This window comes from Neolamprologus multifasciatus, chromosome 20, assembly GCF_963576455.1.
Source record: "Neolamprologus multifasciatus chromosome 20, fNeoMul1.2, whole genome shotgun sequence".
Classification (NCBI taxonomy): Eukaryota; Metazoa; Chordata; class Actinopteri; order Cichliformes; family Cichlidae; genus Neolamprologus; species Neolamprologus multifasciatus.
In genome coordinates this window covers 19,176,510-19,248,598 of record NC_140458.1, presented here as the reverse complement: position 1 = coordinate 19,248,598, position 72,089 = coordinate 19,176,510, and the positions used below count along the sequence as shown (strand labels likewise).

The 72,089-nt window shown below is 41.1% G+C and overlaps 2 protein-coding genes and 1 pseudogene across 2 annotated transcripts; 2 read left to right on the top strand and 1 right to left on the bottom strand.

The window, feature by feature from the left end:
- Nucleotides 1-41,255: 41,255 nt before the first annotated feature.
- LOC146494819 (uncharacterized) lies at nucleotides 41,256-44,498 on the top strand (annotated as a pseudogene).
- Nucleotides 44,499-44,664: 166 nt separating this feature from the next.
- LOC146494818 (uncharacterized) lies at nucleotides 44,665-50,337 on the top strand. Its single transcript, XM_085146075.1, is given in 3 exon segments — nucleotides 44,665-47,185; nucleotides 47,188-49,081; nucleotides 49,083-50,337. Coding segments are annotated over 3 exon segments (5,670 nt in total).
- Nucleotides 50,338-54,622: 4,285 nt separating this feature from the next.
- On the bottom strand, nucleotides 54,623-58,273 carry LOC146494817 (uncharacterized). Its single transcript, XM_085146439.1, has one exon. It carries the CDS (start codon nucleotides 58,101-58,103, stop codon nucleotides 56,898-56,900), a length of 1,206 nt encoding a protein of 401 aa, XP_085002565.1. The 5' UTR covers nucleotides 58,104-58,273; the 3' UTR covers nucleotides 54,623-56,897.
- Between the last annotated feature and the right edge of the window lie 13,816 nt (nucleotides 58,274-72,089).

The window sequence follows — 72,089 nt, the reverse complement described above, 5'->3', positions numbered from 1 at the left end:
CATTAATTTTAAAATGGCTGACTTCCTGTTGGATTTGGGATATTGCTCCAAGAGACTTTTTTGTACATCTTGATATCTTCCATAAGGTTACCAGGTTTCAGACTCATAGATGAAACACAGAGAAGGGGCTGTTGTTTTGAAATTTTGTAGGGGGCGCTGTGGAGACATTTCGCCCTATTCAATGAAAATGATCACATAACAACAAAGCCTTGAGCACATTGGAGGTGTGCGCCAAATTTCAAGACTTTTTAAACTTTCCAAGCCCCTCAAAAGCCACTTCATCTTTCATGGTGAACCGCGTTGCCACCAGGGTGCGCCGTTAAGTTTAAAGTCACAATTTTCGCAGTGAAGCATCATGAGGGACTGATGGTGATATTCACCGCTTTTGAGGTGTCCACGATGAACCTGTGAAAATCAGTACAACAAAATTAAAGCCATGACATTTCCTGTTGCCACTAGGTGGCGCTCCACGAATTGCTGACAATGGGGACATCAATCTGTTCAGGGCGGGTCTGACATCATGCCTGTAAAGTCTGGTACTGATCAGACTGAATTTCATTGAGTTATACTAATTTGTTTCTTCATGGCGAGACATCAAAGTTCGCCATGCTTTCGGGGTCACACCCTTTTGCGAAAACTCACAGTTTTCACTGTAACCCAAGATTAACTCCTTAAGGCTTTACTGGAGAAATTTGAGGCTGCAGATGTCACCCATCACAATACTGTACACCAAAGTGTAAAACATGACATTTCCTGTTCCCACTAGGTGGCGCTGTCCTTGATGTCAAATATGGCAGTTGAAAAATGTTCAGGGGTGGAGCCTTATCATATGTGTGCTCTTTGGTCCAGATCGGACAATGTATGACAGAATGAGAGGGAATAAGATTTTCATGGCGAGTAATCAAAATTCGCCGTGGCGTCACGGCCTCACTGTATCACAAAAACTCAAAAGCTCCGCAATTTAACATGGCCCAGGTGTGTAGTTGACACTGACCAAAGATGAAACTTATACAACCAAATCCCAAGGAGGAGTTCGAAAAAGTTCGAGGCATGGAAATGGCAAAATTAGAGCTAAAATGTCACCTTCACCTCCAAATGGCGGACTTCCTGTTGGGTTTGCGTCAATGGGCCCACAGACTTTTTTGTTCGTCTTGGCATGGTACACATGTGTGCCAAATTTCATACATGTAGCTCAAACGATGTGGTCGTAGGGCTGCATTTAACAAGGCATAGGTGGCGCTCTAGAGCCATTTCCCAGTGCTCATATGTAAAACCATTAAAATACAAAATTTTTCACCAGACCTGGCATGTGTGCAAAATTTCATGAGTTTTTGAGCATGTTTAGGCCCTCAAAAAGGCCCTTGTTTTGCCTGAATAATAATAATAATAATAATAATTAAAGCTGCAAGCAGCGTTATGAGGGCCCTCGCACCCCCAGCGCGTCGAGGCACGCCCAACACCTAAAACCAGCACGTCCGATCTGATGTCACATTGATGGAATTCATGCATTTACAGTTTTTTCTGATTGCTTAAGCACATTTTTTGTAACTATTGGCTATTTTTGCAAAACTCTACACACAAATAAGAAAACCTGTCACCCAATTATCAAAACATTGTAGTTCTCTTGCAAAAGCGAACACAGCTAGATTAACTCTTCACACCTTCGTAAAAATGGTGTTTTCGTATCAAACAGTACACACAAGCCATCATCTACTAAGCACACAATGCGCCAACTGCACACTGATGGTATGAATACAAAACACATCTGGCTTTTGCTTTCTCTGTGCACAACGTAGGCTATGTCAGTTTGAGCTCATACTTTTGTCATAGATCCATAAGCATAGACGGATCCAAACTTCAAGTACTGGTGTTTATTCACACACATCAAAACAAACACAAGTGTTTATTACCAAGTATAGGATTATTTGCAATCGCCATATTGACTATATGGGTTTCTTGGTCTGCAGTGAACATGCTTCCTCTGCCCCAGCATCTGGTCGTCTAGCAATTCTGTAAAGTAACAATTTAAGTATTTTTACATCTATGGTATTGTTGTGTTTCTCATCAGCATATGGCAGTGCTACAAATCTTAGTGCAAAGTGACTGTACTAACCGATTCTCATTTCAAAATATCCTTATGATACTTGCTACAGTGTAGCGGCTTGAGTTAGGCTGGACCCGTTGGCCAGCTCCCCTCAGGGTCATTCCACAGTTGATTACATGGTCCACTATTGTAGCTCTGATGTCATCAGCAATTCTATTTCTTACTCTTCTTACCCTTCCTCTCCCCCCTCCTCGTCCTCCTCTCCCCCCTCCTCGTCCTCATCTTGCTCCTCCTTGTCCTTGTCGTCCTCTTCTTCCTACTTCTTCACCTCCACGTCCTCTTCCTCGGCCTCCTCTACTTCTCACTCTTCCTGCTCCCTCCATTGTACTCCACACACAGAACTTACCTGTATTATAGAGCTTGGGCTGATTGCAAAGTGAACTAATTATCTAAAAAAGTTTTCACATGTGACAGTGTGCCAGACAGTTGGCAAAATAGTGTAAATAATGGCCTTAAATGTGTATAGTTTTGCTAGGAGTGCATTGATCATTTGGAAATTGAGTGTAAAGCAGTGAGTTGTGTTTACAGTTCTGCAAAAAGAGTGCTGTGCAGTGGATTGTAGCTACAGGTTTGCAAAGTGTGTGTTACAAAATGGCAAACTAAGTGCAAAGCAGTGTTTGTGCTTTTAGTTTTGCAAACTCAGTGAGTGGTTTTGCTATAAGTATTAATAGTTTTAGAAATTGTGCTATAAGAATCACAGTTAGGGTTTAAGCATTCAGAAAAAACTGTAACAACCAGCTAACATTTCATCTCATTCAATTATGATTATAGTTGTTCCACTAGGTGGCGCCATAACCATTATTGACAAAGTGCATAACAAACATTTCCGAGGTCGAGTCTCATCATGCCTGCGACCTTTGGGAGAGATTGGACTTTGTGTTTTTGAGTGACAGCAGATTACTGCTTTTTGGCGAGTGATTGACATTCACGTGCCGCCATGACCACCCCGTTTCCCTGAACGTAAAAAGCTTCGCAATTTAACATCACAAAGGTCTTTAGATTCCACACACTGGAGAATGGTTCAATATGATGAAATCCCTTGGAGGAGTTCGTCAAAGTATGAGGCCTGGAAGGAGGGGGAAATGTTGCCAAAATTACACATTGATTTTAAAATGGCTGACTTCCTGTTGGATTTGGGATATTGCTCCAAGAGACTTTTTTGTACATCTTGATATCTTCCATAAGCTTACCAGGTTTCAGACTCATAGATGAAACACAGAGCAGGGGCTGTTGTTTTGAAATATTGTAGGGGGCGCTGTGGAGCCATTTCGCGCTATTCAATGAAAATGATCACATAACCTCAAAGCCTTCATCACATTGGAGGTGTGTGCCAAATTTCAAGCCTCTATAAACTTTCCAAGCCCCTCAAAAGCCACTTCATCTTTCAATGTGAACTGCGCTGCCACCAGGGTGCGCCGTTCAGTTTAAAGTCACAATTTTCTCATTGAAGCATCATGAAGGACTGATGGTGATATTCACCGCTTTTGAGGTTGCCACGATGAACCTGTGAAAATCAGTACAACAAAGTGTAAGACATGACATTCCATGTTGCCACTAGGTGGCGCTCTTCGTATTCCTGACAATGGGCACATCAATCTGTTCAGGGCGGGTCTGACATCATGCCTGTAAAGTCTGGTACTGATGAGACTGGATTTCATTGAGTTATACTAATTTGTTTCTTCATGGCGAGACATCAAAGTTCGCCATGCTTTCGGGGTCACACCCTTTCGCGAAAAGTCACAGTTTTCACTGTAACCCAAGACCAACTCCTTAAGGCTTTCCTGGAGAAATTTGAGGCTGCAGATGTCACCCATCACAATACTGTACCCCAAAGTGTAAAACATGACATTTCCTGTTCCCACTAGGTGGCGCTCACCCTTATGTCAAATATGGCAGTTGAAATATGTTCAGAAGTGGAGCCTTATCATATGTGTGCTCTTTGGTCCAGATCGGACAATGTATGACAGAATGAGAGGCAATAAGATTTTCATGGCGAGTAATCGAAATTCGCCGTGACATCACCCCCTCACTGTATCACGAAAACTCAAAAGCTCCGCAATTTAACATGGCCCAGGTGTGTAGTTGACACTGACCAAAGATGAAGCTTATACGACCAAATCCCAAGGAGGAGTTCGAAAAAGTTCGAGGCATGGAAATGGCAAAATTAGAGTCAAAATGTCACCTTCACGTCCAAATGGCGGACTTCCTGTTGGGTTTGCGTCAATGGGCCCACAGACTTTTTGTTCGTCTTGGCATGGTACACATGTGTGCCAGATTTCATACATGTAGCTCAAACTATGTGGTCGTAGGGCTGCATTTAACAAGGCATAGGTGGCGCTCTAGAGCCATTTCCCAGTGCTCATATGTAAAACCATTAAAATACAAAATTTTTCACAAGACCTGGAATGTGTGCAAAATTTCATGAGTTTTTGAGCATGTTAAAACACTCAAAAAGGCAATTCATTTCGGTGAATAATAATAATAATAATAATAATAATAATAATAAACGGAGCAGATACAATAGGGCCTTCGCACTCTCAGTGCTCGGGCCCTAATACAGTTTTTTCTGATTGCTTAAGCACATTTTTTGTAACTATTGGCTATTTTTGCAAAACTCTACACACAAATAAGAAAACCTGTCACCCAATTATCAAAACATTGTAGTTCTCTTGCAAAAGCGAACACAGCTAGATTAACTCTTCACACCTTCGTAAAAATGGTGTTTTCGTATCAAACAGTACACACAAGCCATCATCTACTAAGCACACAATGCGCCAACTGCACACTGATGGTATGAATACAAAACACATCTGGCTTTTGCTTTCTCTGTGTACAGATGTCAATTGAACATTCTGCCTCTGCCCCCAACATCTGGACGTCTAGCAATTCTGTAAAGTAACAATTTCAGTATTTTTGCATGTATGGTACTGTTGTGTTTCTCATTAGAGTATGGCAGTGCTACAAAGTACTTACCGATTCTCATTTCGAAATGTCCTAATGATGCTTGCCACAGTGTAGCGGCTCAGTTTAGGCTGAACCCGTTGGCCAGCTTCCCTCAGGGTCATCCCATGGTTGATGACATGGTCCACTATTGTAGCCCTGATGTCATCAGTTATTCTGTTTCTTACTCTTCTTACCCTTCCTCTTTCCCCTCCTCGTCCTCTTCTTGCTCCTCTTTGTCCTCTTCCTCTAACTTCCTCTAACCCTCTTGCTTCTTCACCTCCACGTCCTCTTCCTCCAACTTCTTCACCTCCACGTCCTCTCCCTCGGCCTCCTCTGATTCTCACTCTTCTCACTCTTACTGCTCCTTCCATTGTACTCCACATAGACAGCTTACCTGTGGCCTGTTTATAGTGCTTAGGCTGATTGCAAAGTGGACTAATTATCTAAAACAGTTTTCACATCTGAAAGTGTGCCAGACAGTTGGCAAAATAGTGTTAATGATAGCCATACATGTGTATAATTTTGCTAGGAGTGTGTTGGAAATTTGGTAATTGAGTGTAAGCAGTGAGTTGTGCCTACAGTTTTGCAAAGTGTGTGTTACAAAATTGCAAACTGAGTGCAAAGCAGTGTTTGTGCTTTTAGTTTTGCAAACTCAGTGAGTGGTTTTGCTATAAGTGTTAATAGTTTTAGGAATTGTGCTATAAGAATCACAGTTAGGGTTTAAGCATTCAGAAAAAACTGTAATAATAATAAACGGAGCAGATACAATAGGGCCTTCGCATTGTCAGTGCTCGGGCCCTAATTAAAGCTGCAAGCAGCGTTATGAGGGCCCTCGCACCCCCAGCGCGTCGAGGCACGCCCAACACCTAAAACCAGCACGTCCGATCTGATGTCACATTGATGGAATTCATGCATTTAACCACCAGCTAACATCTCATCTCATTCAATTATGATTATAGTCGTCCCACTAGGTGGCGCCATAACCATTATTGACAAAGGGCATAACAAACATTTCCGAGGTCCTGTCTCATCATGCCTGCGACCTTTGGGAGAGATTCGACTTTGTGTTTTTGAGTGACAGCAGATTACTGCTTTTTGGCGAGTGATTGAAATTCATGTGCCGCCATGACCACCCCGTTTCCCTGAACGTAAAAAGCTTCGCAATTTAACATCACAAAGGTCTTTAGATTCCACACACTGGAGAATGGTTCAATATGATGAAATCCCTTGGAGGAGTTCGTCAAAGTATGAGGCCTGAATGGAGGGGAAAATGTCACCAAAATTACACATTAATTTTAAAATGGCTGACTTCCTGTTGGATATGGGATATTGCTCCAAGAGACTTTTTTGTACATCTCAATATCTTCCATAAGCTTACCAGATTTCAGACTCATACATAAAAAACAGAGCAGGGGCTTTTGTTTTGAAATTTTGTAGGGGGCGCTGTAGAGCCATTTTATGCTATTCAATGAAAATGATCACATAACAAAAAAGCCTTCATCACATTGGAGGTGTGGGCCATATTTCAAGACTTTTTAAACTTTCCAAGCCCCTCAAAAGCCCCTTCATCTTTCATGGTGAACCGCGTTGCCACTAGGGTGCGCCATTCAGTTTAAAGTCACAATTTTCTCACTGAAGCATCATGAGGGACTGATGGTGATATTCCAGGCTTTTGATGTGGCCACAATGAACCTATGAAAATCAGTACAACAAAGTGAAAGACATGACATTTCCTGTTCCCACTAGGTGGCGCTCTGCGTATTCCTGACAATGGGCACATCAATTTGTTCAGGGCAGGTGTGACATCATGCCTGTAAAGTCTGGTACTGATCAGACTGGATTTCATTGACTTACACTAATTTGTTTCTTCATGGCGAGACATCAAAGTTCGCCATGCTTATGGGGTCACACCCTTTTGCGAAAACTCACAGTTTTCACTGTAACCCAAGATTAACTCCTTAAGGCTTTACTGGAGAAATTTGAGGCTGCAGATGTCACCCATCACAATACTGTACACCAAAGTGTAAAACATGACATTTCCTGTTCCCACTAGGTGGCGCTGTCCTTGATGTCAAATATGGCAGTTGAAAAATGTTCAGGGGTGGAGCCTTATCATATGTGTGCTCTTTGGTCCAGATCGGACAATGTATGACAGAATGAGAGGGAATAAGATTTTCATGGCGAGTAATCAAAATTCGCCGTGGCGTCACGGCCTCACCGTATCACGAAAACTCAAAAGCTCCGCAATTTAACATGGCCCAGGTGTGTAGTTGACACTGACCAAAGATGAAACTTATACAACCAAATCCCAAGGAGGAGTTCGCAAAAGTTCGAGGCATGGAAATGGCAAAATTAGAGCTAAAATGTCACATTCACCTCCAAATGGCGGACTTCCTGTTGGGTTTGCGTCAATGGGCCCACAGACTTTTTTGTTCGTCTTGGCATGGTACACATGTGTGCCAAATTTCATACATGTAGCTCAAACGATGTGGTCGTAGGGCTGCATTTAACAAGGCATAGGTGGCGCTCTAGAGCCATTTCCCAGTGCTCATATGTAAAACCATTAAAATACAAAATTTTTCACCAGACCTGGCATGTGTGCAAAATTTCATGAGTTTTTGAACATGTTTAGGCCCTCAAAAAGGCCCTTGTTTTGCCTGAATAATAATAATAATAATAATAATAATAATAAGAAACGGAGCAGATACAATAGGGCCTTCGCACTGTCAGTGCTCGGGCCCTAATAATAATAAGAAACAGAGCAGATACAATAGGGCCTTCGCACTGTCAGTGCTCGGGCCCTAATAATAATAATTAAAGCTGCAAGCAGCGTTATGAGGGCCCTCGCACCCCATCACGTCGAGCCACGCCCAACACCTAAAACCAGCACGTCCGATCTGATGTCACATTGATGGAATTCATGCATTTAACCACCAGCTAACATTTCATCTCATTCAATCATGATTATAATCCTCCCACTAGGTGGCGCTGAAACCATGACTGACAAATGGCATAACAAACATTTCCGAGCTTGAGTTCTCATCATGCCTGCGACCTTTGGGAGAGATTGGACATTGTGGTTTTGAGTGACAGCAGATCACTGCTTTTTGGCGAGTGATTGACATTCACGTGCCGCCATGACCACCCCGTTTTCCTGAACGTAAAAAGCTTCGCAATTTAACATCACAAAGGTCTTTAGAATCCACACACTGGAGAATGGTTCAATATAATGAAATCCCTTGGAGGAGTTCGTCAAAGTACGAGGCCTGAAAGGAGGGGAAAATGTTGCCAAAATTACACATTAATTTTAAAATGGCTGACTTCCTGTTGGATTTGGGATGTTGCTCCAAGAGACTTTTTTGTACATCTTGATATCTTCCATAAGTTTACCAGGTTTCAGACTCATAGATGAAACACAGAGAAGGGGCTGTTGTTTTGAAATTTTGTAGGGGGCGCTGTGGAGACATTTCGCCCTATTCAATGAAAATGATCACATAACAACAAAGCCTTGAGCACATTGGAGGTGTGCGCCAAATTTCAAGACTTTTTAAACTTTCCAAGCCCCTCAAAAGCCACTTCATCTTTCATGGTGAACCGCGTTGCCACCAGGGTGCGCCGTTAAGTTTAAAGTCACAATTTTCACAGTGAAGCATCATGAGGGACTGATGGTGATATTCACCGCTTTTGAGGTGTCCACGATGAACCTGTGAAAATCAGTACAACAAAATTAAAGCCATGACATTTCCTGTTGCCACTAGGTGGCGCTCCACGAATTGCTGACAATGGGGACATCAATCTGTTCAGGGCGGGTCTGACATCATGCCTGTAAAGTCTGGTACTGATCAGACTGAATTTCATTGAGTTATACTAATTTGTTTCTTCATGGCGAGACATCAAAGTTCGCCATGCTTATGGGGTCACACCCTTTTGCGAAAACTCACAGTTTTCACTGTAACCCAAGATTAACTCCTTAAGGCTTTACTGGAGAAATTTGAGGCTGCAGATGTCACCCATCACAATACTGTACACCAAAGTGTAAAACATGACATTTCCTGTTCCCACTAGGTGGCGCTGTCCTTGATGTCAAATATGGCAGTTGAAAAATGTTCAGGGGTGGAGCCTTATCATATGTGTGCTCTTTGGTCCAGATCGGACAATGTATGACAGAATGAGAGGGAATAAGATTTTCATGGCGAGTAATCAAAATTCGCCGTGGCGTCACGGCCTCACCGTATCACGAAAACTCAAAAGCTCCGCAATTTAACATGGCCCAGGTGTGTAGTTGACACTGACCAAAGATGAAACTTATACAACCAAATCCCAAGGAGGAGTTCGCAAAAGTTCGAGGCATGGAAATGGCAAAATTAGAGCTAAAATGTCACATTCACCTCCAAATGGCGGACTTCCTGTTGGGTTTGCGTCAATGGGCCCACAGACTTTTTTGTTCGTCTTGGAATGGTACACATGTGTGCCAAATTTCATACATGTAGCTCAAACGATGTGGTCGTAGGGCTGCATTTAACAAGGCATAGGTGGCGCTCTAGAGCCATTTCCCAGTGCTCATATGTAAAACCATTAAAATACAAAATTTTTCACCAGACCTGGCATGTGTGCAAAATTTCACGAGTTTTTGAGCATGTTTAGGCCCTCAAAAAGGCCCTTGTTTTGCCTGAATAATAATAATAATAATAATAATAATAATAATAATAATAATAATAATAATAATAATAATAATTAGAAACGGACCAGATACAATAGGGCCTTCGCACTGTCAGTGCTCGGGCCCTAATAATAATAAGAAACGGAGCAGATACAATAGGGCCTTCGCACTGTCAGTGCTCGGGCCCTAATAAACAGAGCAGATACAATAGGGCCTTCGCACTCTCAGTGCTCGGGCCCTAATAATTAAAGCTGCAAGCAGCGTTATGAGGGCCCTCGCACCCCGGCACGTCGAGCCACGCCCAACACCTACAACCAGCACGTCCGATCTGATGTCACATTGATGGAATTCATGCATTTAACACCCAGCTAACATTTCATCTCATTCAATTATGATTATAGTCATCCCACTAGGTGGCGCCATAAGCATTATTGACAAAGGGCATAACAAACATTTCCGAGGTCGAGTCTCATCACGCCTGCGACCTTTGGGAGAGACTGGACATTGTGTTTTTGAGTGACAGCAGATTACTGCTTTTTGGCGAGTGATTGATATTCACGTGCCGCTATGACCACCCCGTTTTCCTGAACGTCAAAAGCTTCGCAATTTAACATCACAAAGGTCTTTAGATTCCACACACTGGAGAATGGTTCAATATGATGAAATCCCTTGGAGGAGTTCGTCAAAGTATGAGGCCTGAAAGGAGGGGAAAATGTTGCCTAAATTACACATTAATTTTAAAATGGCTGACTTCCTGTTGGATTTGGGATGTTGCTCCAAGAGACTTTTTTGTACATCTTGATATCTTCCATAAGCTTACCAGGTTTCAGACTCATAGATGAAACACAGAACAGGGGCTGTTGTTTTGAAATTTTGTAGGGGGCGCTGTGGAGCCATTTCGCGCTATTCAATGACAATGATCACATAACAACAAAGCCTTCATCACATTGGAGGTGTGCGCCAAATTTCAAGACTTTCTAAACTTTCCAAGCCCCTCAAAAGCCACTTAATTTTTCATGGTGAACCGCGTTGCCACTAGGGTGCGCCGTTCAGTTTAAAGTCACAATTTTCTCACTGAAGCATCATGAGGGACTGATGGTGATATTCACCGCTTTTGAGGTGTCCACGATGAAGCTGTGAAAATCAGTACAACAAAGTGTAAGACATGACATTCCCTGTTGCCACTAGGTGGCGCTCTGGGTATTCCTGACAATGGGCACATCAATCTGTTCAGGGCGGGTCTGACATCATGCCTGTAAAGTCTGGTACTGACCAGATTGGATTTCATTGAGTTACACTAATTTGTTTCTTCATGGCGAGATATCAATGTTAGCCATAGTGCTGGGGTTACACCCTTTTGCGAAAACTCACAGTTTTCACTGTAACCCAAGACCAACTCGTTAAGACTTTCCTGGAGAAATTTGAGGCTGCAGATGTCACCCATCACTATACTGTACCCCAAAGTGTAAAACATGACATTTCCTGTTCCCACTAGGTGGCGCTGTCCTTGATGTCAAATATGGCCATTGAAATTTTTTCATGGGTGGAGTCTTATCATATGTGTGCTCTTTGGTCCAGATCAGACAATGTATGACAGAATGAGAGGCAATAAGATTTTCATGGCGAGTCATCGAAATTCGCCATGGCGCCACGGCCTCACTGTATTGTGAAAACTCAAAAGCTCCGAAATTTAAAATGGCCCACGTGTGTAGTTGAAACTGACCAAAGATGAAGGTTATACAACCAAATCCCAAGGAGGAGTTCGAAAAAGTTCGAGGCATGGAAATGGCAAAATTAGAGCCAAAATGTCACCTTCACGTCTAAATTGCGGACTTCCTGTTGGGTTTGCGTCAATGGGCCCACAGACTTTTTTGTTTGTCTTGGCAAGATACATATGTGTGCCAGATTTCATACATGTAGCTCAAACGATGTGGTCGTAGGGCTGCATTTCACAAGGCATAGGTGGCGCTCTAGAGCCATTTCCCAGTGCTCATATGTAAAACCATTAAAATACTAAATTTTTCCCCAGACCTGGCATGTGTGCAAAATTTCATGAGTTTTTCAGCATGTTAAAGCCCTCAAAAAGGGCAATTTATTTCGGTGAAAAATAATAATAATAAACGGAGCAGATACAATAGGGCCTTCGAACTGTCAGTGCTCGGGCCCTAATAATAATAATAATAATAATAATAAACGGAGCAGATACAATAGGGCCTTCGCACTGTCAGTGCTCGGGCCCTAATAATAATAATTAAAGCTGCAAGCAGCGTTATGAGGGCCCTCGCACCCCCAGCGCGTCAAGGTACGCCCAACACCTAAAACCAGCACGTCCGATCTGATGTCACATTGATGGAATTCATGCATTTAACAACCAGCTAACATTTCATCTCATTCAATTAGGATTATAGTCGTCCCACTAGGTGGCGCCATAACCATTATTGACAAAGTGCATAACAAACATTTCCGAGGTCGAGTCTCATCATGCCTGCGACGTTTGGGAGAGATTGGACTTTGTGTTTTTGAGTGACAGCAGATTACTGCTTTTTGGCGAGTGATTGACATTCACGTGCCGCCATGACCACCCCGTTTCCCTGAACGTAAAAAGCTTCGCAATTTAACATCACAAAGGTCTTTAGATTCCACACACTGGAGAATGGTTCAATATGATGAAATCCCTTGGAGGAGTTCGTCAAAGTATGAGGCCTGAAAGGAGGGGGAAATGTTGCCAAAATTACACATTGATTTTAAAATGGCTGACTTCCTGTTGGATTTGGGATATTGCTCCAAGAGACTTTTTTGTACATCTTGATATCTTCCATAAGCTTACCAGGTTTCAGACTCATAGATGAAACACAGAGCAGGGGCTGTTGTTTTGAAACTCTGTAGGTGGCGCTGTGGAGCCATTTCGCACTATTCAATGAAAATGATCACAGAACCTCAAAGCCTTCATCACATTGGAGGTGTGTGCCAAATTTCAAGCCTCTATAAACTTTCCAAGCCCCTCAAAAGCCACTTCATCTTTCAATGTGAACTGCGCTGCCACCAGGGTGCGCCGTTCAGTTTAAAGTCACAATTTTCTCATTGAAGCATCATGAAGGACTGATGGTGATATTCACCGCTTTTGAGGTTGCCACGATGAACCTGTGAAAATCAGTACAACAAAGTGTAAGACATGACATTCCATGTTGCCACTAGGTGGCGCTCTGCGTATTCCTCACAATGGGCACATCAATCTGTTCAGGGCGGGTCTGACATCATGCCTGTAAAGTCTGGTACTGATGAGACTGGATTTCATTGAGTTATACTAATTTGTTTCTTCATGGCGAGACATCAAAGTTCGCCATGCTTTCGGGGTCACACCCTTTCGCGAAAAGTCACAGTTTTCACTGTAACCCAAGACCAACTCCTTAAGGCTTTCCTGGAGAAATTTGAGGCTGCAGATGTCACCCATCACAATACTGTACCCCAAAGTGTAAAACATGACATTTCCTGTTCCCACTAGGTGGCGCTCACCCTTATGTCAAATATGGCAGTTGAAATATGTTCAGAAGTGGAGCCTTATCATATGTGTGCTCTTTGGTCCAGATCGGACAATGTATGACAGAATGAGAGGCAATAAGATTTTCATGGCGAGTAATCGAAATTCGCCGTGACATCACCCCCTCACCGTATCACGAAAACTCAAAAGCTCCGCAATTTAACATGGCCCAGGTGTGTAGTTGACACTGACCAAAGATGAAGCTTATACAACCAAATCCCAAGGAGGAGTTCGAAAAAGTTCGAGGCATGGAAATGGCAAAATTAGAGCCAAAATGTCACCTTCACGTCCAAATGACGGACTTCCTGTTGGGTTTGCGTCAATGGGCCCACAGACTTTTTTGTTCGTCTTGGAATGGTACACATGTGTGCCAAATTTCATACATGTAGCTAAAACGATGTGGTCGTAGGGCTGCATTCAATAAGGCATAGGTGGCGCTCTAGAGCCATTTCCATGTGCTCATATGTAAAACCATTAAAATACAAAATTTTTCACCAGACCTGGCATGTGTGCAAAATTTCATGAGTTTTTGAGCATGTTTAAGCCCTCAAAAAGGCAATTCATTTCGGTGAAAAATAATAATAATTAAAGCTGCAAGCAGCGTTATGAGGGCCCTCGCACCCCATCGCGTCGAGGCAAGCCCAAAGAGTAAAACATGACATTTCCTGTTCCCACTAGGTGGCGCTGTACCTGATGTCAAATGTGGTAGTTGAAATATATTCAGGGCTGGAGCCTTATCATATGTGTGCTCTTTGGTCCAGATCGGACAATGTGTCACAGAATGAGAGGCAATACGATTTTCATGGCAAATCATCAAAATTTGCAGTGGCGCCACCGCCTCACCGTATCACGAAAACTCAAGAGCTCCACAATTTAACATGGCCCAGGTGTGTAGTTGACACTGACCAAATATGAAGCTGAAATCGATCTAACCTTGTTCATTCTTTAATAGAATATCACAAGACATTACAGAAAGGTCACAAAATAATTATTTGGTAGATGACTATTTTTGTGTGTGTGCATGTGTTTGTGTCCATTTTTTGGTTTTGTTTTTGTGTCTCCCACAGCCTGTCATTGCTGGATTTTAGTTGAGCAGATTTAGCCTGATAAACTGGCAGATAAACACAGAGACCACAATGTAAAATGTACTGCCAAATTTTGCACCATTCGCTAATATGCACTTCTGAAGGAACTTTGGTGGAGACATTCAACCCATGTCTTTTGTTTTCATGTGTGAGGATTGTTAAGGGAGGGGGGGGGGGGACCTTGAGTTGACACTGTTGAAAGAATAGGGTGTAAGGCAGAGAAAGGTGAGACTGAGACAAAAGATAAAATTGTGTCTTTTGAGAAAGCCAAGGGTGTGGACAACCGTTATGGAAAGTAGTGCCCTGCTGAATAAAGGACTATCTACTAAAGGGAGAAAGAAAGTGTTGAGTACTGTTCACTGTGTTTCCATACTTTTTTTAAATTAAATTTGACATGACAAATGGCAAACAGTGAAGGCCGGCGTAAAGTTCAGTGTCCCATTTTAAGATATGGGACATACAGAATTGGGACAATTCTGGCTACATACAAACAAACACAAACACAAACACAAAGTGTTTATTTGGAAGAGTTTGTGATGAATCATTTGGAGAAAAGCGTGAACCTATGATTATTATCATGTGTTATTGTCTCCATTTGTTTATTTGTTTTCTTAATAAGGTTTAGATGTTTGACTGTTTATTCATCCTTATGGTATATGTGTCATTAGTTTAAATTCTCAAAAAAGAGATGTAGGAAGACTAAGAGGAGGATGAAACTTTTTCACATGAAATGTATGATAATTACAAGTATTGTGAATAAGAAATAAGTTTCTAACATAGTTGTTTATGAATCAAGGTTTATAAAACACTAGTGGTGTCACTGGTGTCATTTTGGCTTTAAAATAAAAAAAATTGAACTTATGTTTTATGAACAATTTGATGTTTTGATAATAACTAATAACTGCATTCAATGTCACGGATAGTTTTAAAGACATTAATGTTAAAATGTAAAAATTACACTTGAAAGCTTTACATTACTTCATTTTCAGCGTTTGTGAGTTTTTCAAGCTTTTCCTTTCTCAAAAGGTACTTCCCTTTTCTATGGTGAATGGCCTTGTTGCAACACAACAGAGAGGAGTAGCTGAAATATATATTTTTTCATATTTATGTATTCTTCTCATTCTCCAATGTTAAGCTGTAGAATTGTTCTATTAAGATTCCTGTATTTTGTTGATATAAATCTAAACACTATACTATTGCACCGCCAATGTATTAAACAGAACCTCAATATAAACGGTATGGAACAAGACTTGCCGGTAAGCCACAGAGTTATGGAGGATTTGTGTAGATAACTCGCGCTGGTTCTTCACAAGAATGAACTATTCTACTTTGTTTCTCAAATGAAGATGCTGAATAACAGTCTTTTGTTACCAAATTGATTTAACCTTTATTCATTTTTAAAACCTCACAACACATTGCAGAAAGGTCACACAAGCTGTGTTTGGTGGATGACTGGTTCTCTCTCTCTCTCTGTCCGTTTGTGGTGGGGTTTGGTTTTCTTCGACAGCCTTTCAATGCTCCAGCAGTTTGGCAGATTCAGCCTGATTAACTGACAGACAATCACAGGGACCACACGATAAAATCCACTGCCAATTATTCCAGCAGCCTTTCGATATTTCTACAAATTTCTTATATTTGTGCAAATTTATTATGATTTGACAGCATCAGGTACTTGCCAAGTTTTCTTACTTTTATGTGCTTTGTCACATTTGACCCAAAGTGGCATGTTTTAGGTCACTTTGGGTAATTTTTGATTCAGAATTAGGTGTGGTGAGACAGTTAGTGGCAGAGACTATCAACGGATGTCTTTTGTTTTCATGTGTGAAGGGGAAGTGGGGGGGGGGGGGGGCAATCTTGAGGTGACACTGTTGAAAAGAATAAGTTGTAAGGCTGTGAAAGGAAGTCAAAACTGAGACAAAAGATTGAATTGTGTCTTTTGGGAAGGCCAAGGGTATGGACAACAGCTATGGAAATTAGTATACTGCTACTACTCAAGGGAAAAAAAGGTGTACTGTTTATTGTGTTTCCAGCCTTTTTTAAATTACATTTTGATATGACAAATGGCATATATCAATAACCAGTGAATATTGGCTTAAAGTTCAGTGTCTCATTTCAAGATATGGGACTTAGAAAAAATACTCTATGAACTACTATTGAGTGACTCGCTACATACAAATAAACACAAAAACAAAGAGTTCATTTGTAAGAGTTTCTGATGATATTTGGAGAAAAGATAGAATACATGATTATTAGCATGTTTTGTTGTCTTCATTTGTTCATTTGTGATTTTATAAGGATTAGATATATGCAAATATCTGTTTTACCCATGCATATTTTTTAAAATTGCTTTATAAATACCAACTGTGAAAAATATTGTTTTTGTTTGTTTTGTTCAGATGTGACAGAGGACTCCAGTCAGACAGACAAAGAGTTGTGACAGATGTGTGAATATTTTATAATAAATGCTCTTGTTTAAAATCTTGGTTTTCTTTGACTGTTTATTCATCCTTATGGTATATGTGTCATTAGTTTAAATTCTCAAAAAAGAGATGTAGGAAGCCTAAGAGCAGGATGTAACTTTTTCACATGAATTGTTTAATAATAACAAGTATTGTGAATAAGAAATACGTTTCTAACATAGATGTTTATGAATGAAGATTTATAAAACACTAGTGGTGTCACTGGTGTCATTTGGGCTTTAAAATAAAAACAATCAAGCTTATGTTTTATGAACAATTTGATGTTTTGATAATAACTAATAACTCCATTCAATGTCACTGATAGTTTTAAAGACATTACTATTAAAATGTAAAAATTACTTCATTGTCAGTGTTTGTGAGTTTTTCAAGCTTCCCTTTTCTCAAAAGCTATTTCCTTTTTCATGGCGAATGGCCTTGCCAGAAAACAATACAAATAGTAGCTGAGATATATTTTTGTATATTTATATATTTTTCTCATCCTCTAATTTTAAGCTGTAGAATTGTTCTTTTAAGATTTGTTTATTTTGTTGATATAAACTTAACTCTATATAATTATAGTGTCATTGTATTAAAAAAGAATCTCAATAAGAATTGTAAGGAACAAGAATTGCTGGTAATCCTCAGATTTGTGGAGGAGTTGTGTAGATAGCTCATGCTGGTTCTTCACCAAAATGAACTATTCTACTTTGTTGCTTACATAACTGCAGATGCTGAATAAAACAGGCTGTTGCTACCAAATTGATTTAACCTTATTTATTCATTTTTAGAACCTCACAACAGATTGCAGAAAGGTCACACAAGCTGTGTTTGGTGGATGACCACTTCTCTCTCTCTCTCTCTCTCTCTCTCTCTCTCTCTCTCTCTCTCTCTCTGTGTGTGTTTCCAGTTTTTTGTTGTTTTGGGGGTTTTTTTGCATTGTAACTTCACTGGTTGCTTTGTAACAGTCCCTCCCCTATCAGGTTCTGTGATTGGATCATTTGAATTTTTTGAATGTCCCTCATGATTTCAATAAATACCTGTGCCCCTGGTTTTTAAACCACTCTGCTTTTAGCAAACGGGGAGAGGAGATATTTGGATTTTAACATTCTGAGGATTCGAGGACATTATTTTAGACCAGTAGAACAACCATCACAAGAGAGTCTTCAAAAAAAAACTGCCCTTGTGCAATTCTTGGTAAGTTTTATTTGTTGTAAATTGAATTTTGTTTTTGGTGTAAAACCACATTTTAAATTTCACTAACAGAATTTATTTTGCATTTAAGTTATTTTTTATTGTTTGTGAGAGGGTTACTGGCGAAAAATCTTTGGTTTGGTTTTCTGTTTTAGTGTATTTGGGCCACTAAGCCTTTTTGTGGTATTTTTTGAAAGACTGAAATCATGAAATCTGTGAGAGCTAGGCCGGCTAATTAGCCACTGATTTCTTATTACAAGTAAAGTACAACATGAATGTAATGAAATACATTAAGTGTGGAAAGTTTTTGGCTGGGTTATGTGTGTTTAGCAGATTTTAAGCAGTTAAGTAACTGCTCTTTTAATCATCGCTTGTTTCTGCTGTGTTTGGTCATTTTAGAAATGGTTTATATGATCATTTAGCTGAAATTATGAGGCTTCTGTGGATACTACATGATGATATTTGCACAAAAGGTGTGATACCTTTTTACATAACTCTTGAGCCACAGTACTGATGGCTATAGAGTAGGGCTGGGTATCGTCACTGATTTCTAGAATCGATTCAATTCCGATTCACAAGGTCCCGAATCATTCGATCCACGATTCGATTTAATTCGATTCAATTCGATTCAATTCGATTTGAATCTGGGAAATTTTGACAGTCAGAAATATTATAATTCAGATCAGTACATTTACATATTTTTGTATCAATAAAAAGGAAGCTGACACTTTCCAGACTTTATCAAAGGTGTGAGCATCACAGCAGATGCCTTTGTGTCAAAGTAGCTGAAGATAAAACACAGAAAAACATGAAGGCAATTTTCCTGGCCTGGGATTTAATAAAAATATTCTGCAGTACATCAAAAACGAAAGAAAACCATTAATCAACACATGAACGTTACCTCTGAAGTTACAGCGGTTTTATTAGAGACACAGCGTTTTGCATTTTGCATAATTTTAAAAAGTTGAAATTTGTTCAATATTGAACGGCAGAAATTAGGTTTTCTTTTCGGAAGTAAGTAAAACGAAAAAAAAAAAAACGTCGGCTGACAGCGCTGTAAACAACGGTAGACTTGTGGGTAACAAGCAAGCGAATAATGCAGAAAACAGACAGACAGGGAGAGACAGAGAGAGAGAGGGAGAGAGAGAGAGCTGTGCATGAAGTGTGATTTTAACGTGGTGGAAGCAAAACAGCAAAAGTAAGAGGGAATTCATGATGATGTTTATGTGAAGCGTAGTTTGGATCTTCTTTTGCTGCTGGTTCGGTCAGTATTGAGAGAGATAAAACTAACAGCTTTATGATCAGCGCAAAAAGGGCGTAAACACACAGCGCGGACCCGCGGATCAGAATCAGCTAGCTGTCGGCTTTCAGCCCCGACCGTCAGCTGAGAAAGGCGACATCTCACTGATTCTGATCCATCGGCAGGTCCGCGCTGTGTGTTTACATTTTTGTGCAGAATCCGTGTTCCTGCTCTCATTTACTGTCTTAGCTGTTTGGTGGTTGTTGAAATTTTGTGATCTTTCACCTGAGATTCTGGCATTTCGGGCAAAATAAATTTATATTAAAAAAAATCGATTCAGGATTTTAATGAATCGATTTTATGTTATCCAAGCCAGAATCGATTTTAATCGATAAATCGATTATAAAAACCCACCCCTACTATAGAGCTTAAGAGGATAATAGTAATTTCTTCCCAGTAACATATTTCCCATAGCTGTGATTTGTTGTGCATTCATTGTAAGTTGTTAAATTCGTGTTATGCTAATTATGCAGGTATTGAGAGAATTATTATTGTCTCACATTTATTCTAGCTTTGTGAATCTGATGTGTAATTATTTTTGGTAGGTACACAGGTATAGATTTTAACTTGAGCATAACTGGTCATTAAAAAAATCATGCCATTTATGTACGGGTTTTTGTCTTCGTCACAATTTTAATTGCTAGAGTTAAGGTTTCTCTATTTGTATTTCAGACTGAAAATGACCTTTTTCTGATCTTATGTCAATAACGTTTAATCGTATGATATCTTTTTTGTATTAGGAGACCAAACTTCCTAAGGGACATCACGCACAGATACTCCAAGGCTTGCTGTGAACTTTCAGCAGAACAGCTGGATTTGGTGTGAACCAAGGTAAGTTATTAAAAATGCTGACTGTAGCCTTACATGCTTGATCAGGTTTTGACAAGGGTTTTTTGATGCTTCCTGTTAAGAGCAAAAAGTGGAAAGAGAAGGTTTAAATAAATGTTCTCCAGTATTCTTCAGTGGGTCGTTAAGTAGTCGTTCAGTGGGCTATTCAGGTGTTTGTTCAGTCAATGGTGGTGGTGGTGGTGGTGGTGGTGGGGGGGGGGGTGAGTGGATTCTAATCTCAATGTACTCATCCCCCCCCCCCCCCCACATCACTTGTATAAGTTAATAGTGTGGAGAATATCATAAAGCCTTTAGGCAATCAAATGTAAAAGACAATATTTATGAGTGTCTTAAGTTTTAAAATGGTCAGGTTTGACTTGAACATGACTGGAAGGTCATGTTCCACCCCCTTACTTTAGTGTTTGTAGTCTGGTCTGGTTCAACAACCCTTAAATTAGCATAGCAAACGTTTTTCACCACCAAATTCAATTCAGTGAGTCGTCAGTGGGTCTTTTATTTAGTCGTTCAGTGGGTCATTCACCATTCTGGAGGTTGTTCAATCATGAACAAATCCCTGAATGGGTAAGTAAATATACTATCTAAAAAATATTACAATTCTTTTGTTTGTTTAATATATCTTTTTCTCTTTTATTGTAGATGCCAAGAAAAAAGGGTTTTCGCATGCGGCGCACACCAAGAATCACCTCTGGTAAGTCCAATGCTAACCCAAATGTTTGCATTTGTGCAGAGAAGTTGCAAGCATCCATTGTTGCTGGGACTGCTGTTCAATGTGCACCATTCACTTCAGATGTGAATGCTTTAATTGCCTGCAGTGTTGTGGCTGCAATCAAGCATATGATAGCTCCAGTGTGTACATGGAAACCGGAGGATGTTGATGATATATGTGTAGAGGGGTGCCAGTTAGTTAGGTATATAGCTAAGGCAAGACAGGACAGTGGCAGCAAGCATAGCGTTTGCAGGCTGATTGGACAGCACACTGTGTTTGGCCAAAAATGGAAAGTCGATATTGGCCCGCCAGTTTACACAGATTTTGGGCTGTCGGAAGGGGAGGCTGTGTTGTATGAAAAGCTGCAGGAACATCTGTTGAGGGATGCCATGTGTCTGTTGGATCTTCACACTGCAGTTAGTGTCATCATTCATCACATGAATTATTTTGTTGTTGTTGATTGTGGCACACGTAATGCAGCTGGGCTGGCATCTGAGATTGGCACAGCTGTGGCTGTTTTTAACACATGCCTTGACGACCTGATGCTTCACATCAGAAATCTACAGAAGTCTTTAGATGCACAATGGTATGCTGTTAGCAGCATTTCTGTGCAGGCAGGTCAAGCTGATGTTGACGTGGAGAGCAGTGCAGTGTTTGTGGACAGGGATGTTGACACAAATCTTACAGCTAAAGTTGATAACACTTCTGTCAACCTTGAAACTGTTAATGCTGTCACAGGAGTTGGAGCAGAGGCTAGCTGTTGCATTATAAAGAGTGTGAGAGGATCATTTCACCAGGCTGATGATCGATTTAAATATGGAGGAGTTCAGTGTATGGCTATAGGTCTGGTTAGCCTGGCAAAACATAAAGTTGATAGCGTCTTTTCATGGGAGACAAAAGTTCTTGACAGAGTTGTAGTTTTAGGTGACCTTTTGTACACCAATTTAAGAGACTGCAACATGATAAGCAACTCATCCAGTGTGTTGTGTGTCCCTGATTTGCCTAAAAGGTATTGTATTGATGGGCAAAACTTTGAGTTTGAGTATGGAGATTTTGTCAGTGGGGATGTTGATGTGCTTGGAGGGGAACTCATTGAGAATGGTGTCTACACTACCCTGCAGACTGGGCTGCAAAAGATCTGTGCCATGTATAATACATGTCTTCTGACATTGTGTGGCAGTACATGTGCAGTGATTTCTGAGAATGGACAATATGCACTAGTTGATTCTCATGCACGCAGTGCTGTGGGTTTGGTCAGTGAGCAGGGAAAAAGTGTTGTTTTGTGCTTCAGGTCTCTTGAAGATGTGTTCAGACACATCTGCCAGCTGGCAACTGGCCTGAGTCAGAAGCAAAAGCCTTTTGAAGTATCTGGTGTTTGTGTTAGGTACCTTGTGGTGTCCGAAAGTGCCACACCCAAAGACAGTTGTGAAAAAACTAGCAAAACCTTTACACCTGAATCAAGTTGTGATTCAATCCAGGATGAACCAAACATCAGTGATGTTATCATTGTGGAGTCTTTAATAGAGGCAGAGAGTTGCAAAGCTTCTGGAAAGACCTTGACTAGTTCTGAGTATGATTTAGGTTTATTATGTAAGGATGCAACAAGAAAGCGCAAGATTTCAGTGGGTTACAGTGAAGCTAAGAAGCTAAAACAGTATGATGTGTCTCAGGTGAATTCAGATGTTGAATTTGTTAGTGAAGTGATAAACAACAAGCTGGTGTTTAGTCCTATTTCTGAGTTGGTTTGTCAGGCTTTGTGCACACAGTTGAATGTGGAGTTTGAAAAAAATAGTGTACCAACATCTACATGTGTTGGTTTGTTAGGTGTTCCATGCAAAAATGAAAGTCTAGTGGCTGATGGGAACTGTTTCTTCAGAGCTATTTCTCAGGTTGTGAGTGGCACACAAAAGCACCATCGCAAGATAAGACTTGCCATTGTGAAAGAGTTGGAGAGGAATGCTGCAATATATAGAAATATTTTAAGGACAGAGTATTCATCAGTTGCAGACTACATTCAGAAATCTAAAATGAGAAAGGTTAACAGCTGGGCTACAGAAGTTGAAATCCAAGCAACTGCAAATTGTTTAGGAGTTGATGTATTTAGATTTTATAATGACCGTTGGCTAAAATACAGCTGTGATGGCAAGCTTTTGTCAGAAAAGGGAATCTATTCAGAAAATCGTCATGGGAATCATTATGAGACGGTGGTTTGTGTTCATAAGCCTGAACTGCAGACCTGTTATGGCTACTGCAAAACCAGTCCATCTGTTATCGGAGGATACAACACTAGGAGTAAAGATAAAAGTACTTTTGAGAAAACACAGGATCACACATTTTGTGCAGATGCAGTAGTGCTAGATACAGATGCTGATGTTGAGGTTTTGAATGATGCAAGTCAGATGAAGTTTAGCTTTACTCCTCTTTCCAATGAAGTTGCACAAATTTTATGCCGTAAATTTAATGTTGATTTTGGGAAGCAGAACAACAAACTTCACACTGTGTATGGTGATTTAGGTGTTGTTTGTAAAACAGATAAGGTTGTAGAGGATGGCAATAGTTTTTTTAGGGCTTTATCTCAGGTATTCAGTGGTTCTCAAAAGAGTCATAGGAAGATAAGGCTTGCTGTTGTGAAGTATATGGAAGATAATAGTGAAGAGCATATAAATTTAGTGGGAAAAGATTATGCTTCAGTATCCGAGTATATCTTAAAGTCACAAATGAAATATGTTGGACATTCTGCTACTAACACAGAATTTCAGGCTGCAGCAAATGCTCTTGGATTGCACATATTTATGTTTAATGGTAACAAATGGAAAAAGTACAGCTGCACGAGTACTGTTATTGTAAATGAAGTTTTAAATGAAGGGATGTATTTAAAGTGTCAAAGTGCTTATTTTGAGCCAGTAATTTGTGTGCAATATTTTGATAAGGATGTTTGTTTTGGTTTATGCAATGACACTAATTCATCTACACCACGAAATATGTGTAGAAGAAAAAAAAAAACAACAGGCACAGGGTACTTCAGATATGACTCGTTCATGTACAAAATATTGGCTTTCTAAGCATTTGAAAAAGAAAGAGTACTTTCAAAAAAAAATTGCATACAAACTAAAAGTGTTGCATAAGGAAAAAGTGAAGGCAAAGAGCCTAAAGAAATATCAAAAAGATGTGTTGTATAGGCAGAAGTTGAAGGAAAGAAACATCAGGAAATATAAGCAAAATGTGTCACATAAAGAAAAAGTAAAACAAATGAGCATTAAAAAATATCAAGAAAATGTGTTGCATAAAGAAAAGGTAAAACAAAGGAGCATTAGAAAATATCAAGAAAATATGTTGCATAAAGAAAAGGTAAAACAAAGAAGCATTAGTAAATATCAACAAAACGTGTCGCATAAAGAAAAGGTAAAACAAAGAAGCATTAGTAAATATCAACAAAACGTGTCGCATAAAGAAAAGGTAAAACAAAGAAGCATTAGTAAATATCAACAAAACGTGTCGCATAAAGAAAAGGTAAAACAAAGGAGCATTAGTAAATATCAACAAAACGTGTCGCATAAAGAAAAGGTAAAACAAAGGAGCATTAGTAAATATCAACAAAACATGTCGCATAAAGAAAAGGTAAAACAAAGGAGCATTAAAAAATATCAAGAGAACGTGTTGCATAAAGAAAAGGTAAAACAGATGAGCATTAGTAAATACAGAGCAAATGAGTTACACAGGAAAAAAATTAATGCAATGGCAGCTAGAAAGTATCATGGAAATCCAGAACATAAGATGCGTGTTATTGCTGGTGTCAAATTAAAAAGACAGCAAATGAAAGAAAAGGCAGAGCAGTTTGATTTTGTGATGACAAATTTTTTAGATAAAGTAAAAGATGGACCAGATTTTGTTTGCTGTGTCTGCCATAGGTTGTTATTTAGACATCAGGTGTTACATTGTCAAAAAAACTATTATAACAAAACTAAAACTGCAGCACTGATTGCAGAAAAATGTATAACTGAACACTATTTACACAAATGTAATACAGATTGTGTAAATCCATGTCACTGGTTGGACACAGCTAAAGCTAAACTGTGGATCTGTTATACATGCCATTATAAAATTAATAAAAATGAAGTGCCTCCAGAGTCTGTAAAAAACAATTTAGAAGTGCATCCAATTCCACCTGAATTGGCATGTTTAAATAGCTTAGAACAACATTTAATAGCTTTACATATACCATTTATGAAAATGCTAGCCTTACCTAAGGGTGGACAAAATGGAGTACATGGACCAGTGACATGTGTTCCAGCAAACATTGTAGAAACTACCAATGTCTTACCCCGTTCTAGCATGGAAGGATCTTTATTACCAGTAAAACTAAAGCGCAAGTTAACTTACAAAGGCCATTATCAATACCAGTTTGTTGACACTATCCACATAAGACAGGCTTTGCAATATTTAAAAGAGTCAAATGTGCATTATAAAAATGTAGAGTTCAATGAAAATTGGCAAAATCAGTTTTGTATGCAACAAGAGGAAGCTCTGGAAGAGGAGAGCAATAAAAATGCTGTAAGCGATGTTGCATCTTCAAATGTTGATGATGAGCTTTTGCATGACAGACAGCAGCACTGTATGTTTCAGGACACATGTCTCATGCCTGTTGATATTGGTCAGGAAGCACTAGATCAATATTTTACTAACATATATTTGGGGGTGGCTGTAGCTCAGGTGGTAGAGCAGGTCATCTACTGATCAGAAGGTTGGTGGTTCGATTCCTGGCTTCCCCTAGTCTGCATGCCAAATATCCTTGGGCAAGATACTAACCCCAAATTGCTCTCCGATGCATCCATCGGAGTATGAATGTGTGTGAATGTTATCTAGAAAAGCACCTAGAGAAATGTGCTTGTGCGAATGGGTGTGAATGGGTGAATGCACAAGTTGTGTAAAGCGCTTTGAGTGCTCAGAAGAGTAGAAAAGCGCTATATAAGAACCAGTCCATTTACCATATTAAATCTCGCTCCAGCAGAAGGGAGTAATCCTGTAAAATTACTTTCTGATCATGCAAATGAAGCCAAATGTTTCCCAGTGCTGTTTCCAAAGGGGGTGAATACGTATCATGAAAACAGAGAGAAGCGTTTGACATTGTCCCGTTATTTTAATAACCGAATTTTACATGCTGATGGTAGGTTTGCACAAAATGGCGAATACATCTTTTTTGCTCAGTATATGTCTGAGATTGAACAGGTTATCTCGAATGTGTCAATAGCGTTGCGAAAAGGAAAAGGTGATTGCACATATCAGAAAGTTAGCCATGAGTTATTTAAAGATGAAGAGTCTTTGAAGAAGTTGTTGGAGTTTGATGATGGGTACCGTTTTCTTAAGCCTATTAGAGGTACTCCAGCTTTTTGGCAGGCAGCACAGCGTGACCTCTTAGCTTGTGTTCGTCAGCTTGGTATCCCCACTTGGTTTTGTTCATTTTCGTCAGCTGACATGCGATGGACAAATCTTCTTTATAGTATTTTGAAACAGCAAGGTAGAACAGAAACAGTTGAACAGTTAGAGTGGGCAGACAGGTGTGATCTGCTGCGTCGAAATCCTGTGACTGCAGCAAGGATGTTTGACTTTCGGTGGCATTGTTTTTTGAAGGAGGTACTCATGTCTCCATTGCATCTGATTGGTAAGATTAAGGATTACTTTTACAGAGTGGAATTTCAACAGCGAGGTTCACCTCATGTGCACTGTCTCTTTTGGATTGAGAATGCTCCACAGATTGATAAAAATACAGATGAAGAGGTAACTCAGTTTATTGATGAGTATATAACGTGTGAATTGCCTTCACAAGATGAAACTTTATTGGACATTGTCTCATCTGTACAACAGCATTCAAAGCGGCATTCTAAAACTTGCAAAAAAAAGAACACAGTTTGCCGGTTTAATTTTCCAGGCCACCATCCAGTCGAACATTTATATGTCGTAGGAAAAGTGATGTTTCCGAGCAAATATGCAAGTGTCAAGTCGATAAGAGAGAAGATGATTTACAACAATGTGCCTGTGAAAGTCAGCATCAGCAAGACTCTATTAAGATGAGAAGAAAGCAGGCAAGTGATATCTTAACAACAATCAAGAAGGCTCTTTCAGATGAAAGTAGGAGTTTTGAAAGTGTGGAGCATTTGTTTCAGAGTTTAGGTATGAATCAGGCAACTTTCGAGGATGCATACAAATGCTTTAGTCGAAATACACATGTTGTGTTGAAAAGGCAGTTAAACGAGGTTTGGATAAATCAATATAGTAAGCCACTGTTGAAATGTTACAATGCTAATTTGGATATTCAATTTGTAATTGATGCTTATGCCTGCTGTGTTTATATAATTTCTTACATGTCAAAATCTGAAAAAGAGATGGGTTTGTTGTTAAGTAATGCTCAGAAGGAAGCATATAAAGATGGAAATGTTAGTGCAAGGGAGGCTTTGAAGTCATTAGGCAGTGTATACCTTCATAACAGAGATGTTAGTGCTCAGGAGGCTGTGTATAGGCTAACAAATATGCATCTAAAAGAATGTTCTAGGAAAGTTGTGTTTGTGCCAACAGGGGACAGTGTAGTTAAAATGAGTTTGCCCTTAAAAGTGTTAAGACAAAAAGCAACATCACAGGATTTAACAGCAGAGGACATGTGGATGACTAGTATTGTAGACCGGTATAAGAATAGACCAAAAAACAGTGATTTTAATGATATGTGCATGGCCACATTTGCCTCAGAATATCGTGTTTTGAGTAAAAATGAAAAATCCACTAAGCCAATACAGTTGAACAATAGATGTGGTTTTGTTACTAGGAGAACACGGTCACAACCTGCAGTTGTTCGTTATGCGCGATTTTCAGAGACTAAAAATACTGAATTGTTTTATCAGAGTATTATGCAGTTGTTTTTGCCATATCGTGCAGATCAGGAACTAAAGCCTTCAAACTATACAACATTTGAACAGTTTTACGAGAATGGCGTTGTGAAGTTTAGCGATGGATGTCTGCATTCAGTGAAATCAGTTGTTGATGCAAATAGACATAAGTTTGAAATAGACGCAGATAAACTGGATAATATTCAGAATACAATTGATTCGGCTGCTGTAACAGAAGATGCCTGGTGTGAGCTTTGTCCAGAACAGGAGTTGGAGCGTTTAGAGTGTGAGCAGGAATGGAAAGATAAAGAGCAAATAGGGGAAGAAGACAATGAGAATATTCCAGATTTAGCTGTGTGCAGCCAACAGGTTTCACATTTAGAAAAGAGAAATGATATTATGCCCAGAAGTGATGGTTTGGCTTTAATTAGATCTCTAAATGAGACACAGCTTTCAGTCTTTTATCAGATTAGGCAGTGGTGCTTGGATAAGACAGTAGGCAAAAACCCAGATCCATTGCATGTATTTATTACTGGAGGTGCAGGAACAGGGAAAAGCCATTTAATTAAAGCAATTCACTATGAAGCAGCAAGGTTATTGTCACCAATGTGTCGTAATCCTGACAATGTTTGTGTTTTATTAACTGCGCCTACTGGGATTGCTGCATATAACTTACATGCAACAACAATCCACAACACATTTAGCATTGGTAAAGATGTCCGCTTACCTTACACCCCTCTGGGTGAGGAAAAGTTAAATTGCCTACGTGCTAAATATTGTGATCTGCAGATCCTGATAATTGATGAAATCTCCATGGTTGATCAGAGACTAATGGCTTACATCCATGGTAGATTAAGACAGATTAAACAAATTGGAGACTTTTCGCCTTTTGGAAATGTTAGTGTTATTACTGTTGGAGACTTTTTTCAGTTGCCTCCAGTAAAAGGAAAACCCCTGTATGTTGAGGATGTTGGTATGAACTTGTGGTCTAGTCTATTTAGGGTTGTAGAACTAAAAAAAATAGTAAGGCAGAGTGATGTTGGGTTTGCAGAATTATTAAACAGGTTAAGAACTCACGTTAAAGGGGCTCCATTATTAGAAAAGGACATTAAAAGCTTAAAACATTGTGAAACTGGTGAAGTTAGCTCAGCTTTACACATTTTTCCAACAAACAAACAAGTAAATGAGCATAATATGCAGCAGTTGTTTAAGATGTGTCCTGATTATGTTGAGATACTTGCTCAGGATTTTGTCAATAGTAAGAAAACAGGGAAACTGGAGTTAAAAACTGGACATCATGCCAAAACATATAACACATGTTTGGATGAAAAGCTTCTCTTGGGAAAGGTGCCCGTGTAATGTTGTGTAAAAATGTAGATGTAATGGATGGTCTTGTTAATGGTGTATGTGGTACGGTAACACACATAGTTTATGTTACTGAGGACAAGAAGCTTCCTAAAACCATTTATGTAAAATTCGATGACAATCATATAGGTGCACAAAGGAGGAAAAACTGTGTGTATTACCCAGCAGTTGAAATAGGCTCTACAGGTATTGAAGCAGAAGAAGAAAAGGTAACTGAGAAAGGTGGACTGCGGCGGCAGTTTCCACTGAAACTTGCATGGGCTTGTACAGTACATAAGGTACAAGGAGTTACTGTGGACGATGCGGTAGTGTCTCTTAAAAATGTGTTTGCTCCAGGACAGGCATATGTTGCCCTAAGTCGTGTTAGGAGTTTGTCAGGTTTAATAATTCAAGATTTCAATGAAAAAGCAATTTACTCTAAAGGTGGTGTAAAGGATGTAATCGAACGAATGGCCCAATTTTTGTCTGAAAATACAGCATGTACTAAGACACATGATTTCACAGTAGTGTTAATGAATGTGCAGAATTTAACTCTACATGTAGCTGATCTGGTATTGTGCACACAGCATTTGCAGCCTAACTGTATTGCTGTTACAGAGACATGGATGTCTGCAGATTCTTCATTAGACACTGTAAAAATTGACGGTTATAGGTTTCAGCATAATCCACGAAGTGCATCTTACACTAGAAGTAACCCAACATTTATTGAAATACAAAGCCAACAGCATGGTGGCGTTGGCATGTATACTGCAGACAGTTTGACATCTAAAATTATAGCTATGCCAGATGCCAATTTAGAATGTTTACTTTGCAACTATTGTACCTGGAATATTTTAATAGCAGTTATTTATCGGCCTCCTTCTTATACCATGGCACTGTTTAAACAAAACCTAGGAAAGTTACTTGATTGGCTAGATAAAAAAAGTAATACAGTAGTAGTAATGGGAGATTTTAATGACAATGTTCTAAAATCTTCAAGTATTTGCAAGTTTGTCACAGACAAAGGATTCATTCAACATGTAACACAGCCCACCACAGAGAAGGGCACATTAATTGATCATGTGTATGTTAAAACAACACATTATGATGTAAAAGCTGTAGTCTTTCCAACATATTTTAGTGACCATGAAGGGATTTTTTGTACATTTACATCCAAGACTCCTACATGATAAAGGGGAATGTGAGCAGCAGTGTGTGTGTGTGTGTGTAAATTTATGTAAATAATGACCTAAAAGTACAAAAAGCACAGCTAACCACGAGAGAAAAGAAATATTCCGCTCTTCTCCTCTCTGCTCTTCTTCCCTTTTCTGGGACGCAGTGGGGAGGTAGAGCGTACAGCCTAAACCGGCGGGGAGGTGTGGGAAGCCAGACCAGGCGCCCCCCTTCTGGCTCTCCTCTCTGCTCTCTCCTATCTTGTCCCTTTTGTCTTACTTCTCTCTATCACCTTTTCTATCCCTTTGAAGAAGATTGGCTCCATAAATGCTAAAGAGAAAAGAAATATTCCGCTCTTCTCCTCTCTGCTCTTCTTCACTTTTCTGGGAGGCAGTGGGGAGGTAGAGTGTACAGCCTAATCCGGCGGGGAGATGTGGGAAGCCAGACCGGGCGCCCCCCTTCCGGCTCTCCTCTCTGCTTACACCTCACTTCTAGCTATGTTTTATATGTTAGTCAGGCCAATTCTGTGCACACTCATTCTTAATGACTAACCTCAGCCAATTGCTATTACAGTGGTTTTTTTCCCTGCATTTAGTGACTTTACCATTAATTAATAAACCCAATATTTTAAATTTTTTGTAGATGTCTTTGGGTATTTCACAATAATTTACTGGGGTCTTGTGCACAGAAGGGAATTTTGTCCATAGACTTTTAAATAACTGAAACTGTCTTTTCATCCATCTTTTAGATACAATGTATGCATCACACATAGAGAAATAAAATGTACAATTTGCTAAAGATAGCAGTAAGTATTCACTTTTAAATAGCACATAGTACAGTTATGCTATCAAGCAGAGTAGTCATGCTCACATGTTGTTAATGCAGGTTTTGCTTTATCCACTTAGCCTTAAAAAGCAAAAAGACGCTGGTAATGGTACTCCTGGTTTACTGGGATAGGGTTCGAGTCCCTGTGGTGTCCTTGCTTATGGCTATAACAATCTCATACATTTGCATGCTATTGACCATTACATTTAGATTAAAATTATTAACAATCATGTCGATTCAGTTACATCTATAGAGAGGATGCTTCTAATTGATGCTTAGTGCTCTGAGTTTGGCTTGTAGCTGGTAATTAATTCAATTCAATTTTTCAATTCAATTTAATTATGTAGTGCCAAATCACAATAAAAGTCACCTTAAGGTGCTTTAGATTGTACAGTAGATACAGAGAAAAACCCCAACAATCATATGACCCCCTATGAGCAAGCACTTTGGCGACAGTGGGAAGGAAAAACTTTTTTTTTCTTTTAACAGGAAGAAACCTCCAACAGAACCACCAGCCATCTGCTGTGATGGAGCGAGAGAAGAGTATTAGCAAAGCAAATCAACATTAGCTTTCTGGTCTGGGCAAATAAAGTCTAATAGCAAAGTGCAGAGTAGGGTTGGATGATATATAAAAATTTGCCAGCAATCAACAACATGAGATATATTCATGCATGTGCATACTTTTTGATGGGCGGAGCAATGTAGTTATGGACAGACTGATTTGGACGTTTACAACACAGAAGTCCTAACATAGACAAACTAATTGCCAAAAAGCAAAAAGTCGCAAATTAGGGATTTTATTTGACTTTTACCGGATGTAACCAAAACAATCTGCTACGTGTGCAGATGTATAATGCGAGAAAAGGACTCAAACACAACTAACTTGCATGGGTATGTATGTGTCCAACATTTTTGGACACATACATACTTTGGAATATTTTTTCTGAACATAGGCTCCTGCCTTTCTTTGTGTGTGTTCTGAGTTTGAGTAACTGAATCGCTACACTTGAGCACACTCTGAGGAGGTTGTTTTTTTCCCCTGTAGACTTCTTCTATTAGCTGCATCATTATTACCAAAATTGCTTATGGGCAAATATGGGCAATGTATTGCGGGAGCGTGGCGCCATCTTCCAAATCAAATCAGAGACCGATTGCGTCCAGAGGCGAAGCAGCGGTACTTGAAAAAAATAGAGTGGATTGCAAATGTGGACCCATATGAAATACGGCAGTGGAGTAAAAACCCAGACGACTTACCGCCATTGTCCTACCCCAATATCTTTACGTATCTTGTTTGTGGAGTAAGCGCTTACACTGCGAACAAGTTTTGTAATTACAAATCGCTGGAGGCGCACATCCAACTTACAAACGGCTCGGTGCAAGATTTGGATATTTTCAAGCCGCCAAACTGTTAGGTAAGTCAGCTGGAGTGCATCGAATGTAATAGCCATGGTTCACCCCCTACCACAATTAATGTTATATATTTATCAATGAACTGCTAAAATCTTGTTGTCATATTATGTGTACATAATTGTAAAGTTGATGCAAACTCCCACATTGATAATCGGATAAGATACTACATCCATTTCATAGGCAGGCTTCCCCCTACAGTTGTGTGAAAGAATTAGCGAATCGTTACATAGCACGTATGTCTGCAAAGTCACTCCATTCGATGTTTGTTCACATTTTCTATAACCTCTGAGACCACCAACGATAATATTATTAAGCTATAAAGAGTGATACAAACATATATGGAACTTACCGTAATGAAAATGTCCGGTAAGTTAAGTGATATCTAGAGATGGAAGCAAACTGGATATCAGCTTGTCTCACAGCTGCTATCCAGGCTAGACGCCTTCGTTTGGTAAAGTCCGCTATATGAACTCCCCCATGTTGCTTCCAGGTTGGGAAAGAATAAAAAGACAAACCCTTTTTAAGCTTATTCCTGTGCCGGTCGTGTGATCGAACATTGTAGCCGACCACACAGCAAGTACGAACGATGGCTGTTGTGTGTGCCTTCGCTCCTTTTTTGCTTGCGCTTTGGTTGGACCCGGAAAATGGCGCATCAGGCCAAAATCCTTTCCACGCCCACCCCTGTGACATCACGCTCCAAAGCCCTATAAGTAGGGATGGGTACCGGTATCTGACATAAACGGTAGTAACCAGACCGAAAAGCAGCGCACATTTCGGTACTTTATTTCTGTGCTTTTTTTTCTCCTGAAATGTCATGCACTTTGGATTCTAGCCAATCATTTTACCTTTGCAAGCGTAGTAGACGGGCCCAGGTACGTACGTTCTTTTAGAGCAGAGCTACAGATTAAAAATGCCCATGGCGAAGCGGTCAAAGTCTGGCTGTACTTCACAGCAAAAGATGCAAACCCAGCAGCCTGCAACAAGTGCTTTAAGGTGATACTGTGATACTGTCAAAGAAGGTAACTCCTCAAATCTGATGAAACACCTGGCAACGTATAGCATTTTGTTAAAAGCCGAGAAATGTGCCATATTTGATAGCTTGCTGCGAGACCTCACACCGAGCACATCTACTGCGGATGTGGTGCCTGTTATCGGACCCGGAGTTAGCAACATCCCCCCCAAAACCCGAAGAGGAGAGTCCTGGCCCCTAGCCCTGCCAGTGTAGCAGAAATGATGACGGATGATGATGGCAGCAGCAGCCGTTCTTCTCTACGTGAGTAGCTTAATATTGTTCGTGTGTAATTTACGTTGAGTAGGCTAACCACGTTATTAAATTAATGCATGTAAGGTGAACTAGCAAACACCGTCGTAGTTACATGCGGCTGTCTTCTTGTTTCATGGCAGATACTCCCTTCACCCTGGCCAAAAAGGCTAAAATGACCAAAGAACAAGTGGGAAACAGCTAAACATGAGAGGTTTTTGGACAAAGTTTGTGTTTTTTCCATTGCTTAAGCACTGCTTCCAGCCAAGAGTGATGCCATAAATCCCCTATAGGTGCAGAAAAGGCTAACATTGTTATCTTTTTATAAAAAAACAGCTGAACATGAGGTTTTTGGACCAATTTTGTGTTCTCCATTCTTTAAGCACCGGTTCAAGCACCGTTTAAGCACCGGCACCATTTCAAAAGTACCGGTTTGGTACAGGTATCGGATAAAACCTAAACGATACCCATATAAGTCCCAACCCTAGTGGACAGATGGAGAGACATGATGCAAGATTGCACCAGCAGAATTTTATTCCTCTGGAGGCAGTGAACACAGTATACAGTTGAATAGTAATATTTCACCCAAAACGGGCCCTTTAGACATTCTGCCTGCAGTAACTTTTCTTTTTCTCACTCTCTATAAACTTTGCACTGAAAGCTCTCACTCACTAATGTGAACACACTACACAAAGTGAGGTGGTCCCTGTCTTCTCCCCACATTCAATCTGTGAAATTCATGCGTAGAACCACCAGCTAAACTGTCATCTCGTTCAATCATTATTATTATAGTCGTCCCACTAGGTGGCGCTCTAACCATTACTGACAAATGGCATAACAAACATTTCCGAGTCTCATCACAACTGCGACCTTTGGGAGAGATTGGACATTGTGTTTTTGAGTGACAGCAGATTACTGCTTTCTGACGAGTGTTTGAAACTCCACGTGCCGCCATGACCACCCCGTTTTCCTGAACGTAAAAAGCTTCGCAATTTAACATCACAAAGGCCTTTAGATTCAACCCACTGGAGATTGTGTCAATCTGACGAAATTCCTTGGAGGAGTTCGTCAAAGTATGGTGCCTGAAAAGAGGTAAAAATGTTGCCAAAATTACACCTTAATTTTAAAATGGCTGACTTCCTGTTGGATTTGGGATATTACTCCAAGAGACTTTTTTGTACATCTTGATATCTCCTATAAGCTTACCAGGTTTCAGACGCATACATAAAACACAGAGCAGGGGCTGAGGATTTGAAATTTTGTAGGGGGCGCTGTGGAGCCATTTTGCGCTATTCAACGAAAGTGATCACATAGCAACAAAGCCTTCATCACATTGGAGGTGTGTGCCAAATTTGAAGACTTTTTAAGCTTTCGAAGCCCCTCAAAAGCCACTTCATTTTTCATGGTGAACTGTGTTGCCACTGGGGTGCGCCATTCAGTTTAAAGTCACAATTTTCTCACTGAAGCACCATGAGGGACTGATGGTGATATTCACCGCTTTTGAGGTGGCCAAGATAAACCTGGGAAAATCAGTACAACAAAGTGTAAAACATGACATTTCCTGTTGCCACTAGGTGGCGCTCTACGTATTCCTGACAATGGGCACAGCAATCTGTTCAAGGCGGGTCTGACATCATGCCTGTAAAGTCTGGTACTGATCAGACTGGATTTCATTGAGTTACACTAATTTGTTTCTTAATGGCGAGACATCAATATTCGACATGCTGCTGGGGTCACACCCTTTCGCGAAAACTCACAGTTTTCACTGTAACCCAAGACCCACTGCTTAAGGCTTTCCTGGAGAAATTTGAGGCTGCAGATGTCACCCATCACAATACTGTACCCCAAAGTGTAAAACATGACATTTCCTGTTCCCACTAGGTGGCGCTGTCCCTGGTGTCAAATATGGCAGTTGAAACATGTTCAGGGGTGGAGCCTTATCATATGTGTGCTCTTTGGTCCAGATCGGACAATGTATGACAGAATGAGAGGCAATAAGATTTTCATGGCGAGTCATCGAAATTCGCCGTGGCGCCACGGCCTCACCGTATTGTGAAAACTCAAAAGCTCCGCAATTTAACATGGCCCAGGTGTGTAGTTGAAACTGACCAAAGATGAAGCTTATATAATCAAATCCCAAGGAGGAGTTCGAAAAAGTTCGAGGCATGGAAATGGCAAAATTAGAGCCAAAATGTCACCTTCACCTCCAAATGGCGGACTTCCTGTTGGGTTTGCGTCAATGGGCCCACAGACTTTTTTGTTCGACTTGACATGGTACACATGTGTGCCAGATTTCATACCTGTAGCTCAAACGATGTGGTCATAGGGCTGCATTTAACAAGGCATAGGTGGCGCTCTAGAGCCATTTCCTAGTGCTCATATGTAAAACCAATAAAATACAAAATTTTTCACCAGACCTGGCATGTGTGCAAAATTTCATGAGTTTTTGACCATGTTTAGGCCCTCAAAAAGGCCCTTGTTTTGCCTGAATAATAATAATAATAATAATAATAATAATAAGAAACGGAGCAGATACAATAGGGCCTTCGCACTGTCAGTGCTCGGGCCCTAATAATAATAATAAGAAACGGAGCAGATACAATAGGGCCTTCGCACTGTCAGTGCTCGGGCCCTAATAATAATAAACGGAGCAGATACAATAGGGCCTTCGCACTGTCAGTGCTCGGGCCCTAATAATAAACAGAGCAGATACAATAGGGCCTTCGCACTGTCAGTGCTCGGGCCCAAATAAGAATAATAAGAAACGGAGCAGATACAATAGGGCCTTCGCACTCTCAATGCTCGGGCCCTAATAATAATAAACAGAGCAGATACAATAGGGCCTTCGCACTGTCAGTGCTCGGGCCCTAATAAACAGAGCAGATACAATAGGGCCTTCGCACTGTCAGTGCTCGGGCCCTAATTAAAGCTGCAAGCAGCGTTATGAGGGCCCTCGCACCCCGGCACGTCGAGCCACGCCCAACACCTAAAACCAGCACGTCCAATCTGATGTCACATTGATGGAATTCATGCATTTAACCACCAGCTAACGTTTCATCTCATTCAATCATAATTATAGTCGTCCCACTAGGTGGCGCCATATCCATTATTGACAAAGGGCATAACAAACATTTCCGAGGTTGAGTCTCATCACGCCTGCGACCTTTGGGAGACATTGGACATTGTGTTTTTTAGTGACAGCAGATTACTGCTTTTTGGCGAGTGATTGACATTCACGTGCCGCCATAACCACCCCGAACGTAAAAAGCTTCGCAATTTAACATCACAAAGGTCTTTAGATTCCACACACTGGAGATCGTGGCAATCTGATGAAATCCCTTGGAGGAGTTCGTCAAAGTACGGTGCCTGAAAGGAGGGGGAAATGTCGCCAAAATTACACATTAATTTTAAAATGGCTGACTTTTTGTTGGATTTGGGATATTGCTCCAAGAGACTTTTTTGTACATCTTGATATCTTCCATAAGCTTACCAGGTTTCAGACTCATAGATGATACACAGAGCAGGGGCTGATGATTTGAAATATTGTAGGGGGCGCTGTGGAGCCATTTCGCGCTATTCAATAAAAATGATCACATAACAACAAAGCCGTCATTACATTGGAGGTGTTCGCCAAATTTCAAGACTTTTTAAACTTTCCAAGCCCCTCAAAAGCCACTTCCTACTAAAAACAATCAAGCTTGTGTTTTATGAACAATTTGATGTTTTGAGAATAACTAGTAACTCCATTCAATGTCACTGATAGTTTTAAAGACATAACTATTAAAATGTAAAAATTACACTTGAAAGCTGTACATTACTTCATTGTCAGTGTTTGTGAATTTTTCAAGCTTCCGTTTTCTCAAAAGCTATTTCCTTTTTCATGGCGAATGGCCTTGCCAGAAAACAATACAAATAGTAGCTGAGATATATTTTTGTATATTTATATATTTTTCTCATCCTCTAATTTTAAGCTGTAGAATTGTTCTTTGAAGATTTGTTTATTTTGTTGATATAAACGTAACTCTATATAATTATAGTGTCATTGTATTAAAAAAGAATCTCAATAAGAATTGTAAGGAACAAGAATTGCTGGTAATCCTCAGATTTATGGAGGAGTTGTGTAGATAGCTCATTCTGGTTCTTCACCAAAATGAACTATTCTACTTTGTTGCTTTCATAACTGCAGATGCTGAATAAAACAGGCTGTTGCTACCAAATTGATTTAACCTTATTTATTCATTTTTAGAACCTCACAACACATTGCAGAAAGGTCACACAAGCTGTGTTTGGTGGATGACCACTTCTCTCTCTCTCTCTCTCTCTCTCTCTCTCTCTCTCTCTCTCTCTCTGTGTTTCCAGTTTTTTGTTGTTTTGGGTTTTTTTTTTTGCATTGTAACTTCACTGGTTGCTTTGTAACAGTCCCTCCCCTATCAGGTTCTGTGATTGGATCATTTTAATTTTTTGAATGTCCCTCATGATTTCAATAAATACCTATGCCACTGGTTTTTAAACCACTCTGCTTTTAGCAAACGAGGAGAGGAGAGATTTGGATTTTAACATTCCGAGGATTCGAGGACATTATTTTAGACCAGTAGAACAACCATCACAAGAGATTCTTCAAAAAAAACTGCCCTTGTGCAATTCTTGGTAAGTTTTATTTGTTGTAAATTGCATTTTGTTTTTGGTGTAAAACCACATTTTAAATTTCACTAACAGAATTTATTTTGTATTTAAGTAATTTTTTATTGTTTGTGAGAGAGTTACTGGCGAAAAATCTTTGGTTTGGTTTTCTGTTTCAGTGTATTTGGGCCACTAAGCCTTTTTGTGGTATTTTTTGAAAGACTGAAATCATGAAATCTGTGAGAGCTAGGCCGGCTAGTTAGCCACTGATTTCTTATTACAAGTAAAGTACAACATGAATGTAATGAAATACATTAAGTATGGAAAGTTTTTGGCTGGGTTATGTGTGTTTAGCAGATTTTAAGCAGTTAAGTAACTGCTCTTTTAATCATTGCTTGTTTCTGCTGTGTTTGGTCATTTTAGAAATGGTTTATATGATCATTTAGCTGAAATTATGAGGCTTCTGTGGATACTACATGATGATATTTGCACAAAAGGTGTGATACCTTTTTACATAACTCTTGAGCCACAGTACTGATGGCTATAGAGCTTAAGAGGATAATAGTAATTTCTTCCCAGTAACATATTTCCCATAGCTGTGATTTGTTGTGCATTCATTGTAAGTTGTTAAATTCGTGTTATGCTAATTATGCAGGTATTGAGAGAATTATTATTGTCTCACATTTATTTTAGCTTTGTGAATCTGATGTGTAATTATTTTTGGTAGGCACACAGGTATAGATTTTAACCTGAGCATAACTGGTCATTAAAAAAATCATGCCATTTATGTACGGGTTTTTGTCTTCGTCACAATTTTAATTGCTAGAGTTAAGGTTTCTCTATTTGTATTTCAGACTGAAAATGACCTTTTTCTGATCTTATGTCAATAACGTTTAATCGTATTATATCTTTTTTGTATTAGGAGACCAAACTTCCTAAGGGACATCGCGCACAGATACTCCAACGCTTGCTGTGAACTTTCACCAGAACAGCTGGATTTGGTGTGAACCAAGGTAAGTTATTAAAAATGCTGACTGTAGCCTTACATGCTTGATCAGGTTTTGACAAGGGTTTTTTGATGCTTCCTGTTAAGAGCAAAAAGTGGAAAGAGAAGGTTTAAAAAAATGTTCTCCAGTATTCTTCAGTCGGTCGTTAAGTAGTCGTTCAGTGGGCTATTCAGTTGTTTGTTCAGTCAATGGTGGGGGGGGGGGGGGGGAAGTGGATTCTAATCTCAATGTACTCATCCCCCCCACATCACTTGTATAAGTTAATAGTGTGGAGAATATCATAAACATTTAGGCAATCAAATGTAAAAGACAATATTTATGAGTGTCTTAAGTTTTAAAATGGTCAGGTTTGACTTACTCCACCCCCTTACTTTAGTGTTCGTAGTCATAATAGAGATTTACAGACCACATGACTTTCGTGCATTGCATGCCGGGCACTAGTGGCAAAACAATTAAAGCAATGCATCAAATGCAAGCATTTCCAGCACCGCAAAACATTCATTCTCCGGTTCTAATACCTTCTTGCTTTTTCTATGCCCCCCAAAAGAGGTATGTACAAAAACGAAGGAGAACAATGCCGGTCCGTACAAAGACAAACTTGATGAAAAGTCAAAGAAAAGATACGAGGAAAAAATCAAAGGAGTGAAAGGGTTAGACCCTTATGAGCACACAGAGTGGACAAAAGACGTTAGCGAGAGCCCAACTTTCTCCACGCTCATATTTATAATTATACGGTTCTTGGAGTGAGTGCATACACTCATGAAGTTTTTAGTAACTTCAGGTCACTTCAACAAGCCCAGGTACAGTTTACCGACGGATGGGTACAGGACCTTGAAATGCAGCGTGTAGAACGAAAGACCATCGTACGTATCATAAGTTTACCAGTCTCACAAATCGTCTTCATAAATACACATTCGTTAACCGTTTATTAATAGGACCTTTAAGCTCAACGGCAATTAATTAGTAGTGGAAACAATTTCTGGTACGCATTACAGAAATGTAGCAGTGACAATAATATTGTATGCTGTAATTGTACTGGGCAATTAGTGATACAAAAAAAACTGTTTTATCCTGTGAATAAAAGTATATGTTTTTGTCAATGTACCATGGTAATAAATGAAGCAAAACGCAATATTGTGTCAGGACAATTCACTATTTATGCACAATAAACAAAGGAGCATAGTGCAACAATTTCTGTTCAGCGCCAGACTTGCTTGTAACCTATATCACCAATTATGTTGAGAAAAATGACGTATTAACTACAACAGAAGACTGACCTTTGTGGAAATGCTTGGAGCAGACTAACATGTGAGCTGGAGTGTTCTGGGACTTATATTTGGTCTTTGAATGGCTGCAATCCAGGCCATCCGTCGCCTCTTTGTTACTTCGAAAACATAGCTCGAACAATTTTTCTTCAACGACGTAATCCGACAAAAAACGATCTCCTTACCCCTCCGCTTCCCGTGGCTGTCATGCGACCGGCTATTGCAGTTAATAATACAACAGCTTCTTGCCATTTTTTGTGTTTCTTTTTATCGCTGTGTAATGTAATTTCAATTGAAAGCCTGCGTGCGCTAGTACCTCTTGCCACGAGTTCCCAGAATCCTTTGAGGTTTTACCCCTGAATGACGTCACATTTTCAATCTCTATTGACTGGTCTGGTTCAACAACCCTTAAATTAGCATAGCAAACGTTTTGCACCACCAAATTCAATTCAGTGAATCGTCAGTGGGTCTTTTATTTGGTCGTTCAGTGGGTCATTCACCATTCTGGAGGTTGTTCAATCATGAACAAATCCCTGAATGGGTAAGTAAATATACTATCTAAAAAACATTATAATTCTTTTGTTTGTTTAATATATCTTTTTCTCTTTTATTGTAGATGCCAAGAAAAAAGGGTTTTCGCATGCGGCGCACACCAAGAATCACCTCTGGTAAGTCCAATGCTAACCCAAATGTTTGCATTTGTGCAGAGAAGTTGCAAGCATCCATTGTTACTGGGACTGCTGTTCAATGTGCACCATTCACTTCAGATGTGAATGCTTTAATTGCCTGCAGTGTTGTGGCTGCAATCAAGCATATGATAGCTCCAGTGTGTACATGGAAACCGGAGGATGTTGATGATATATGTGTAGAGGGGTGCCAGTTAGTTAGGTATATAGCTAAGGCAAGACAGGACAGTGGCAGCAAGCATAGCGTTTGCAGGCTGATTGGACAGCACACTGTGTTTGGCCAAAAATGGAAAGTCGATATTGGCCCGCCAGTTTACACAGATTTTGTGCTGTCGGAAGGGGAGGCTGTGTTGTATGAAAAGTTGCAGGAACATCTGTTGAGGGATGGCATGTGTCTGTTGGATCTTCACACTGCAGTTAGTGTCATCATTCATCACGTAAATTATTTTGTTGTTGTTGATTGTGGCACACGTAATGCAGCTGGGCTGGCATCTGAGATTGGCACAGCTGTGGCTGTTTTTAACACATGCCTTGATGACCTGATGCTTCACATCAGAAATCTACAGAAGTCTTTAGATGCACAATGGTATGCTGTTAGCAGCATTTCTGTGCAGGCAGGTCAAGCTAATGTTGACGTGGAGAGCAGTGCAGTGTTTGTGGACAGGGATGTTGACACATATCTTACAGCTAAACTTGATAACACTTCTGTCAACCTTGAAACTGTTAATGCTGTCACACGAGTTGGAGCAGAGGATAGCTGTTGCATTATAAAGAGTGTAAGAGGATCATTTCACCAGGCTGATGATTGATTTAAATATGGAGGAGTTCAGTGTATGGCTATAGGTCTGGTTAGCCTGGCAAAACATAAAGTTGATAGCGTCTTTTCATGGGAGACAAAAGTTCTTGACAGAGTTGTAGTTTTAGGTGACCTTTTGTACACCAATTTGAGAGACTGCAACATGATAAGCAACTCATCCAGTGTGTTGTGTGTCCCTGATTTGCCTAAAAGGTATTCTATTGATGGGCAAAACTTTGATGTGCGTGAAGGGGAACTCATTGAGAATGGTGTCTACACTACCCTGCAGACTGGGCTGCAAAAGATTTGTGCCATGTATAATACATGTCTTCTGACATTGTGTGGCAGTACATGTGCAGTCATTTCTGAGAATGGACAATATGCACTAGTTGATTCTCATGCACGCAATGCTGTGGGTTTGGTCAGTGAGCAGGGAAGAAGTGTTGTTTTGTGCTTCAGGTCTCTTGAAGATGTGTTTAGACACATCTGCCAGCTGGCAACTGGCCTGAGTCAGAAGCAAAAGCATTTTGAAGTAGCTGGTGTTTGTGTTAGGTACCTTGTGGCGTCAGAAAGTGCCAGACCCAAAGACAGTTGTGAAGAAACTAGCAAAACCTTTACACCTGAATCAAGTTTTGATTCAACCCAAGATGAACCAGACATCAGTGGTGTTAGCATTGTGGAGTCTTTAATTGAGGCAGAGAGTTGCAAAGCTTCTGGAAAGACCATGACTAGTTCTGAGTATGATTTAGGTTTATTGCGTAATGATACAACAAGAAAGCGCAAGATTTCAGTGGGTCACAGTGAAGCTAAGAAGTTAAAACAGTATGATGTGTCTCAGGTGAATTCAGATGTTGAATTTGTTAGTGAAGTGACAAACAACAAGCTGGTGTTTAGTCCCATTTCTGAGTTGGTTTGTCAGGCTTTGTGCACACAGTTGAATGTGGAGTTTGAAAAAACTAGTGTACCAGCATCTACATGTGTTGGTTTGTTAGGTGTTCCATGCAAAAATGAAAGTATAGTGGCAGATGGAAACTGTTTCTTCAGAGCTATTTCTCAGGTTGTGACTGGCACACAAAAGCACCATCGCAAGATAAGATTTGCCATTGTCAAAGAGTTGGAGAGGAATGCTGCAATATATAGAAATATTTTAAGAACAGAGTATTCATCAGTTGCAGACTACATTCAGAAATCTAAAATGAGAAATGTTAACAGCTGGGCTACAGAAGTTGAAATCCAAGCAACTGCTAATTGTTTAGGAGTTGATGTATTTACATTTTATGATAACCGTTGGCTAAAATACAGCTGTAATGGTAAGCTTTTGTCAGAAAAGGGAATCTATTTAGAAAATCGCCATGGGAATCATTATGAGACAGTGGTCTGTGTTCATAAGCCTCAACTGCAGACCTGTTATGGCTACTGCAAAACCAGTGCATCAGTTATCAAAGGATACAGCACTAGGTTAAAGAGTAAGGATAAAATTTCTTTTGACAAAACACAGGATCACACATTTTGTGCAGATGAAGTAGTGTTAGATACACATGCTGATGGTGAGGTTTTGAATGACGCAAGTCAGTTTAGCTTCAGTCCTGTTTCCAATGGAGTTGCACAAAGTTTATGCTGTAAATTTAATGTTGACTTTGAGAAGCAGGATAACAAAGTTCACACTGTTTATGGTCATTTAGGTGTTGTTTGTAAAACAAATAAGGTTGTAGAGGACGGCAATAGTTTCTTTAGGGCTTTATCTGAAGTACTCAGTGGTTCTGAGAAAAGTCATAGGAAGATAAGGCTTGCTGTTTTGAAGTATATAGAAAATAATGGTGAAGAGCACATGAAGTTTGTGGGAAAAGATTATGTTTCAATATCTGAGTATATTTCAAAGTCACAAATGAAGTATGTTGGGAATCCTGCTACTGACACAGAATTTCAGGCTGCAGCAAATGCTTTTGGATTGGACATATTTATGTTTAATGGAGACAAATGGCACAAGTATAGCTGCACAAGTACAGATACCACAAATGAAGGGATATACTTGAAATGTGAAAATAGTCATTCTGTGCCAGTAATTTGTGTGCAACATTTTAATAAGGAGGGTTGCTTTGGTTTATGCAGAGCGACTAATTTATCTACACCACGGTACATGTGTAGAGGAAAAACAAAAGAAGCAATGAAGGATACATTAAATATATGTAGTTCATCTACTAAACATAGGGTTTCTAAGCATTTAAAAAAGAAAAAGTATTTTAAAAATCAAATTGCATACCAAGTAAATGCATTACATAAAGAAAAGGTGAAGGCAAGGAGCATAACAAAAATATCAAAAAGATTTGTTGCATAGGCAAAAGGTAAAAGAAATAAGCACCTGGAAATATGAGCAAAATGTATCTCATAAAGAAAAGGTTAAAGAAATGAGCATCAGGAAATACAAGCAAAATGTATCTCATAAAGAAAAGGTTAAAGAAATGAGCATCAGGAAATACGAGCAAAATGTATCTCATAAAGAAAAGGTTAAAGAAATGAGCATCAGGAAATATAAGCAAAATGCATCTCATAAAGAAAAGGTTAAAGAAATGAGCATCAGGAAATACAAGCAAAATGTATCTCATAAAGAAAAGGTTAAAGAAATGAGCATCAGGAAATACGAGCAAAATGTATCTCATAAAGAAAAGGTTAAAGAAATGAGCATCAGGAAATATAAGCAAAATGCATCTCATAAAGAAAAGGTTAAAGAAATGAGCATCAGGAAATACGACCAAAATGTATCTCATAAAGAAAAGGTTAAAGAAATGAGCATCAGGAAATACGAGCAAAATGTATCTCATAAAGAAAAGGTTAAAGAAATGAGCATCAGGAAATATAAACAAAATATATCTCATAAAGAAAAGCTAAAAGAAATCAGTATAAGGAAATACAAATTAAATGAGCTGCACAGGCAAAATTTAAAAGCAGTAAGTTTTAAAAAGTATCATGGAAATCTAGAATATAAAAGGCGTGCTATTGCTGGTGTCAGCTTGAAAAGGCAGCAAAGGAAAGAAAAGGGAGAGCAGTTTGATTTTGTGATGACAAATTTTTTAGATAAAATAAAAGATGGACCAGATTTTGTTTGCTGTGTCTGCCATAGGTTGTTATTTAGACATCAGGTGTTACATTGTGAAAAAAACTATTATAAAAAAACTAAAACTGCAGCACTGATTGCAGAAAAATGTTTAACTGAAGACTATTTACACAAATGTAATAAAGATTGTACAAATCCATGTCACTGGTTGGAGACAGTTAAAGCTAAACTATGGATCTGTTATACATGCCATTATAAAATTAATAAAAATGAAGTTCCTCCAGAGTCTGTAAAAAAACATTTAGAAGTTCATCCCATTCCACCTGAATTGGCATGTTTAAATAGCTTAGAACAACATTTAATAGCTTTACATATACCATTTATGAAAATGCTAGCCTTACCTAAGGGTGGACAAAATGGAGTACATGGACCAGTGACATGTGTACCAGCAAACATTGTGGAAACCACCAATGTTTTACCCCGTTCTAGCATGGAAGGATCTTTATTACCAGTAAAGCTAAAGCGCAAGTTAACTTACAAAGGCCACTACCAATACCAGTTTGTTGACACTATCCACATAAGACAGGCTTTGAAATATTTAAAAGAGACAAATGTGCATTATAAAGATGTAGAGTTCAATGAAAGTTGGCAAAATCAGTTTTGTATGCAGCAAGAGGAAGCTGTGGAAGAGGAGAGCGATAAAAATGCAGTAAGCGGTGTTATATCTTAAAATGTTGATGACGAGCTTTTACATGACAGACAGCAGCACTGTATGTTTCAGGACACATGTCTCATGCCTGTTGATATTGGTCAGGAAGCACTAGATCAATATTTTTCTAACATATTAAATCTAGCTCCAGCAGAAGGGAATAATCCTGTAAAATTACTTTCTGATCATGCAAATGAAGCCAAATGTTTCCCAGTGTTGTTTCCAAAGGGGGTGAATACGTATCATAAAAACAGAGAGAAGCGTTTGACACTGTCCCGTTATTTTAATAACCGGATTTTACATGCTGATGGCAGGTTTGCACAAAATGTTGAATATATATTTTTTGCTCAGTATATGTCTGAGATTGAACAGGTTATCGCAAATGTGTCAATAGCATTGCGAAAAGGAAAAGGTGATTGCACATATCAGAAAGTTAGCCATGAGTTATTGAAAGATGAAGAGTCTTTGAAGAAGTTGTTGGAGTTTGATGATGGGTACCGTTTTCTTAAGCCTATTAGAGGTACTCCAGCTTTTTGGCAGGCAGCACAGCGTGACCTCTTAGCTTGTGTTCGTCAGCTTGGTATACCCACTTGGTTTTGTTCATTTTCGTCAGCTGACATGCGATGGACAAATCTTCTTTATAGTATTTTGAAACAGCAAGGTAGAACAGAAACAGTTGAACAGTTAGAGTGGGCAGACAGGTGTGATCTGCTGCGTCGAAATCCTGTGACTGCAGCAAGGATGTTTGACTTTCGGTGGCATTGTTTTTTGAAGGAGGTACTCATGTCTCCATTGCATCCGATTGGTAAAATTAAGGATTACTTTTACAGAGTGGAATTTCAACAGCGAGGTTCACCTCATGTGCACTGTCTGTTTTGGATTGAGAATGCTCCGCAGATTGATAAAAATACAGATGAAGAGGTGATTCAGTTTATTGATCAATATGTAACTTGTGAATTGCCTTCACAAGATGAAACTTTATTGGACATTGTTTCATCTGTACAACAGCATTCAAAGCGGCATTCTAAAACTTGCAAAAAAAGAAACACAGTTTGCCGGTTTAATTTTCCCAGGCCACCATCCAGTCGAAGATTTATATGTCGTAGGAAAAGTGATGTTTCCAAGCAAATATGCAAGTGTGAAACGGATAAGAGAGAAGATGATTTACAACAATGTGCCTGTGAAAGTCAGCATCAGCAAGACTCTATTAAGATGAGAAGAAAGCAGGCAAGTGATATCTTAACAACAATCAAGAAGGCTCTTTCAGATGAGAGTAGGAGTTTTGAAAGTGTGGAGCATTTGTTTCAGAGTTTAGGTATGAATCAGGCAACAAATGCTTTAGTCGAAATACACATGTTGTGTTGAAAAGGCAGGTAAACGAGGTTTGGATAAATCAATATAGTAAGCCACTGTTGAAATGTTACAATGCTAATTTGGATATTCAATTTGTAATTGATGCTTATGCCTGCTGTGTTTATATAATTTCTTACATGTCAAAATCTGAAAAAGAGATGGGTTTGTTGTTAGGTAATGCTCAGAAGGAAGCATATAAAGATGGAAATGTTAGTGCAAGGGAGGCTTTGAAGTCATTAGGCAGTGTATACCTTCATAACAGAGATGTTAGTGCTCAGGAGGCTGTGTATAGGCTAACAAATATGCATCTAAAAGAATGTTCTAGGAAAGTTGTGTTTGTGCCAACAGGGGACAATGTAGTTAAAATGAGTTTGCCCTTAAAAGTGTTAAGACAAAAAACAACATCACAGAATTTAACAGCAGAGGACATGTGGATGACTAGTATTGTAGACCGGTATAAGAATAGACCAAAAAGAAGTGATTTTAATGATATGTGCATGGCCACATTTGCCTCAGAATATCGTGTTTTGAGTAAAAATGAAAAATCCACTAAGCCAATACAGTTGAACAATAGATGTGGTTTTGTTACTAAGAGAACACGGTCACAACCTGCAGTTGTTCGTTATGCACGATTTTCAGAGACTAAAAATACGGAATTGTTTTATCAGAGTATTATGCAGTTGTTTTTGCCATATCGTGTAGACCAGGAACTAAAGCCTTCAAACTATACAACATTTAAACAGTTTTACGAGAATGGCGTTGTGAAGTTTAGCGATGGATGTCTGCATTCAGTGAAATCAGTTGTTGATGCAAATAGATGTAAGTTTGAAATAAACGCAGATAAACTGGATAATATTCAGAATACAATTGATTTGGATGGTGTAACAGAAGATGCCTGGTGTGAGCTTTGTCCAGAACAGGAGTTGGAGCGTTTACAGTGTGAGCAGGAATGGAAAGATAAAGAGCAAATAGGGGAAGAAGACAATGAGAATATTCCAGATTTAGCTGTGTGCAGCCAACAGGTTTCACATTTAGAAAAGAGAAATGATATTATGCCCAGAAATGATGGTTTGGCTTTAGTTAGATCTCTAAATGACACACAGCTCTCAGTCTTTTATCAGATCAGGCAGTGGTGCTTGAATAAGACAGTAGGCAAAAACCCAGATCCATTGCATGTATTTATTACTGGAGGTGCAGGAACAGGGAAAAGCCATTTAATTAAAGCAATTCACTATGAAGCAGCAAGGTTATTGTCACCAATGTGTCGTAATCCTGACAATGTTTGTGTTTTATTAACTGCGCCTACTGGGATTGCTGCATATAACTTACATGCAACAACAATCCACAACACATTTAGCATTGGTAAAGATGTCCGCTTACCTTACACCCCTCTGGGTGAGGAAAAGTTAAATTGCCTACGTGCTAAATATTGTGATCTGCAGATCCTGATAATTGATGAAATCTCCATGGTTGATCAGAGACTAATGGCTTACATCCATGGTAGATTAAGACAGATTAAACAAATTGGAGACTTTTCGCCTTTTGGAAATGTTAGTGTTATTACTGTTGGAGACTTTTTTCAGTTGCCTCCAGTAAAAGGAAAACCCCTGTATGTTGAGGATGTTGGTATGAACTTGTGGTCTAGTCTATTTAGGGTTGTTGAACTAAAAAAAATAGTTAGGCAGAGCGATGTTGGGTTTGCAGAATTATTAAACAGGTTAAGAACTCACGTTAAAGGGGCTCCATTATTAGAAAAGGACATTAAAAGCTTGAAACATTGTGAAACTGGTGAAATTAGCTCAGCTTTACACATTTTTCCAACAAACAAACAAGTAAATGAGCATAATATGCAGCAGTTGTTTAAGATGTGTCATAAAAACTGGACATCATGCCAAAACATATAACACATGTTTGGATGAAAAGCTTCTCTTGGGAAAAGGTGCCCGCGTAATGTTGTGTAAAAATGTAGATGTAATGGATGGTCTTGTTAATGGTGTATGTGGTACGGTAACACACATAGTTTATGTTAATGAGGACAAGAAGCTTCCCAAAACCATTTATGTAAGATTCGATGACAATCATATAGGTGCACAAAGGAGGAAAAACTGTGTGTATTACCCAGCAGTTGAAATAGGTTCTACAGGTATTGAAGCAGAAGAAGAAAAGGTAACTGAGAAAGGTGGATTGCAGCGGCAGTTTCCACTGAAACTTGCATGGGCTTGTACAGTACATAAGGTACAAGGAGTTACTGTTGATGATGCGGTAGTGTCTCTTAAAAATGTGTTTGCTCCAGGACAGGCATATGTTGCCTTAAGTCGTGTTAGGAGTTTGTCAGGTTTAATAATTCAAGATTTCAATGAAAAAGCAATTTACTCTAAAGGTGGTGTAAAGGATGTAATCGAAAGAATGCCCCAATTTTTGTCTGAAAATACAGCATGTACTAAGACACATGATTTCACAGTAGTGTTAATGAATGTGCAGAATTTAACTCTACATGTAGCTGATCTGGTATTGTGCACACAGCATTTGCAGCCTAACTGTATTGCTGTTACAGAGACATGGATGTCTGCAGATTCTTCATTAGACACTGTAAAAATTGACGGTTATAGGTTTCAGCATAATCCACGAAGTGCATCTTACACTAGAAGTAACCCAACATTTATTGAAGTACAAAGCCAACAGCATGGTGGCGTTGGCATGTATACTGCAGACAGTTTCACATCTGAAATTATAGCTATACCAGATGCCAATTTAGAATGTTTACTTTGCAACTATTGTACATGGAATATTTTAATAGCAGTTGTTTATCGGCCTCCTTCTTATACCATGGCACTGTTTAAACAAAACCTAGGAAAGTTACTTGATTGGCTAGATAAAAAAAATAATACAGTAGTAGTAATGGGAGATTTTAATGACAATGTTCTAAAATCTTCAAGTATTTGCAAGTTTGTTACAGACAAAGGATTCATTCAACATGTAACACAGCCCACCACAGAGAAGGGCACATTAATTGATCATGTGTATGTTAAAACAACACATTATGATGTAAAAGCTGTAGTCTTTCCAACATATTTTAGTGACCATGAAGGGATTTTTTGTACGTTTACATCCAAGACTCCTACATGATAAAGGGGAATGTGAGCAGCAGTGTGTGTGTGTGTGTGTGTAAATTTATGTAAATAATGACCTAAAAGTACATAAAGCACAGCTAACCACGAGAGAAAAGAAATATTCCGCTCTTCTCCTCTCTGCTCTTCTTCCCTTTTCTGGGACGCAGTGGGGAGGTAGAGCATACAGCCTAAACCGGTGGGGAGGTGTGGGAAGCCAAACCAGGCGCCCCCCTTCTGGCTCTCTCCTATCTTGTCCCTTTTGTCTTACTTCTCTCTATCACATTTTCTATCCCTTTGAAGAAGTTCGGCTCCGTAAATGCTAAAGAGAAAAGAAATATTCCGCTCTTCTCTCTGCTCTTCTTCCCTTTTCTGGGATGCAGTGGGGAGGTAGAGCGTACAGCCTAAACCGGCGGGGAGGTGTGGGAAGCCAAACCAGGCGCCCCCCTTCTGGCTCTCCTCTCTGCTCTCTCCTATCTTGTCCCTTTTGTCATACTTCTCTCTATCACCTATTCTATCCCTTTGAAAAAGTTATCCTCCGTAAATGCTAAAGAGAAAATAAATATTCAGCTCTTCTCCTCTCTGCTCTTCTTCCCTTTTCTGGGAGGCAGTGGGGAGGTAGAGCGTACAGCCCGATCCGGCGGGGAGGTGTGGGAAGCCAGACCAGGCGCCCCCCTTCCGGCTCTCCTCTCTGCTTTCTCCTATCCTAAAGCAATGCATTATCAGGGACTGTAATACCTAGTCCTTTAACTGAATCACAATGGCTGACTGTAGGTAAGGGAGGAAAGTGGTGTAATGGTTCTTTTTGATTTGGAAGGAAAAGTAAGCGCAGACAGAGTCCTAGGGAGTGTCCAAAAAGTGATTTATTAAACACACACGTATTACACAGTGCGGGAGGCCGGTCTCCCCGTTCGGCCCGATACAGAAAGCTTTATAGCCTTTATGACGTCAGAACAATTCCTGGGAGTCATCTTATCAGAACAACAACAACCCTTTCCCAGACTTGAAACCAGATGTTTCCCATCATCAGCGTCTGGGAACATAACAATTGTGTAAGACGAGTGTGCTGTTGTGTAAGATTGTTGGTCCCGGCCACCGAAAGTTCAGCGTCCTCATCTGACTTACTGTGGACCCACCACTATGCTGGTGCTATGCATGATGAAGCATTGCATCTAGAATGTGTCATTCTGCGTGCCCTGGCAAATATACTAAGTGGTAAATGATACATGATAATAAGGATGATAACCGGATAATGATAATGATAAGTGATGCAGACTAATGAAGTAATGATGAAATAATGATTGTGCATGTGAATAATAACATAGTGACAGAAAAATAACATTCCTTTACGTAACAACTCCTCCTCTTGGGCTCGCTTGCGAGACCAACTTACACCAGGATTTGTCTCACTCCTCCTTCCAGCTTACAATCTCCTTCAAGGGCATCATGGACCCAGGCGCCGCTGAACCAGCTGAGCCCAAGCTCAGGGCCCTCTCCAGCATCTTTACTAAAACTCGCCGGACCAGAGGGATGAGACAACATCCGATCATTAATATAGCAAGAAAAACAGCAAAAGAAAACATGGCAGACATAACAACACTCTTCCATTGCCCAAAGACAGACGTGAACCAGTCTCCCAGTCCAGTGTTCACACCCGATTGCTCATGCATGGTTTTAGATAACATTTTCAGACTCTCAAGCGCTCTAGTAACCGTACCGTCTGGGGCCGTATTGTTGGGAATGAAAGTACAGCACATGTCCCCAAACATGGCACACACACCACCCTTCTCAGCCAACAACATGTCAAGGGCCATTCGATTTTGGATTCCCATTAACGACGTCGGTCCCAATTGTTCCGCAAGGCCTTCTACCGCGTCCCTGGTGAGATTAGAGAGTCTCAGCACATTATAATGAACATAGTTAATGCGATCAACATTTTTATTCAGAGTTATCCACAGAAACACACTTTCAAAGCCGGCCGCTATCTGATTGACTAACTTATACTCATCTGGAACTCCCCTGGGAACTCCTATGGAGTCAATCCAGGTTGGCGAGTCCCATCTTGGGTCATATTTGTGCACACCCCTCATACTTCTCCTACGTCTGGCTGTCAACACACCAGTGTCCTGCTGTGGAACTGTCTCTACTCTATTTCCTATCAGCATCAAAGGTGCTCCTAGGTGCACCAGAGCACAGGTTCCCACACTCCCCAGTGGAACCTGTACCAAAAGGGTGTACTGCCCACAATAATAATATAGCCCACCCCTTGCCCAGGTGCCTATAATAGTATTTGGGTCACTTACATTATTGGTAGTCCTGCCTGGGATTGTCCTCTGACACCAGCTTGGATCAATTCTTCCTAACGTATATCTCACACTGTCTGTAGAGAACTCAAAACATGTATAATTATCCTTTTTAGGTGTGAATGAACCTGGTTGTGTACGTTTATCAATTGGCGGATATAATCCTGACAAAGTGGTGCAGTTACCTGTGTTCACCGCCTCTCTAGTTAATCTCAACATACACTCATAACCCCACTCATCCTCTGGATACAGAGGAGCGGGTTCAGTGAACAGACGAGGCCTAGCTGTAGCACAAGCAACACAATCAACCACTTCCTGCTCTTTAGCATTTTGAGCCACCCAATCTAACCAAAGATTCCTATCACCAAAACCTGTGGCACGCTCTATTAACTCTTGAGGTTTTAATCTAGTGTAATCTGTGGCAACAAACCATTTCTCTTCTGAGTCCTGGTAAGTAACTGTCTCTAAGGGATCCACTTGCTCTGTGAGATTCATTACAGTGTCATTCCCTACCGGTTTAGATCTTGGATTGAATAAATTCACCCGAATTATCCCTGTTGGATCTGTCCCTGCTTTATCTACCCCTATTACTAAATAGAACGCACCTCCCTCATAGGCTGCTTCCGGGAGTTTACTCCACGGTCCTAGGGAGAGAGTGACAGGGTTATGTGTAACAGAATAATCTTTCTGAATGGCTATCCCTTCAAGGGCCTGTGGCACTGTTGGCTGCCATCCTACTCCTGTCCAAGCAACCACATCCTGCCAAGAACACCACTGATCCGTTATATAACTGTAAATGTCTCCTTCCTGTGATGGGCCCCACACCGACTTAGGGTAGCATACCATAGGGTGATAACAAATCCACACATCATATGTTCTCCAGCTGCTACCGTCTCCTGGGCATCTAATTACCTCACACAAATCGAATGTGAATGCTGTCGTGGACCCATTAACATACCCAAACTCGACTCCCCCACTGGCTTTGAGACACCCATCGTTCCCACCTGAGCCAACCTCGCGCTTGAATTTTCTCGACGACTCGATTGGTTTGGACTCTGGAGCGGATAGACCTCTGCGTCTGGGCAATTCACCTGTCTGCCAATAAACAAACAAACACGTTACAACACTTATCAACCCCAACATTCCCGTTATTTTCCAATTTTCCCACAATTTCATGATCACTGTTCCCAGGCTCTTTTACTTTTACTTTAAACTTCGTAATAAGAGTATAAGATTATGAGTATAAAAGTATGCGATTAACGTACAAGACTATTACGACTCCTTTAAACTATCAATTACTTTAGACTAGAGCCCTAGCCTATCATGAGCCTGGAATGAATTGATGCTTGGCGCGTGACGCTCCTTTCTTCGTCTCCCCAGGTAGACTGCTGGGGAGAACCGCTGCACAGGGGGAGAGGATTATTCTGCCTCTATGTTCCCCCCCGTGTTACTTTGGGTGGAGCTTATCTCGAGTAAGCTCTCGTCCGCCACTGCGCATTGAGACCAATGGAACCAGGTCTCACCCTTTCCCTTCAACCGAACCGCACTGGTGGTACGAGCCGTCACCTCGAATGGCCCCGTCCACCTTGGATCTCTCCACTTTCGCTTAATGACCTTCAGCCACACCGCCTTGGCGTCGGGGACGGACCTGTCCACCGCATTCACCCCCACTCCAACCTGTTGTGTGAAACTAGACACAAGAGCTTTTAATTCTTTCCAACATTCGGCATGCTTTCTATTACTTTTTATACTCTCTTCCGCCGGGACTGTTGTCCAAGGACCTGGAAACTGTCGTCCTGTCAACAGCTCATATGGTGTGAAACCTGTGGATTGATTAACACAACATCTTATTATCATCAATGCAATTGGCAGGGCTGCAACCCAATTTAGCCCCGTCTGAGCAGAAATTTTAGCTATTTTATTTTTCAGGTTTAGATTCATTCTTTCCACCTTCCCCTGGGACTGAGGATGATACACCGTCCCAAATCGGTGCTGCAACCCCAGCTTCTGTTCTACTTCTGCCAAATCTTTATTTTTAAAATGAGTTCCATTGTCTGACCGAATTCCTTTAGGAAAACCATGCCGGGGGATGTAATGATTGATTAAACACTTAATCACACTTTTTGCATCCTCCCTCTTTGTTGGCCACGCTTCGGGCCACCCCGTCAGAGCATCCACACTTACCAGCAAATACCGGACTCCTCCCGGTCCCACATCAATCATGTCAGTGAAATCAATGACAATCTCTTCCCCTGGTCTTTCTGGAATGGGGAACTTACCTGCCTCTGGTTTAATCACTGGCTTTGGATTGTGCCTCCCACAGATCAGGCACGTCCTAGCTTTCTCCTTAATCATATCCCTCAAAAAGGGATGCCACCAATGGCACAGATGTCTCTCCATCTGGGCCACACCCACATGGCCAAGCCCATGTGCTTCTGCAATCTTCTGTTCCGCTAGGTTGGCGGTCAACACCGGTCGTCCGTCAGGTCCTCGCCAGAGACCTCCTTCTTCCCATGCTCCTCGACTCTTCCAGACCCCCTTCTCTTCCGTGGCCGCCTCCTCTTGGGCCTTCCTGGCCTCCTCCAACATGTTGACTCCTACTTCTTCCTCCACACTTATTTGCACGATCTGCCGTAGTGCTTTATAGCCGGCTGCCTCTTTCGCAGCCCGATCGGCTTCCTGATTTCCTCTGGCCACCATGCCAGTCCCCGAGGAGTGACCTTTACACTTTATGATACTCACCTCCTCTGGGTCTCCCAACGCCTGCTCAAGTTCCTCCATTTCCTTCTTGTGGCAGATTGGTGCATTGTGTGCTGTCCTGAATCCTGCTTTCCGCCATTGGGCTAGCTCCACATGCACTGCTCCAAAGGCATAAGCTGAATCCGTGTAAATGTTGACTCGCCTTCCTTTCGCGAGTCTCAGGGCTCTGCTTAGAGCAATTACTTCTGCTCTCTGGGCCGACTGCTGCCCTTCAAGTCTCCCAGCCTCCTTTACCTCAAATTCAGTCCCCTTTCTGCAAACTACAGCGTAGCCTGCTTTCAGCCCTTCGTCATCTCTGTAGCAACATCCATCCGTGAACCAATCTTCAGCTCCCGTCAGAGGTTCTGCTTTCAAGTCTTCTCTTATTTTTTCGTCCACTTCAGCTCTCTTAGCGCAGTCGTGCGGATCACCCGAACCCATCAAGTCTGCCATATTGATTCCTTCATGTGTGAATGTCAGATTAGGAGCGTCTAAGACTTTACTCACTCTCTGTTATGTCAATGGTGTCATGGTGAAGGCTTGTGAGTTAACATATGCCACCACACTGTGGGTGGTCAACACCTTCAATGGATGATCCCTCACTATGTGTGCTGTTTTTTGTATAATCTTTGACACCCCAAGGGCATGCTGCGTGCATACCGGGTGTCTTGTCTCCAAGTGATTCAGGCGGATGCTGACGTACATGAGTACATCTCTCCTTCCCCCCTTTTTCTGAAACAAAACCCCATTCACTATCCCATCTGTTTCTGAAACATCTAGATAGAAGGGTTCGTCATAATTAGGAATGGCAAGATCAGCAGATCTCGAGAGATCTTGTTTCAATGCAATGAATGCCGACTCCGTGGGCGATGTCCATGGCAGTTCAGCCTTAAGGTTACGGACACCTACCGTTTTTACCAAATCCCTCAAAGGGGCTGTTTTGCCTGCATAGTTTGGTATGTACTGACGGCTGTATCCCGTTAAACCTAAGAAGGAGAGCAACTCCTTAACTGTGCGTGGTTTTGGATGTGTCAAAATCTGATCTCGGTGGGTGTTTAGTAAACCCACTGACTGGTGCGCGATCACACGGCCAAGAAATGTCACCTCTGGTCGGACCAACTGCAACTTTTCTTTACTCACTTTGAACCCGCACTCAGCGAGTCTCCCCAGTACGGTAAGCGAGGCCTCCGTACACGCCGAAGCAGACGGAGCCGCGATGAGCAAGTCATCCACGTACTGAACCAGTGTACACCCCTCTAGGAGTTGACACTGTGAAAGAGCTTCTTTCAGCACTTGGTTGAAAATGCCCGGGGAGAGGGCGAACTCTTGTGGCAACCGTGTGTATCTATACTGTTGCCCCCTGTATGTGAATGAAAAAATGTCCCTAAGAGACTCATGCAAGGGGAGACAGAAAAATGCGTTGGCTAGGTCAATACACGTAAACCACTTTTGCTCTGTTGTTAATGCCGTCAAAGCTGTGTACGGGTTTGGAACAGGCACAGTATCAGTACGTAGGATGGCATTTATGGCTCTTAAGTCATGTGCCATCCTGTACTTTCCTGTCCCATGCTTCTCTACTGGCAAAATGGGCGTTCCAGTAAGATTGTGAGGGCTCAAGGACTCCTACTTTCAATAGCCCTTCTATTGTCTCCGCAATTCCCTCCTCTGCTTCTCTTTTCTGTCTGTACTGCGGTTTCCAAATTGGTACCTCAGACTTTAGCTGGAACGAGACCGGCGAGCAAGTTGCCAGGCCCACATCCGTAGACCCAGCTGACCACAAAGTATCAGGAAGAGTCGCAAGTGCGGCCACTGCGTCAGCATGATCTACTCTTTCACTACCATGAATTCTTGAAATTTGCTTATGCTCCAATACCACTGCGTCATCTGACAGACCAGTGATGCGATAAATTTTGCATTTTGGCGAATACCAGACATCTGGAATCTGAGTGGGTCGCCAACAAGGTTCGTCGAGAGCTCTCCTGACCATTGTTCCCAGCTCCCTGGCCTGATGACCCTCATGGACCGCCAATGTGATGTGAGGCACTGAATCAGGCCCCATTTTGAACCAAGGCCGTTGTTCTTCGGTTAAATTTACTCCTGCAGCGACGCCTTCAGGACCAACATAGATGTTCTGAGAACATATGTTCCAAGTCTGACTCTCAAGTTCAGTCTGGAACTGGTCTCTATAAATTTTGTCCTCGTTCTTATCATAATAGAGGGTGACGTGGTATGGGTCTCGCGGAGGAGAATAGACAGCTGAGGCCATAATCCAAGGTTTCCACAGCTGATACAGTCTCAAAACGCCTTCATCCACCAACCGACCCCAGTATATATCCGCTGTAGATTGTTCACAGTCTTGCAGCAAATACTGGTTCTTTGAAAAAGTCCCCAGGCAAAAGAATTCTTTTCCTCCTGGAAGTGTCACTGTTAATCCATCAGCTGAACACATGATAGTGGCCCCCAGTTTAATGAGCAAATCCCTGCCCATCAAGTTCACAGGCACATGGGGAGACACCACATAGCTGTGCTTCAATGTCTGTTTTCCCAGCACCGTCAGGGCTGGATTAGTTGTCGGCAGAGTCATTGGAACCCCAGAGAAACCCACAACACTGACCATGTGATTGGAAAGTGTGGCACTGCTTGGTTTTTGTCTCAGCGTTGAGTAAGTCGCTCCAGTGTCCACCAGGAAGGTCAGTTCAGTCCCTTCCACGGTCATCGGCAACAGAGGGTCTGCCATCCCCATGCTGCCGGGTCTCTGTGGGTCCCGTCAGTACAGCTCCTCCTCCCTGCCCCAGTTGGCCAGGGGATACTGAGCCACTGGCGCCATGCCAGGGTTGGGAGCTTGAAGTCCCCTTGTCTGGAATGTCCTGCCTCGCGGCGCTCTCTGTACCTGGGGTGGTGGTTGATAACTTATTTCTGGTAGCCATGGCGTAGGACAGTTACGAGCCCAGTGTCCTCATCCTCCACACCTTCTACACAGATCAGGGTCCAGCATAGGTCCCCCCAGACCACGACCCCTTAGTCTGCCTCCTCTTTGAGATCCACCACGCCCCCTCAACGACCTATTAGCCCCCCAATTCCCCGCGGGTCTTCCTTGCCTTGGTCCATTGGCGGGCCATCGGTCATCAGGATACACGACTGGGTCCAAATCCGGCCAATCAGGCCCCGGCTCGCCCTGAGGCTTTGCCACCAGCATTTTCTTAGCACCTTCTTTACTTTCTCTTTTCTTCTCATTCAATTTTTCTCTTGCCTCAGCCAATTTTAATTTTACCAACTGCCCTTGCGCCTCCTCCAGGTCGTGTTTCTTTTTGGTGACCTCGTCTCTTTCGAGCTCTAACCGATGTATTACATGCCTTTCCCATTTTACCGAATCTGCCACCGCAAAATCTGGATTCCTCTGTAGGTCTGCTCTCACTCGTTCTGGCAAACCAGCTAACACCGCGCATCGGAACCACGCCCGATATTCTCCTTCCTGTCCTGGATGTTCTCCTGTCTGCACAATCCACTGTTCCTTTGCATGCTCTATAAACTCTCTAGGAGCTTGTTCTGGGCTCCACAATATTCTAGGCATGGTGCCAGAGCTAGGGGTCGGATACTTCTCACGCACTGCGTCAGAGAGAGCATTTCGCACCCTGGCATAGGGGACATCATTTGGTTGACACGTGGTTTCTGCTATCTCTTCCACATCTGCCAGGCCTCCACCCCTGAAGGCCCTTCCACCCATGGCACGAAAATCTCCCAGGGCAAGTTCTTCTCCTTCAGTAAGACTCCCCAATTTCCTCAGCCACGCAGCTCCTCCCTCTGTAATAGGGGGCAGTTGCTTCATCAGAGCCTCCAAATCTCTGATGTTATAAGGCTGGTATACTGGCTCGCCCCTTAAACCCTGCAGTAGAGGCATTGAGAAGGACTCCTCCTCAGTTTGCAATCCGACACTCTGCCTCCGGTTCTACTCAAAGATCGACTGTCTTTTGTTTTTCAGGCCCTGCAAGGCCTTTCCAGACCGGAGGATTTTCCTCCCTGGGTCACCCTGAACGCTTGGGGCAAACCCTTCAATTTTCAGGTTCGACAGTTCTCGGGATTTCCGAGTCTTACCTATTGACGCTGCGAGGTCCTTCTCCAATGCTTCAAGCGTTTGTGCTAATAGGTATGGTGCTGGCACGCCTTCCGCCTCCCAGTCTCTCAAGGTCTGTTCTAACCTTACCACAGCTTCTCGGTTAGTAGCTATTTTCCCTATTACTTGTCCCTGCCACTGGCCTTCTTCCAGGTCGCCAACCCCTGGCTCCTGACAGGCTTTTTGGCTCGCCTTCGATGACCTCTGCCGCGGCGACACAGGCATATCTTCATCTGAAGTCCAGCCCTCCTGGGATGCATTTCCCTGCCTAGGCTGCTTCGGTGTCACCTGATCTGCGCTTGTGGAAGCCACAGGTTGAGCTTCTTCAGCTTCGTCTGGGCTGGGGAGAGAGGGAGGGAGGAAAGTCACACCTGGTATGATTATGCCCCCACCTGATGCTCCAGCAGCTGACTCGAACTGAGTCCCTTTCGGTGTAGCTGCCGCCGACAGGGGTTGCGACACTCCTGTATTGACCCCCTTGGTGTCGCGTACAGGCGTCGATGGTGCATGATCCTCCTGAAAATCCACAACTCCCCCTCTAACTGTTCCTGTTTTCCCTTCCGGTCCCCAAAGAGTGCCACCCTCCAGGGTCAGCACTGGACAGATGTAGGGAGGGGGCGGTGCACCGGGGAGTCCCTTCAGGCTGGGATATAACCTCCCCTCAGCCTGGGCTTCCTCTGCCAGCCCTGGCGTGGGGTCGTTGACCTCGTCTTTCATCCAGGGGGAGACACCTCGGCAGACAATCACATACTTACAGTACTTACTCTGTTTCTCCATCATCTGTTTCTTTTCTGCCTTCACTTTCCTCCCCTTAAAACCCCCCTCAAGTTCCTCCTCAAGATCTTTGATCCTCTTTTCACATTTCTCAGCTCCTAGCTGGAAAACCGAATGCAAAGGTATTTTGTCCTCCATCGTTATCTGTTGATCCTCACATAAATTCTTCACCTCCTTCTCCATGTCTTTACATTGCCGAGCAACCTTCTTGGAAGCTCCTTCACAGGTGATCTTGAGGGCCTTCTTGAGTTGGGCTATGTGGTCCTTGAGTGGCTTATAGTTCTTCTCCCCACTAGGGGTCGCCTTCCCGATCTCAGTCATTTTGTTTTCAGCCATTTTGTTATTTTGTTGACCTCACTTACCTTCACCAAAATGGCCGCTACTTAGCTCCACCTCCAAACCTTGCCCTCACCAAAATCGCCACTGCTAAGCCCCTCCTTTGGAAGTAGGCTCGGCGTATTTCCCTTCTCAGGCTCAAACGCACCCAACCGGCTTACAGCCCCTTCTCTCTGGGCCGCACCTACACACACACACTCTCACTCTCTTCTTTCTACTCCAAGTTACAGCACCCTCCTTCACAAGACACCAAAACCTCTAACATCCACTACTTCAATTTAACCACAAGAAACCAACAAAAATTCACACTCACACACCTTCAACAAAGTTTTAACATAAAATAATTCAACTAATCACGACACAGGCACTCCTCCCCCAAACGGGAGAAATCCCCTCAAATCAACCAGCTCACAATATATAAAACATCAACAAAGAGAAACCACACACCTGTACACTCCTGGAACAAGGCCGAAAAACATCCAGCAATCACACAGTTTATTGCTTTTATGTAGTCAATCACACCACAAGAAACAGGACAAAACAACTATATTCAGCTTCCTACAGCTCGTAATATGAAACACTTGGCGAGACTGAGATTACCTTTCTACACCCCACAAACAACATCACCTAGATAGAGAAATAAAACTAAAGAAGAAATTGGAGGAATTAAACCAACAAAAAACCGAGTTGAACAGTTAAACAAATAGAGAAAAACAGTTTTCCTTTAATACTCGATGGGCATATGCGCTGCCCCCCCTTTGTCTCTTTCTCCTTACACACACACACTGCGGGGTTCACCAAGCCCCCCCCCTTTGCAGCTGCTTGAGACAGAGAGACAGAGACGCTTTTCTTTTTTCTCCACCACACACGAAAGCAAGCCTATACATGCAAGCTTTTAAACCATATAAGCGCTTCTCCACCGGTATTTACACACTATTTACATACACGGGCCCGTATAGACATAAACACGCCGCCTGCCAGAACAGCTTATCGTGTTTTATTTCTCTTTTTATTTCTATACCACTTTTCCTGAATTTTTGACTAATTTAAAAGCCCTAAGCCCAGGCTTCCCCTTGGTCCACAGAACCAGCCTTGATGACCAATAACCCCGCGTCGGGAACGCCCTCACCGGCCGCGGTCAGATTTCTAAGCCCTAATTAATTTAAAACCGCTCCCCGCAAGTTAACAGGTCGCTCCACGTCTCGCGTCAAGGAATCAACCTCACGCGTTCAGCTTTACTTAAAACTCATTGTCACCCACGTTAATAGTCACGGCCGGGTCTCACCCTTCAGCCAAACAGCACAGTAAAAGGTAATCCTTGATTACCTGGCCTTTAACGGGTGTCCGAAGTCCCGCGGGAGGCCACCCGAGCTACCTGGGGATCACCAGGGGTAACTGTGCAATCCACAAATTACCTGTCGCCGCTACACGCTGAACACTGTGCTCTACGGGGTCTCACCCCGGTCTAGGTTAATTTATACACTGTTTAAAAGCGTCCCTGGGGACTCTCAGCCCCTCAGTTTTTATTTACCTGACGCCCGAAACCGCGTTTCTACCACCCAATGAGTCCGAATTCCCCTAACCTTAAAGAGTGCTTGGCATCTAACTCCACACTCTCACTTAAGGCACACAAACCAAGCCTCTTAGCTTTAACACCACAAAACACCACACAAAAAACACAGAAAACCCCCTAAAATAAACAGCAATAACTTTTGAGAGAATTTTATCAAACTTTTACCACTAATTATCCTAATTAAATAAAATCACTACGGACAGAACCCAACAGAAGGCCCCCCTGAGTGAACATTCAATTTAGTTTTAACTTCCCATTTAGTACCTTTGGATAAAAATTATTCAACAGGTGGTACTGACCTTTTATGTCCCGGGTTTTTCGTCACTCAGTGGGTCCCCCCCTGGTTTCCCCCGTCTTTTGGCACCCCCGAGGAGCTCCGCTCCCTCGCAGCGCGTCTTCTTTTCCCCCAAACCGGGTTTCGGCACCAAAATGTAATGGTTCTTTTTGATTTGGAAGGAAAAGTAAGCGCAGACAGAGTCCTAGGGAGTGTCCAAAAAGTGATTTATTAAACACACACGTATTACACAGTGCGGGAGGCCGGTCTCCCCGTTCGGCCCGATACAGAAAGCTTTATAGCCTTTATGACGTCAGAACAATTCCTGGGAGTCATCTTATCAGAACAACAACAACCCTTTCCCAGACTTGAAACCAGATGTTTCCCATCATCAGCGTCTGGGAACATAACAATTGTGTAAGACGAGTGTGCTGTTGTGTAAGATTGTTGGTCCCGGCCACCGAAAGTTCAGCGTCCTCATCTGACTTACTGTGGACCCACCACTATGCTGGTGCTATGCATGATGAAGCATTGCATCTAGAATGTGTCATTCTGCGTGCCCTGGCAAATATACTAAGTGGTAAATGATACATGATAATAAGGATGATAACCGGATAATGATAATGATAAGTGATGCAGACTAATGAAGTAATGATGAAATAATGATTGTGCATGTGAATAATAACATAGTGACAGAAAAATAACATTCCTTTACGTGACAGTGGAAAGGTTACACCTCACTTCTAGCTATGTTTTATATGTTAGTCAGCCCAATTCTGTGCACACTCATTCTTAATGATTAGCCTCAGCCAATTGCTATTACATTGGGTTTTTTTTCCTGCATTTAGTGACTTTACCATTAATTAATAAACCCAATATGTTAAATTTTTTGTAGATGTCTTTGGGTATTTCACAATAATTTACTGGGGTCTTGTGCACAGAAGGGAATTTTGTCCATAGACTTCTAAATAACTGAAAATGTTTTTTCATTCATCTTTTAGATACAATCTATGCATCACACATAGAGAAATAAAATGTAAAATTTGCTAAAGATAGCAGTAAGTATTCACTTTTAAATAGCACATAGTACAGTTATGCTATCAAACAGAGTAGTCATGCTCATATGTTGTTAATGCAGGTTTTGCTTTATCCACTTAGCCTTAAAAAGCAAAAAGACACTGGTAATGGTACTCCTGGTTTACTGGGATAGGGTTCGACTCCCTGTGGTGTCCTTGCTTATGGCTATAACAGACTAATACATGCTATTGACCATTACATTTACATTAAAGTAATCAACAACCATGTCGATCCAGTTACATCTATATCGAGGGTGCTTCTAATTGATGATTAGTGCTTTGAGTTTGGCTTGTAGCTGGTAATTAGCTTTCTGGTCTGGGCAAATAAAGTCTAATAGCAAAGTGTAAAGTAGGGTTGGGTGCAATGTTCCCTCTAACTTTTCACGTGTCTGAGCGAACACACAGACTCCCTGAGCAATCCCTTGGACCACTGTGAGCGACATCAGACGTGTGCACTGTGGTCACGCCGGCATCTAATCCATCCAAGTTACCTAGTTTATTAAGATAATCAAATTACAGCATTTACATTTATGTTAGACTACTTTTAATTAACTGCTTTAGCCCACTTACAATGAAAATGTAAAAAAAAATCTAGCCATTGACCTGTGTAGCATGTTAACACCATTGGAAGTATAAATAACTTGAACTCCAATTTTGAAAACACAACTTTCTTTCTTTTTAAAAAAGGCTCTGACTTACTTGTATTATGAGTCTGTGGTCTGGGAGAGAGTCCTGTAGCTCTCTATCTGCAAAATATAGTATATAATGACCAATGTTGGGCAATTAATTATATAGCTCCTTCAAAAAAGTAACTCAGTTTGGCAAACAAAGATTATTGGCAGCTATTTTTTTTAAATGCAGCCAAGGTGTTTTTAAATAAACATTTCAAACTATTTACAGAACAATCAGCTGTTCTGCATCAAATTTGATGCCACACAAATTATTTGTGCCACTCCAAAACATAATTTCTGTCCACTATGAGATAAAGGAGAACAACAGCCTGATACCTGCAGGCCTGACAACAGGAGATGTATCACTCTTGTAACACCTGTAACATTCAGCAGTAGTCTCATTGTTCTGACACACACACAACAAAACTTTTGACTACACTACACACTAACTACACAAGATTTGCGCTAAACATCTCAAATCTCTTACATCTCAAAGCACCACCGTCACTCCTAAGACTTCCCCCCGTTTCTTAACAACTAGATGCCACGTTGCCATATCATTTTTTGATTGGTCGACATGATACTTTTTTGGACGAATAAGAAAGGGAGAGGGGTGGAGTTTGTTTTTGCTCACAGGTGGAGAGTGCTTTCGAGCCTTTTTTCTTATAAAACGCAGTTTTTACCGTTTATTCCCGCAGTAAATATAAACAACGATAGTATTCAGGGGAAAAAAAACAAACATTGCATATTTTTTATCACAACTCTGGTTTTACGTGGCCGATCAACACAATTTATAAACCGGTATTAAGTCCACATTTTTTCCTTTAATTGTTCCATCTGTCCTGCTCACCTTTCCAATGGTTGTACACGTTGTCATTAACATGGCTTCAGTCCACATCAGCCACGCTGCTTTGCTCGCTAAAACACCAGTGTCGGCACATAAGGACCCTGTCATAGCCTGTCAACCCTGTTGATAGCTGCGTATATACGAATGTAAATCACATCATTGGATGGACTATGAGATAAGGTGGCATCGTTCTAATCCCATACGGGAGCAGCCAGTAACTTACTAACACTGCAAAACAGAATTGTTAAAGTATTAAGTTTAATTTCAATTCAGGTTAGAATATTTTTGTGCGCAGAGACCGTGCCAGCAGTGCGCAATAACGCACGTGCGCAGCTTACAGGGAACATTGCCTTGTCGCCAATTTAGGATTTTATTTGACTACCAAAACAATGTGTGGCTTGTGCAGATGTATAATGCGAGCAAAGGAATCAAACACGACTAACTTGCATGAGCGTGTATGTGTCCACCAGCCAAACATTTTTTCTAACATAGGCTCCTGCCTTTCTTTGCGTCTGTTTTGAATTTGAGTAATTGAATCGCTGCACTTGGGCACACACTGAGGAGGGTCCATTTGCTAGCAGATGAAATAAGGTGGTGTTAAAAGAGTGCTGTAATTTCTATCCTGTTAACTACTTCTATTAGTCCCATCATTATTAGCAAACTTACTTATGGGCAAATAAATAAATCGCCCTTATCGTCGAATCGCAAAACCCTAGCAGACAGATGGAGAGGGATGATGTAAGAATGCACCAGCAGAGCTTTATTCCTCTGGAGGCAGTGACTGTTGGATTTGGGATATTGCTCCAAGAGACTTTTTTGTACATCTTGATATCTTCCATAAGCATACCAGGTTTCAGACTCATACATAAAACACAGAGCAGGGGCTGTTGTTTTGAAATATTGTAGGGGGCGCTGTGGAGCCATTTTGTGCTATTCAATGAAAATGATCACATAACAAGATAGCCCTCATCACATTGGAGGTGTGGGCCAAATTTCAAGACTTTTTAAACTGTTCAAGCCCCTCAAAAGCCACTTAATTTTTCATGGTGATCCACGTTGCCACCAGAGTGCGCCGTTCAGTTTAAAGTCACAATTTTCTCACTGAAGCATCACGAGGAAGTGATTGTGATATTCACCGCTTTTGAGGTGTCCACGATGAACCTGTGAAAATCAGTACAACAAAATTAAAGCCATGACATTTCCTGTTGCCACTAGGTGGCGCTCCACGAATTGCTGACAATGGGGACATCAATCTGTTCAGGGCGGGTCTGACATCATGCCTGTAAAGTCTGGTACTGATCAGACTGGAATTTCATTGAGTTATACTAATTTGTTTCTTCATGGCGAGACATCAAAGTTCGCCATGCTTCTGAGGTGCACACCCTTTTGCGAAAACTCACAGTTTTCACTGTAACCCAAGATTAACTCCTTAAGGCTTTACTGGAGAAATTTGAGGCTGCAGATGTCACCCATCACAATACTGTACCCCAAAGTGTAAAACTTGACATTTCCTGTTCCCACTAGGTGGCGCTGTCCTTGATGTCAAATATGGCAGTTGAAAAATGTTCAGGGGTGGAGCCTTATCATATGTGTGCTCTTTGGTCCAGATCGGACAATGTATGACAGAATGAGAGGCAATAAGATTTTCATGGCGAGTCATCAAAATTCGCCATGGCGCCACGGCCTCACTGTATTGTGAAAACTCAAAAGCTCCGCAATTTCACATGGCCCAGGTTTGTAGTTGACACTGACCAAAGATGAAGTTTCTACATTCAAACCCCAAGGAGGAGTTTGCAAAAGTTCGAGGCATGGAAATGGCAAAATTAGAGCCAAAATGTCACTATCACTTCTAAATTGCGGACTTCCTGTTGGGTTTGCGTCAATGGGCCAATTGACTTTTTTGTCCGACTCGGCATGATACACATGTGTGCCAGATTTCATACATGTAGCTCAAAAAATGTGGTCGTAGGGCTGCATTTAACAACACATAGGTGGCGCTCTAGAGCCATTTCCCAGTGCTCATAGGTAAAACCATTAAAATATAAAATTTTTCACCAGACCTGGCATGTGTGCAAAATTTCATGAGTTTTTGAGCATGTTAAAGCCCTCAAAAAGGCAATTCATTTTGGTGAAAAATAATAATAATAATAATAAGAAGAAGAAGAAGAAGAAGAAGAAGAAGAAACGGAGCAGATACAATAGGGCCTTCGCACTGTCAGTGCTCGGGCCCTAATTAAAGCTGCAAGCAGCGTTATGAGGGCCCTCGCACCCCATCGCGTCAAGCTACGCCCAACACCTAAAACCAGCACGTCCGATCTCATGTCACATTGATGGAATTCATGCATTTAACCACCATCTAACATTTCATCTCATTCAGTCATGATTATAGTCATCCCACTAGGTGGCGCTCTAATCATTACTGAAAAAATGGCATAACAAACATTTCCGAGCTTGAGTCTCATCATACCTGCGACCTTTGGGAGAGATTGGACTTTGTGTTTTTGAGTGACAGCAGATTACTGCTTTTTGGCGAGTGATTCAAACTCCACGTGCCGCCATGACCACCCGGTTTCCCTCAATGTAAAAAGCTTCGCAATTTAACATCACAAAGGTCTTTAGATTACATGCACTGCAGATCGTGGCAATGTGACGAAATCCCTTGTAGGAGTTCGTCAAAAAACGGTGCCTTAAAACAGGGGAAAATGTCGCCAAAATTACACATTAATTTTAAAATGGCTGACTTCCTGTTGGATTTGGGATATTGCTCCAAGAGACTTTTTTGTACATCGTGATATCTCCTATAAGCTTACTAGGTTTCAGACTGATAGATAAAACACAGAGCAGGGGCTGATGTTTTGAAATTTTGTAGGGGGCGCTGTGGAGCCATTTTGCGCTATTCAAGGAAAGTGGTCAAATGATAACAAAGCCTTCATCACATTGGAGGTGTGGGCCAAATTTAAAGCCTCTATAAACTTTCCAAGCTCCTCAAAAGCCACTTCATCTTTCATGGTAAACTGCGCTGCCACCAGGGTGGGCCGTTCAGTTTAAAGTCACAATTTTCTCACTGAAGCATCACGAGGGACTCATGTTAATATTCACCGCTTTTGAGGTGTCCACGATGAACCTGTGAAAATCAGTACAACAAAGTGAAAGACATGACATTCCCTGTTGCCACTAGGTGGCGCTCTGCGTATTCCTGACAATGGGCACATCAATCTGTTCAGGGCGGGTCTGACATCATACGTGTAAAGTCTGGTTCTGATCAGACTGGATTTTATTGAGTTATACTTATTTGTTTCTCCATGGCGAGACATCAAAGTTCGCCATTCTGCTGGGGTCACACCCTTTTGCGAAAAGTCACAGTTTTCACTGTAACCCAAGACCAACTCCTTAAGGCTTTCCTGGAGAAATTTGAGGTTTCAGATGTCACCCATCACAATACTGTACCCCAAAGTGTAAAACATGACATTTGATGTTTTGGGGTTTTTTTTTGCATTGTAACTTCACTGGTTGCTTTGTAACAGTCCCTCCCCTATCAGGTTCTGTGATTGGATCATTTTAATTTTTTGAATGTCCCTCATGATTTCAATAAATACCTATGCCACTGGTTTTTAAACCACTCTGCTTTTAGCAAACGAGGAGAGGAGAGATTTGGATTTTAACATTCCGAGGATTCGAGGACATTATTTTAGACCAGTAGAACAACCATCACAAGAGATTCTTCAAAAAAAACTGCCCTTGTGCAATTCTTGGTAAGTTTTATTTGTTGTAAATTGCATTTTGTTTTTGGTGTAAAACCACATTTTAAATTTCACTAACAGAATTTATTTTGTATTTAAGTAATTTTTTATTGTTTGTGAGAGAGTTACTGGCGAAAAATCTTTGGTTTGGTTTTCTGTTTCAGTGTATTTGGGCCACTAAGCCTTTTTGTGGTATTTTTTGAAAGACTGAAATCATGAAATCTGTGAGAGCTAGGCCGGCTAGTTAGCCACTGATTTCTTATTACAAGTAAAGTACAACATGAATGTAATGAAATACATTAAGTATGGAAAGTTTTTGGCTGGGTTATGTGTGTTTAGCAGATTTTAAGCAGTTAAGTAACTGCTCTTTTAATCATTGCTTGTTTCTGCTGTGTTTGGTCATTTTAGAAATGGTTTATATGATCATTTAACTGAAATTATGAGGCTTCTGTGGATACTACATGATGATATTTGCACAAAAGGTGTGATACCTTTTTACATAACTCTTGAGCCACAGTACTGATGGCTATAGAGCTTAAGAGGATAATAGTAATTTCTTCCCAGTAACATATTTCCGATAGCTGTGATTTGTTGTGCATTCATTGTAAGTTGTTAAATTCGTGTTATGCTAATTATGCAGGTATTGAGAGAATTATTATTGTCTCACATTTATTTTAGCTTTGTGAATCTGATGTGTAATTATTTTTGGTAGGCACACAGGTATAGATTTTAACCTGAGCATAACTGGTCATTAAAAAAATCATGCCATTTATGTACGGGTTTTTGTCTTCGTCACAATTTTAATTGCTAGAGTTAAGGTTTCTCTATTTGTATTTCAGACTGAAAATGACCTTTTTCTGATCTTATGTCAATAACGTTTAATCGTATGATATCTTTTTTGTATTAGGAGACCAAACTTCCTAAGGGACATCGCGCACAGATACTCCAACGCTTGCTGTGAACTTTCACCAGAACAGCTGGATTCAATTCAATTTTCAATTCAATTTTATTTATATAGCGCCAAATCACAACAAATGTCGCCTCAAGGCGCTTCATAGATACAGAGAAAAGCCCAACAATCATATGACCCCCTATGAGCAAGCACTTTGGCGACAGTGGGAAGGAAAAACTCCCTTTTAACACTAGAATTACTGAGCCTTTTTTTCCCTGGTGCAGTCCCTACTACTAGATTTACGGGCCTGCGCAAATTTGTGTAAATCCCCCCCGACCTTAACACCTCTTGGCACCCCGCTGAGATTTTCACAGGTCTTCAGCTCCATTGTTCTCCTGCTTTTGTTGTGCAAAGACACCCTCCCCCAACCATGAGAGATTCAGGTCTTTCCTTCCCTGCAAGGCTACTTTCCTTCCTTACCTGCAGCGTACAATACACCATGTTAGTTCTTGTCAATCCTTGTCACTACATTGCATGCCTGTCCATAAACACATATACACAGTTGTATTTTATATAGCCACACCTTAGATAATATGCATAAAGTCTAGTTATACACACACACACACATATACCTACATATACATACATATATATATATATATATATATATATATGTATGTATATGTGTGTGTGTGTGTGTATACACACACCAATATTTTTGAATACACGTGTCCATATTTGTTTCCAGATTGTTTGTATAGTGCACTTTCTATACCGTGCTCTTTGTACAGTTTTTATTTAGTTGCTTTTGTCTCGCACTGTCCACTTTTTTGCAATGACAATGCAGATTTTCCACTTGCAGATTAGCTGTGTGTCTGTGTGTGTGTGTGTGTGTGTGTTTGTGTGTGTGTGTGTGTGTGTGTGTGTTTGTGCAACATTGGCATTTGTTTACTCAGATCAAAGGCAGGCCAAACCTCTGTGTTACAACCTACATACAAAAGACACACATTCACAATATATGAGTACACAAGTCTGTTTTATTTCAAAGTGTTTCAGACTTTACAGCGTTTGCAGACCCAGTGTCCATCATCCCTGCATTTGGCACAGGTGAATTTCTGGCATGTTGCACAGGTAAACCTGCTGCGATTCCTGTTGCAGCTTTCTTGCACCTGGCACTGCGTTGTCTTTACAGTCCCTGGCACAGCAGCTGCAGCAGCTTCAGCATCCTGCCTCTGTGCTAATATTTCCTTGTGCTGCATGAATCGGCAACGAAGTTGCTGAGCTAGAAGACTCAGAAACAATCTTCTTTTGCCTGTCCACCCTGTACATGCCTTGTACAAAATGTAGGCATTCACCGCCGCCAGGTCCAGCATATTGTAGAAAGCCGCTACTGGCCACCTGCGTGTTGCTGCTCTTACGGAATACATCCGCGCCATTTGGTCCAACACGTCTACACCACACTGTAAAAGCAGAGAGAGAGAGTCATGAGTATATGTTTTTTTCTATAGGCCTGTATAGCACACATCAGAAAACATTGTAGCACTGGTGTAAAATTGTACACACATTCACATACCTTCATGTGGTTATAGTCTGTTATCGTGTTGGGTTTCCTCTTTCTGTCGTCACCGATCGTCACGTCTTGGTGCATGGAACTTAGAACACACACAGTCTTGTTTTTTTAGGTGCATAAATTGTCAAGGAGACACCGCCACTTCTAAGCACTGAAGTGGAGAATACCTCTCGCTTTGCAGTATCTTTTGCAAGTTGAGGAAGTTCACGCCGGACTTTATTCACCGTGCCCAGTAACGTTGTTTTGCGCTGCAGCAGTCTGTGCGACAGTGACAGTGAAGTAAAGAAATTGTCCGTTGTGACGTTTCTCCCATCATCCAAAAACGGCTCCATCAGTTTCATGACCACGTTCTCTGCCAGCCTCTCTCCCTTCTGACGACTGGGGTCCTTTCCCAAGTAAGGAGATGCACTGCAGACATATTTGGTGTCCAAGTCTGTGGCCATCCAGAACTTGATCCCAAATTTGTCTGGCTTGGTTGCAATATACTGTGTGAATGGACAACGAACCTTGGTAGGGAACAGCTGTTCATCTATGGTCATGTGTTCTCCTGGAGTGAAACTCTTAGCACAGTTCTCGTTGAAGCGTGTCCAGATGTCGGAGATCGCTGCAAATTTGTCTGTTTTCACCCGTTCGGCCCGCGTGTCCCTGTCATCAAATCGAAGGTGTTGCATAATTGAAATGAATCTATCTCGGGGCATTGTCTCTTTGATTACTGGCACCAGAAATTTTTCTGACCAGCAATCCACAATGGCACCAACAGGACACATGATTGCTCTTACAAACAGGATTGAAATGAATGCCATCAGTTCATGAACTGACAAACTCCAGTCCGGCTCTGTTCTGCGGGCTTGATGTACCGTGCACT

Bases quoted from the DNA above. Each gene is read 5' to 3' on its own strand.
- LOC146494817 (XM_085146439.1), bottom strand. From the start codon at position 58,103: ATGGGGATGGCAGACCCTCTGTTGCCGATGACCGTGGAAGGGACTGAA.